The sequence below is a fragment of the Salvia miltiorrhiza genome, chromosome 7, assembly GCF_028751815.1.
Source record: "Salvia miltiorrhiza cultivar Shanhuang (shh) chromosome 7, IMPLAD_Smil_shh, whole genome shotgun sequence".
Lineage (NCBI taxonomy): Eukaryota > Viridiplantae > Streptophyta > Magnoliopsida > Lamiales > Lamiaceae > Salvia > Salvia miltiorrhiza.
Window position 1 is genome coordinate 30,778,423 of NC_080393.1, and position 72,089 is coordinate 30,850,511.

The window sequence follows — 72,089 nt, forward strand, 5'->3', positions numbered from 1 at the left end:
TATGAAAATGAAACTAATACCAAACATCACAAAAAACATCATAAGGGACTGCATGATCATTAAGGTATGCATTTAGTATGTTATGCTATCAGAATTTAGTGAACCAACTGATCATTTAGCTTTTTTATTTCATTTCCACAAGTGTTACCTATTTTTAAGGCCAAGTGGCCTGCATTTGCAAGCAAAGACATAGTAATACAACAAGATAATGCCAAACCACACATCAAGGCGGCAGCGGCACGCACGGGGTTCAGTCTCCGTTCTGACGAACGGCGGTGGCTCTTCATCAGAAATGAGGCCACCGGCAGCAACCCATGCCTCATAGCCACTGTCAGGAAGGATGGACTTCGAAATCCCAACATAATTCGTGTATTTTTCAACTTCGAACTGAGCAAAGTTGTAGAAAAAGGCTTCCTCAACAGATCCAGGTGTCGGCGTCGTAAAAGGAGAAGAGAGCGTCGGTAGTGACCACGGCTCAATAGATCCAGGTGCCGACGTCGAATCTACAAAAAATTCAGTCTTCGGCACCATGGATTCCGTCTCCACCACGAAAGAATCAGATTTCGGCATGAAAGATTGCGATTCCGACGCCACCCCCTCAAGATAAGATACATAAACCATGGCGACTTCTTCCATAGAGGGGAGGCCGGAAACACCCTCTATTTTCTTCGATTCGACATCCATTCCCTTGAATAAGTGGGAGGAGACGTCAGAAGAGAAGCCATCGGGAGATAACTCGAAGGTGCGAACATGAAGATCGGAGAACAGAGAGGGAAGGGAGATCGGCAGAGAATTAGGGTTTGCGCCGATTGGGTTTGTATTCCCATTTTAGGGAATAAAAAGTGAGGCAACAAATTAGTACATGGGCCGAAAAAGGCAAAGAAAAATTAAATTACATTAGCCCACTTAATTATTTAGGTGAGATTAATTAGTGAGGTTAATGTAGAATATGGTGGGCCAGGTAGGTAAGTGTAGTAATTTTAAAAGTAAGCGAAGGTATATATGTCCAAAAAGCAGAGTAAATGCGGTCAATTTGACATTGTTGCTGCATTGACCAAAACTTACCATTTTCAAATTTCACCAATTTTGCATTTCAGAAACTTTTCTCTTTGCGAAAATTACCTCTAAACCCTACTAAATTTTGCATTTCAGAAACTTTTCTCTTTGCGAAAATTACCTCTAAACCCTACTCATTTCTTTGCGATATCATAATCGTTGCTTTGACCACATCTACAACCGTCGCACACAGCGTTGTTCGACTAGCTCCAATTTCCACCAGAACTATTTTAGTTTCTAAATTTAGTTCAGTTTCTTCAGTTTGTAGATCCAAATCTAGATTTGTGTGCCAGTTGTTGGAACAAATGGTCGTTTCATTGATACAAAGTATTGGCGCGACAATTTTGTCACGAATGGGGTGAATGAGGTTTATTTATACCAAGAACGAATGACGTTCTTGTTCATAGATGCTTTTTGATTCAATCGAAGACGACTGGCGATATTATCACTATTATTATTCCGCGTGAGGTTTATCAAAAATGTGTCCAAGAGTTCAAATATGCCATCATCGGTAGACTCTTGCTCAGGAAGGGAGAAAAACCTCGGACTTTGGTGAAGTTAGAGGGCGAACTTAAAAGACTATGGAATCCGACTAGCAACTGGGACGTGTTACCTATGGGTAAAAGTTTTTACATGATTAGATTTACCTCTCCAAAGGACAGAAGCGTGGCAAAGCTAAAGGGGTCATTTCGGGTCCGAGATTGGGTTCGTAATTTCGACCCTTACAAAGAAATATCGTCTCTATGATAGGTATGGGTTCGAATTTATTGCATGCCGGTTGAATATTGGGTTCCCAAAGCTTTAGCTAGAATTGGACGTGCTATTGGCATGCCGATAAAGGTGGATAATGCCTCGGCTCATGGCTTTATGGGACATTATGCTAGAATTTTGGTTGAGGTCGACCTCTCTTTGCCGTTGCCTGAATCGGCTAATGTCGACTGTGATGACAACTCATTTTTCGTGGATTTTAGCTATGGGAAGCTCCCTTTGTATTGTACTAAATGCCAAATCACTGGGCACTCAACTGAGAAGTGTAGCAAAGTGGACAAGAAATATTCGGCTCTTAAGAAGACCACGACGATGGCTGACAAAGCTCCAGTTGAGATGTTGGCCACTACTATGGCTGAAAAGCAAAAACATAAGGATCAAGAGGCTGCGGAATTTACCACGGTTAAAAAGAATAATTGGCGGCAAAAGGAAGTTTATATCGGGAATAAGGATGATCCAAAATGTTCGCCAATGGGGAATCATTTTGCTATGCTTTCGGATGAACAGTCGGAGGATACAGATAGAATTTCTGACCCAACACTTTCAGGGCCGGACTTATTAGAGATTGTTCTGGTCCCGTCTAAGAACAACATTGCGGCTGATTTGGATGACAATTTTACTGAAGAGTCGGACTCTGAAGATTATGAAAACATTATGTGTGATCAGCTTGATCACGGGCAGGTTTCATCACCTAAGGGCGCTGAACATGTTCTGGATTTTGATTATGTGGTTAGTGGAGATAATGGGTAGAATTCTGGTATGGATAGGGGCGCTGATTTGGAGCAGTTGGGGTCTTCTTTGGCTGATAAAGAGGATGGGCAGAATTTTGGTGTTGATAATGGTAAAGCTGGATTAGTTGATGACCAGCAAGGTCAGGAGGACGTTGGGCAGCAGGCTAAAGCTGCTATGATGACCGCATTGAGGCTAATATCAAATCTGATAGAGCAGTTGCCATGGCCCAGCAGAAGTTAATGCAGCAGCAACCGAAAAAGTGTGGTTGACCGCCTAAGGAAGAGCAAATTCCGCGGAAAGTTACTCAGGGAGAAGAGAGTATTAAGGGTAGGCTGCACCAGTCGGCTTCCTTTACTCGTGTGTTGGGAACTTAATGAAATATCCTATCTTTAGTTTTGACGATACCAAAACTCAGTGTTCTTATGGTAATAGACTAGAACTTTTCGAACTCAAGTGTTAGAGTTCATGTTTTTAGTTAGTCTGAAGACTGAAGATTGAAGATTGAAGACCACAACTGAAGAAAGTAGCAAAAGACAAGTCAAATGCATCAGTTTTGACTGAACGAGAGTTTCACTGAACTATCAGTGATGACTAATGTTTTAATGCGGAGCAAATGGAATTAGCGGACTGATACTCCTGACAAGTATCAGTTGACATTCTTCATTGGACTGAAACTCTGAAACCAACATTAAATGCTCCTGCAGCCGCATTAAATGCAAAGATTTTGGAGATCATCATTTCTCTGCAGAGAGTTCCTATTTGGTACAACTTTTTTGGAGGCACCCTACCGGATGTACTTTGAGACACTGTTCTTCACCAAACAGGAACCTCGAAGATTGTAGCCTCAGCCCAATAAGTGACATTCTCTCACAATGACAGATATCCTGACGACCATATCTCCAACGGATCTATTCAAGACTTCGCCTATAAATAGAGCTCGAGGAAATTGCAATCTTTGCCGATTCAAACACACAAGCTGAAACTCTGCCAAATTTGCAACTCAGCCTTCAACTGCCATCAAAAGTTTGAATCGAAGAAGAGAATCATCAAAGCATAAATCATACCACTGATTACAAAAATTCTCTTAGTTTCTTAGGCAAATCCTTGTATTACCTAAAGCCTAAGATTTTGATTACTTAAGAGTCTGTTCTCAGTAATCCTAGTTGGAAGAGATCAAACTTCAATTTCAACCGAGCGAAAAGAGTATTTGAGAAGAGCGAAGTTCAGCCCAGAGTTCTGACTCCAGTGATCTTAGCGAAGTGCTGATAGGTCACGAGTGTGTCTAAGCGTGCTAAGAGTGAGCGAGAAATCCAGGGTGTTGGTAGGTTTGATGTGCACCTTAACGCATTAGCCTAGAGTGATTGTCAGATTGATTATTTGACCGTGGATTAGGAATGTTATTTCTGAACCACGTAAAAATCCTTGTGTTCTTTTCTGCTTTCAATTATTTCTTATTTGCGCTTTTGCTATTATCAACTGAAACTGACTAACTGAAAAATGAAACCAAGGAATATAAGTGACATTCTTTTCAAAGGCTAATTGAACTAAGTTTATTTTCCGCTGCTAGTGTTATAAGTCTAACTGACAAATCTATGGATAATCAGTAAGATTCATAACACTTCTCTGTTTTTGTTCAAACTCGACTAAAGCCTTTTCTGGACTTAAGCTATCTGATTGAATCAGATAACAGAAGTCATCCACTGATATTTTCATTAATATTTGTCACTAGCCTATTTTCTTGAGAAAAATGTTAAGTTCATATCTCTTGTTAAACATCAGTTTTCACGAAAGATTTACCCTACATGTGTATCCCCCCATACACCTGTTCAGAGACCCTCCGGGACCCAACATCGTGTTTCTCCAAGTGCCTCGGCAGAGGCTGTTATTAATTCCCGCATGACTCAGGCGAAACAATCTGGGCAATCTCTACGTGATTTTGTGGTTATTCAAGAGCCGTCTACTTGTGCACGAGCCATGTCTAATGTTGAGACTTGCAGCTGGGCGGAGGAAGTGGAATCCGGGGAGACCCGGACCACATCTAAATAATTTTCTCATGAATGCTCTCATTTGGAATGTCCGGGGGACGAATCTAAACGAGTCCTCAAAGAGCACTGTCGCTCTTTTTCTCTGAGGATTGCTGGGCTTATGGAGCCGAAATCTGCCTTCTCCAAAACTCCGACTAGTTTTTGGCGTTACATTAATTTGGTTCTTAGACGGGCACTCTTTTTCCTCATTAAGGTTTTTTTCATTGGATTTTCCTTAAAGAGGTTTTAATGAGGTCCGGCCCTTAGTCTGTTTTCTTGTGCTTTTAAGATTTTCTTTAGTTTTTTTTTTCTTTTTCTTTTATATATAATCACATTTTAATACCATTCGTACCAAATGTTGTGCGCTAGTTGTTGGATCATACCAAGGGTTGGCGCGACAATGTTAGAGTTTTTATACTGCAAAGCATGCTTTAACGTTGCTTACTATTGTAAAACCTTATTCCCTTATTTTTGTGAGAATTATTTTCTTGTCACATATTTTGCTATTTAGCTCAAATAGTCTAGTATTCTATATTATAGAACATGTAGTAGATCGATGATCACAGAAGATCACATGGTTATCCCTTCTACAATAAATAAGTTCACATTCTAAATAGATCTGAATAATTTATTGTGAAAAGGACTAAATAATTTATTTATGAAGTTAGATAGTCTTGGCTAATTAATGATACTTATGCATTTTTTGCATTGAAGTGGATTCACAATGAGATAAATTCTTCATGGCTGACGACATTAAGAACGAGATCTCGGGTAATTATTATTTCTTAGTTTATATAATAATATTGTGCATATGATGCTTACTATGCACTGCTTTGATTTATCAATGGATGAGATCAATATAATTCAATATTCTCTACATCTTGGGTAGTTGAAATTTAGTTTCGAGAAGTGGTATTATATTATTATATAAAATCGTGTCTCAAGTTGTTGAAAAAATTCTATGTTTTGATTAATGTCAAAATTCAATGATGTGAACCTGATGATGACCAGAACACAACTAAAGGATAAAGAAATTTCCAGCTGAAAGGTAATCTGCCAAATCCTATGTCTAAGAATAAAAGACTTAGAGAAATTCTATAAAGAAGTTGAAAGTTGCTATAATCCCAACTGAAGATCAAACTGTCAAGAAGATCCAGCAAATGATCCAGTTGAAGGAGAACCAAACTGATGAAGCAATCCCTCTCTGAAGGATCAACAAACGGACAAGTTGATCAAGTTCGTGCCAAGCCACTAGCACGATGACTTTGTTGCATTGAAATGCAAACTGATGGAAGTATCAGTATACTCAAGTTGATTGACTGAAGGATAAGAAGTTGGCATGTGCTCAAACTCACTTATTCCACGTTAGCCCTGAAGTAAAAAGGCTTAAAGCAGAGTTAACCTTGAAAGCGTATCAAGCTACTCCGGACATTTAATGCTACAAAGTTTGGATTAAATGTGAATCCCGCTTTTTAGAAAAAGGTACAATGATGTTTGCCGCACTTCAACATCAACGTACCGATGTGCAGATCTAGCTGTCATAGCCATTCCTTGATACAAGGGGAAGATTTCAACAGAGAACAAATTAGATTTTGAAGAAAGCTCTCACTAACGGCTCTATTCAAATTCATGTCTATATATTCGACATAAGCTCAAGATACGCGAGAGTGGAGGAACTCAGGCATTGCTGTGTTTTCTAATTCCATAAATCCTTTGTGGTTTAAACTTTCGAAAATAGTAATTTGCCCTTATAGGAACAAGACCTTAATTCATTGTAATATTCCAAGTTCAAAACTTGTGAATACGTTAGAAGTTCTTAGACTAGGCGCTCTTCATTGTACACATCCTTAGCCTAGACATGAACACATTGATCTTTTCAATTGTTCTTAATTATAACAATGTGTTCACTTAGTTAGAGAAACTCCCATGTGTAACACTCAATCATTGTAAAATATAAGTGTAAAAGTGAAGAGAAGTCAACAAGTAAGCTTCAAGTGGGAAGTTAGAAAGTTGGCGAAGTAACGGATGTTAACATGAAATAACACACATGACTGCAATCGCGTAAATAACTAAGAACGGTCATGGCTGCCTAACCCATGTGATCGATCTAAGGTAAACTGAATGGTCAAGCTTACTTGCGGCTATAAAACAAGGGATCCAAAGGTGAATTAGATTCCTCTATTTATCAAGGTCGTGGATATAGTAGGAGTTGTTCTGAACCACATTAAATTGCTTGTGTGTTGTACTTTATGTTTTTACTTCAGTTTAGTTGTGTTTGCCCAAATTGCTTTTCACATCCCTCAAGAAACTAAAAGCATTCAAATAAGTAAACTAATTGTGTTTTTACAATCAGCATTTTGGTTTAGTATTGCTTTACTTGACAAATCTTTCAGCACGTTGACCAACTACATTGGCTCTTAGCGTTTACATTAAATTGATTGTCATGATTGTGTCAGTATGACTCAAGTCACTAATACACAACACTGAATTCTACATATTGTAGTCACTTGGTCCGAAGATCACACATTCCCCGGTCACAAGGCAGTGCTTCACTTTCCTTAGGTAGTAGTCATACCCGTTATCCACCAAGTATGACCCTCACCAACCTTCTTTCTTGAGATCCCCGGTTCCGCACCTTCGAAAGATATATCTCCTTGGGCTATTCATTTTTGGAATTGCGTCCAACCAATCGTTTGATATACCTACGGATGCGTCAGCGCTTTTCTCAATCAATAACCATGGCTTTATGCCTCGTCACAATTGGTGGGTGGTTGCTAGAGAAGCCCAAGACCAATGAAGGACAGTGTATCTCATCAATCCTTTCCTTGCCTTCCGGATCTACAACATCTTTTGTTGATGCTGCTCAGCTACTCGGTCGTGGGCATACCGGTTGTCATTCCCTGGTATGTCTGGCCTTTGCTTGACATAGACAACCTTTTACCGAACGGAGATCACCCGTTAAGCTTCTACTGTCCATGATTTGACACAGATCCCTCCGGAACTACTGGACTCAACCGAAAGCACAAATATCTCATGAATGGTTTACATATCGATAACAATCATTTCCTTCACTCAAATCTCACCAAAAGAGACTACTCACACATAATGAAATACACGAACACAAATTAAAATGAACTCATGATAAAATAAAATGCAAATTAGTAATAGATAGTAAATAATAAAGTACCCGGATCAAAATACCCGAGACCGTCGTCCTTGCGATGACAAAATACTTGAATGTTAAAGTGTTTAATAAACTAAAGTAAACTTAAAATGAAATTGTTTCTGAAACACAATGATAAAAACGGGAATAGATGTAGTGCTAAAAGTCGTGCAAAAGTTCTTTCCCGCAAGTTCTCATTCTTCTTAAATACTGCAAAGTGGTGGAGGGTCAACCCTAGATGTGCCAGCTTCCATATCTTCATCTTGATCTTCTTTCCTTTTTTTGGCTCCTTGCTTGATTGATTTGATTGAAGATCTGATTGAAGTCTTTCTTCCAATTGCAGATTGAGTCAACTCTCTGGCTCCTTGCTTGATTGATTTGATTGAAGATCTAATTGAAGTCTTTCTTCCAATTGCAGATTGAGTCAACTCTCCTGGTTCTCGATCCTTCCAGGCCTGTCCATTCCCTTCCACGATCACCCATCAAATCTTCTTGATTTACTTTCTATATCTGGCTTTAGCTGGCAATTCTCCCGGTAGTGGTCGAACGGATTGCTTCTTCGGTTCTGCTCATACCAGGTGGTATACTTCAGGATTCCCACATCTCAGATAAGACACTGAGGGGTACTAAGCCTTGGCTCTTTGCTAGTAAACATGACATATGCAAACTGGCTAGTAATGCTCATTACGACCACATTTCTTTATGCTGCTCCTTACTGGACCTTCTGTCTTCCACAATATCATTTTTCCCCGGTACAATCTGAACTGACACAAATAAAGGAAAAAATAGGGCCAAATGACCCAAAAGTCGAAGACGCATCAACGTCCACACCATTGCATGTAGCTTTCTTGGGATGTCAGAGGATTCAAGTAATTTTAGTTTATCAAAAGATTACAATATTATTGATTCAAATTTATGTGATTATACGATAACATGATTATTATTTTCAACTTTTCAGATATGACTTATGCTTCAATGTTATTTGTTCTTACAAAGGAGCCCTTAACTGGGTCAAATGATATTGTTTGAAGAGATAAGATGAAATCTTTTCTAATGCAAGAGGTTTTGATGAATGACATCTATAATATTTTTCAACTAGTACTAACTAAAAGTTCCACGTAAGAGGGCCATGGGCAATGACTCAACTAGAAACACCTCTAGTTTGACTTGCAATAGAACAAGGACATCCTAGTGATGGTAAGTTGACCCAGTGTCATCTCTCAAGGAAGATTTTTAAGGGCTTTTAATTATGTCACACGAAAACTGTAAACTTGGATTATTAAACTAAAACTTGTAAAGTAAATTAATGTGAAATTAAACTTAACTAGAAACTTAATCTTAAAATTAACTAGGCGAATTAAACTATTAAACCTAGGCAAGATTTTAAACAACTTAAATGAAACCTAACTTAAGAAATTAAATACGTGTAAATTAAAAACCAACTAATCTAGGCGTGAAACTAAAGTGCATAATTTAAATTGCATAATAAAAAAGGAAGCATGAATATGAACGAAAAATATAAACATGATTAAACAAAAAAAATAGAATTGAATTATGAAATACCGTAAATGTCTTGAACGTGTAATCGTGTCACTCAATCACAAGCCAAGAATAAAAACTAAACAAAGCTAAATCGAAAACTAACTAGAACAATGAAGACGAAACTATGAAAGCACTAAGAAAGCAAGTAAATCCTAAGTTTCGGAGCAGTGCAGCGCTGGAATACTTCTTCACGGCACAACACCAAAAATTAGGGCAAAAGATGTTAGTTTTTCAATGCAAAACAAAGCCCTATTTATAGACTTCTCCTCAAAGTTGCCATCCAAAGCTGGACTCCTAAAGGCAATAGAATCGTGCAAGATAAGGTAACTCCAGCTGGCGTGCTCTTCAAGAAATCTCATCCTGGCGAGAATCATCAATTCTGCACGTTCAGCTCTGAAAAGGGCAGTGCAGAGCTGAAAGTCAGCTCTGGCAGTCAAGGCAGAGCTGGAAGTCAGCTCTGAAAATTTAGCTCTGGCGAAAGTAACTCTGCTCTGGAAAGTGAACTCTGGTGCGTCATCTCTGGAAAGGTAGTCAGAGCTGGAAATCAACTTTGGAACGGCATGACATAGCTGGAATTCAGCTCTGGCGAAATCAGCTCTGGCGAATTCAGCTCTGTTCTGAAGATTTTACCTATGCATAGGGAAGTTCAGCTCTGGAAATTTCGGCTCTAACTTTGCAACTCAGCTCTGGCGACAGGGCTATGCTCGCAGCTCAGCTCTGGCGACAGAGCTAACCTAAAAAACGCCATTCTTAGCAAAAAATCTCCAAAATTGCACTTTTCCATCTATAAAACCTAAATCTCCTGCAAAGCATAAAACAAGACATAAAACGCACCAATTTCCAGAAGATTATCTTAAAATAAAGCTCATACAAACCCCAAAATTTAGCACAATTAAGCATAAATCAACCCCCCCACACTTAGCCTTTTGCTTGTCCTCAAGCAAAATCCATATGAATCCTAGGAAGAGATTGATTTCAACAATGTTAATTTCCATCCAAACATTCACAAAGTCAATTCAAAATTTTACAATCAACACACATCTCTCGATCATTGATTTATGCTTAATTTACTCTATTTTTAAGGGTTTGTGTGTGCGTAATTTAAGATAATCTTCTGGAAATTGGTGCGTTTTATGGTGTATTCTATGCTTTGCAGGAGATTTAGGCTTTCGAGATGAAAGAATGCAATTTTGGAGAATTTTGGATGAATTTGGTGTTTTCCAGGTGTTCCGGTCTCCAGAGCAGAGAAATCATCATTCCTCTGGAAGAGCAAGAGAAGATGCAATCGCACGAGAAATCGAAGCTCCAGTGCAGAGGAGTCGAGGCCAGAGGAGTCGATGCCAGAGGAGTCGAGGCCAGATGAATCGAAGTGTCAGAGAAATCATCGTTCCTCTGGAACCAGAGGAGTCAATAGTTAGAGCAGCCAAGTGAGAAGTCCATTACACCGGAATCAAGAATACCAGAGAAATCGCCATTCCTCTGGCGATAGTCAGAGAGATCACCATTCCGCTGGCGCGACCCGTTCCCCGGGTGACATCCATTCCTCTAGCGAGAGTTGCGAGTTTGGCAAGAGTGGGAGTATTTTCCAGAGCGCGCATCCAGCTGGAGAGTTGCCTTATTTTACACGATTCTATTACCTTTAGAATTCTACTTTGCATGGCAATCAACATGGTGATCCAAGGAAATCTGAAATCTATAAATAGGTCATCTTTTGACCTATTGAAGGACCGCCGACAGACCCGAACCCTAGCATTTATATTTTTCAGTTTTATAGCTTTAAAATTTTATTGCTTTCTAGTTTTCAAGGCTTGGATCAAGATTGAAGATTCAAGCAGCTACAATTGTTCTTTTTCGGTTTTTATTGAATTCGTTTTTACAATTGTGTTCTTTTTAATTATGTTAAAGTTTTATTTTGCTATGTCTGGCTAGTTTCGTTTAGCTGATTCTAGGGTTTGTAAATAGTTGATTGAATTTATGTGATTTATTTGTTAATACCTTTGTGCCTTCCAGTTTATGATTCATGATTCCTGGTGCTTAATCTCTTGTGAATTATTTGGCCAATATTTTGCATGTCTAGCTGTTCAGTTTGAGTCTTGAATGTGACAATTGTTCAGCCGATTCAGGAATGCATGTTATAGTAGTAGCCTTGACACTTGAATGGGATAGGTGAAACTATAGGGAGCTATTCTTTGTGTACGCTTGGGAGTTAATTTATTCCTTGGAGTCTTGAATGTGAAGGGGGGTAAATTAATCTACTTTCATAGGTGTTCGTTAGAGAAGCTTGTGAATAGTTCTGTGATCTCTCATCATAACTGGATTAAACTGGTACATAGGATTAATAGATTAATTACATAGATTTAGTTAATGAATTTACTACCCTAGGATCAGTTGTCTTTTAATATTTGATTTCTTCTACGTGTTTTGATTTATTGCTTTTTGCGTTTTAGTTTAAGTAAATCAAACCTTCATACTTTCGTTTGCCTGAATATTACTAGAGTTTAATTAGGATTACTTAGAGTGATTCATTTTAATAGTCCCTGTGGATACGATACTCGGTTACTGATTTTATGCTACAATTTCACCGTGTTAGTTGCAGTAATTTGTTGCTAATAATTTAGTGATCAACTTTTTGGCGCCGTTGCCGGGGACTATTTAGAATTTACTTTAATATTTCTGATTAGACTTAAGCATTATTTAAGGCGTTATAAGTTTTTATTTTTATTTTATTTTTAGTTTTTAAATTTCTATTTTTGTTTGTTGTCTCAGGCGTGTATGATCACGAGATCCAAAGGAAAGGAACATTTAGTACCTTTGAACTTGGAAATTGAAAAGCAGTACAAAAGAGACAACCACGAAAAGAAGAAGCAAACAATGGCAGAGCAACATAATAACATGGACCTTGAAACTCTTGTGCGAGCCGTGACACACCTTCAGAGGCAACTAGACGAAGAGAGAGAGCGCAATCGAACTCCTCCACCAGAGCCACCACTGAATCACATGTATCAGCCTCGGGTTGATCAATTTTAAGGAGGCAGTTGGGGACCAACTGTGCAGGCTAACACGTTTGAGCTGAAGCCGAGATTGATAAACATGGTGCAAGCTGAACAGTTTAGTGGAATGGCTGCTGAAAATCCGCATGCTCACATCACTCAGTTTCTAGATATCTGCGACACAATTAAGCAGAATGGAGTGCCACCAGATGCCATCAGAATGAAGATGTTTGGATTCTCTCTCAGAGACAGAGCAAATAAATGGTTCAAGAGTTTGGACAGAAGTGCTATTACTGGATGGGAGGATTTGTGTAGAGCTTTCCTGGCAAAATACTTTCCCGCTTCTAAAGCTCAGAAAATCATTGCAGAAATTTCTCACTTTTCCCAGCTAGGAGATGAGACCATTCATGATGCTTGGGAAAGATTTCGTGAGCTGCTCAGGAACTGTCCACAACATGGTTTCACGGAGGATCAGCAAATCATTCACTTTTATAATGGTTTGACTGGTCTGACAAAAAGTATGGTGGATGCTACTGCAGGTGGATGTCTTCTCCATAGAAATACAAAGGAGGCTTATCGTGTGATAGAAGAGATGGCCTCCAACAGTTATCAACGGCCGAATGACAGAAATTCTACTAGAAGAATTGCAGCTGTAAACGAGGAGAGAGATGATTTTAAGGAGAAATACGAAGCCCTACAAAAGCAGTATGAGTTGGAGAGAAAAGCACTGCTAGCCAAAATCCCTCAGCAGCCGATTTTATCCGATGTGGCACAGTCTGAAGATGCTAATTTTGTCCAGCGGCAGTACCAATTCCATAGGCCAAACTATCAGGGACATCAGGGCGGAAATCCACCGTATCATCCAAATAATAGGAATCATCCAAATTTTTCCTATTCAAATCCCAACAATGCTTTGCAGCCTCCACCTGGATTTTCTGTTTCTAGTGGGGGAATCATCAATGAGCCAAAGAGAGATTCAATGGAGGAAATGATGAAGCAAGTTTTGGTGAAGGTCACCGGGATGGAGACAAACTCGGCAAACTTGGGAACCAAAATGTTCAGCATGGAGAAAAATGTGTCAGCACTTTCTAAGCAGGTGCAGATGTTAGAAAATCAAGTTGGTCAAATGGCTAACCAAGCAGCTGCACAGCACAAGCCGGGCCACTTTCCTAGCAACACTGAAATTAATCCCAAAAATCAGTGTAATGCAATTCATCTAAGGAGTGGAACTCAATATGAAAATCATACAGAGCAGAGGAATCATTATTCCTCTGCAGAGCATCGGGATCAGCCAGAGCAGCGAGATCAGCCAGAGCAGCGGGACGTCAAGAATGGAAAGGAGAAGAATGTAGAGATTATGGAGGAGGATGACCTGGAGACGATTGTGTGCGATTCACCGCCTACTTCTAAGGCATCGTCGAAAACCTCTGATGTTAAGAAGCCTATTCCTACTCCTACGTTTCCCAGGCCAGAGTACAAGCCTGTAGCACCCTTCCCGAATAGCCTGGCAAAGCCGAAGATGGATCATAAGTTAGCCAAGTTCATGGAGATGTCAAAGCTTCACATCAACATTCCTTTACTTGATGCTTTGAGAGATATGCCAGGCTATGCCAAGTTCCTCAAGGATGCAGTCTCCAACAAGAGGAAGTTGGGGAAATATGAGACGATTAATCTTTCCGAGGAATGCAGTGCAGTACTACAAAGAAAGCTACCATTGAAGCAAAAGGATCCCGGTAGCTTTACTATCGCTTGTGTGATTGGAGGGAAGAACTTCTCCCGTGGTCTTTGTGACTTAGGGGCAAGCATCAATTTGATGCCTCTCTCTATTTTCAACCGCTTGGAGATTGGAGATATCAAGCCTACCTCGATTGCTTTGCAGATGGCAGATCGTTCCATCACATATCCCAAGGGAGTTGTGGAGGACGTTCTAGTGCAGGTGGAGCAGTTTATCTTTCTTGCAGATTTCGTAGTCTTGGACATGTGATAAACACTCATTTTGCATTATTTTTAGGAGTGTTTAAGTGTCAAAGTGCTAGAATTATGCTTGGTTATGATATCATTTGGTTTAAGTTTCATATTCTTTTGTGATATTACTTTTGGGTATGGTTTTGGTCATTTTGTTATAGGTTTGAATGTTTTGAAAGCTACATATGGATGTTGAAGATCCAAATATCAAGTTACAAGTGTTCCGGATGTGAAAATCGACGAAACGAGCTTGAAGAGCTCGAGAAAAGGAGAAAACGGAATTTCTGGCGATCAACCGGCGACCCAGCCGGCGACCGCCGGCAGAAGAGGAAAAATTGAGCAGCAGCCGGCGACCCAGCCGGCGCCCGCCGCTCAGCCCGCCGAGAAATCGGCGTGGCTGGCGATCAGGCGGCGCCCGCCGGGCGCCCGCCGCGTGAAGAGGAAAAAATGGGAAGAAACCGGCGACCGCCGGATGCCCGCCGAGGGGTCGCCGCCTGTTCGTTATTTTGAGTTTTAATTCGTTTTTAGAGTCCTTTTCGAGCCCAAACTCTATAGTTTTACCCTGATACTATATATAGGTCTTCCTTGCACCTATCTAGGGTTCCCAGCTTTAGTTTTTCAGTTCCCAACTTTCATATTTCAGTTTTATAGTTTTAGAACTTTTTAGCTTTCCAGTTTTCAAGGCTTGGATCAAGACTGAAGATTCAAGCCGCTACAATCGTTTTTCATTCGGTTTTTATACAATTTAGTTTTTATAATTGCTTTCTTTTTAATCATGTTTATGTTTTATTTTAGCATGTCTGGCTAGTTTCCTTTAGCTGATTCTAGGGTTTGTAAATAGTTGATTGAATTTATGTGATTTATTTGTTAATACCTTTGTGCCTTCCAGTTTATGATTCATAATTCCTGGTGCTTAAATTCTTGTGAATTATCTGATCAATAGTTTGCATGTTTAGCTATTCGGTTTGAGACCTAGCGGAGATAACTGTTTAGCGGATTCAGGAATGTATGATATGATTTTAACCTTGAGACCTAGCGGAGATAGGTGGATCATAGGGAGTTATTCTTAGGAGCTATTGGGAGTTAGTAGATTTTCTTGAGACCTAACGGAGATAGATAATTTACTAATCTACCATCGTTGCTGCTCTAGCGAGAGTAATTGATTAATTTAGTGATCTCTCATCATAACTGGATTAAACTGGTACATAGGATTAATGGATTTATTATGTGGATTTAGTTAATGAATTTACTACCCTAGGATCAGTTGTCTTTATTATTCAAATTTTCCTACGTGCTTTTAATTATTGTTAATTGCGTTTTAATCTTAGTTCAATATTCACCTTCATAAGCGTTTTACTTGCATATTGTGAGAGTCTGTGTAGGAGATAGATAGAGTGATTTCGTCTTACAGTCCCTGTGGATACGATATCCGATTGCTGTTTATACTACGATTACACCGTGTTAGTTGCGGTATTTTTGTTGCTAATAAAAAAAGTGATCAACTTTTTGGCGCCGTTGCCGGGGACTGATTAGAAATTTACTTTAATATTCCTGATAGGACTTAGGCATTATTTCAGGCTTTTCTTTTCTTTAATTTTTTTTTTCATGGCTCCTGATGTTTGAACTGATGTGTCCCTCAGAGTGTAGGCGTATAGTGAAAGATCTAGAAAAACTGCTCGAAGAATCGGACAGGCGTGCACAACATCAGTCTTTTTCAAAGCTGCAGGATGCGGAGGAGAAAATAGCAGCTGATGAGCCCCCTACTCCAAAGGAGGATTTTAGCATCCCTCCTATTTTTGTTGCTATAGAGCTTGTTTCTATTCCTGCTCCTCCCAGACCCGAGTGCAAGCTTGTTGCTCCATTCACCTGCTACTTGGCCAAGCCAAATACTGATGAAAAGAGGACCAAATTCATGGAGATCTCTTTGAAGCAGGATGATCCCGATAACTTTATTATTGCTTGTGCGATTGGTTGGCTTACCTTTTCAGAGGTGTTATGGGATTTAAAAGTTTATCTTCTTTTGATGCCTCTCATTGCTTTCCACCGTGTGGGGATAGGATGAGCCATGAGGTATCGTCGAGCTCTAGACGTTAAATTAAGCACTTGTTGGGAGGTAACCCAACCGTTTTCGTTGTTTTGTTTTCTTTCTTTTAGTTTCTTTTTGTTTCTTTGTTTTGTTTGGGAGTTTAGTGCAGTGTTGAGCTTAGAAGGTGCGGGAACTCGCGCTTTGTTCATACCACCACCATGGAGCATGTGTTTCTGTGAGTAGTGACACACATATCATCATCCCTCCAAACTTACTTTCGAACTTATGTTCTGTAATAAGTTTGGGGGAGGGGGGTGAGATTAGATATGTGTATCACTTTTATATTTTTGTTGGCTTTATTGTTTTATCCTGCTTGGTTGGTGGTGTGTGTTTGTGATTGTTTTTTAGTTGATTAATGCTCCATTAGATTTCTGGTGAGATGCCAATGATGATTTCTGTGAGAAAAAAAAAAATTGGAATTTGATTTTTCTTTGATGATTTGAGCATAATTCGAACTAATTTGCATAATTCTAGAGTGATTTTAACCTTGACTTTTGGACGTTGAATAAACCTGTGAGATTTTGAGTCATAACTGTTTATCATACACAGTTTATTCTTTGTTGTGAGTTTTGTCATGCATATGTAGTGATCTTCTAGAACTTGCCATGGTTTCTGTGTCGAGGTTGCTGTTGTGCCCAGGATTATGAGATGATTTTAGGCCATCTTTTGTTAGCCACATTATTATCCCAAACACTGTCCTTGAAAATTTTATCCTTTGTTATCCACTTTGAGCCTATTTAGCTTTTATTCTTTAGCCGGATGATAGGGGGTGATGAAGTATATGGGAATCTTTGTGTGGTGAATTTTCATAGTGGGTTGTGAAAAGAAGGGATGATTTTGTGTTACTATTTACTCTTATGAGCTCTAGAAAAGTGAAAAAGAAGAAAAAAAAAGAAGAAAAGAAAAAGAAAAAGAAAGAAAAAAAAAAGAAAAAAAAAGAGTGAAGTCGAGAGTATATTGAGATATTTGTTTGAAAGTCGACTTTGTGTGTTGGAAAGAAATGGAGAGCATAAAAGAGTGTTTAGTTCTATTTTGTGATGATTAAATCCCTTGAGTTGTGTTGATTATGGTGGCATAGATGGGTGGAAGATGGAATTTATTCCATGCTTGATTTGTGAAGCTATAAGGTTGGTGTTCTTGATCTATTTGAGTCACTTAGCCTATATTTCCCTACCTTAACCAATGTTCCTACATTATAACCCAAAAATAAAGACCTATTTGATCTTAGTCTTGGCACACTTTTAGCGATGGAGATTGTAGCCGATTGGCAAGCCTATGGTAAGTGATCTGCATTGCATTGAATTCGATGAGAGTATACACGTCCCATCATACACATTGAGAGTTGAGTGATACACATACATAGTGAGATTCAATTGTTTGAAATTCAAGGTTGATTTTGTTTTAAGTTGTGTTTAATTGGTGAACTTTGTGTTTACTTGTTGGAGATTTGAGAATTCTAACTTTCTACGTTTTTCTGAGGCCTCTGTGATCCAAATTTCTGCCCATTCGTGTTTATTGAGTTTATTCTTTCCATTATTCGAGGACGAACAATGATGTAAGTTTGGGGGAGTTGATAAACACTCATTTTGCATTATTTTTAGGAGTGTTTAAGTGTCAAAGTGCTAGAATTATGCTTGGTTATGATATCATTTGGTTTAAGTTTCATATTCTTTTGTGATATTACTTTTGGGTATGGTTTTGGTCATTTTGTTATAGGTTTGAATGTTTTGAAAGCTACATATGGATGTTGAAGATCCAAATATCAAGTTACAAGTGTTCCGGATGTGAAAATCGACGAAACGAGCTTGAAGAGCTCGAGAAAAGGAGAAAACGGAATTTCCGGCGATCAACCGGCGACCCAGCCGGCGACCGTCGGCAGAAGAGGAAAAATTGAGCAGCAGCCGGCGACCCAGCCGGCGCCCGCCACTCAGCCCGCCGAGAAATCGGCGTGGCTGGCGATCAGGCGGCGCCCGCCGGGCGCCCGCCGCGTGAAGAGGAAAAAATGGGAAGAAACCGGCGACTGCCGGATGCCCGCCGAGGGGTCGCCGCCTGTCCGTTATTTTGAGTTTTAATTCGTTTTTAGAGTCCTTTTCGAGCCCAAACTCTGTAGTTTTACCCTGATACTATATATAGGTCTTCCTTGCACCTATCTAGGGTTCCCAGCTTTAGTTTTTCAGTTCCCAACTTTCATATTTCAGTTTTATAGTTTTAGAACTTTTTAGCTTTCCAGTTTTCAAGGCTTGGATCAAGACTGAAGATTCAAGCCGCTACAATCGTTTTTCATTCGGTTTTTATACAATTTAGTTTTTATAATTGCTTTCTTTTTAATCATGTTTATGTTTTATTTTATCATGTCTGGCTAGTTTCCTTTAGCTGATTCTAGGGTTTGTAAATAGTTGATTGAATTTATGTGATTTATTTGTTAATACCTTTGTGCCTTCCAGTTTATGATTCATAATTCCTGGTGCTTAAATTCTTGTGAATTATCTGATCAATAGTTTGCATGTTTAGCTATTCGGTTTGAGACCTAGCGGAGATAACTGTTTAGCGGATTCAGGAATGTATGATATGATTTTAACCTTGAGACCTAGCGGAGATAGGTGGATCATAGGGAGTTATTCTTAGGAGCTATTGGGAGTTAGTAGATTTTCTTGAGACCTAACGGAGATAGATAATTTACTAATCTACGATCGTTGCTGCTCTAGCGAGAGTAATTGATTAATTTAGTGATCTCTCATCATAACTGGATTAAACTGGTACATAGGATTAATGGATTTATTATGTGGATTTAGTTAATGAATTTACTACCCTAGGATCAGTTGTCTTTATTATTCAAATTTTCCTACGTGCTTTTAATTATTGTTAATTGCGTTTTAATCTTAGTTCAATATTCACCTTCATAAGCGTTTTACTTGCATATTGTGAGAGTCTGTGTAGGAGATAGATAGAGTGATTTCCTCTTACAGTCCCTGTGGATACGATATCCGATTGCTGTTTATACTACGATTACACCGTGTTAGTTGCGGTATTTTTGTTGCTAATAAAAAAAGTGATCAACATGCCGGAGGACAAGAATACTCCATTGATCTTAGGACGTCCGTTTCTAGCTACGGGACGTGCGTTGATAGATGTGCAAGAGGGAGATCTGACTTTCCACGTCAATGATGAAAAGATGACGTTGTCCATTTATGATGCGATGAAGAAGCCAGCCGAGCCACAAATCGAGGATTGCAACTCAATTGAGTCTGTAATGGATTCCCCCGCAGCCGTGAAGGATCCTTTGGAGGAGTGCATCACACAGTCATTATACCCTTATTCCAATCTAGACGAGGCGTGTGATGAGATCCTAGATTATATTACAGAGCTGGAGGCCGTAGAGAGACACCCCATCGATCTTGTGCCTTACATGGATATTCGCAAACCTGTTAATGGGGGAAAGAAGTCGGTGGAAAAAGAATTCCCTGGGCCAGAGGAATCAGCCGGGCCAGCGGAATCGTCGCCAGCGGAATTAGCCGGGCCAGAGGAATCAAGCATGCCAGCGGAATCATCGCCAGCGGAATCAACAAGGCCAGCGGAATCAACAAGGCCAGCGGAATCATCGCCAGCGGAATCAGCCAGGCCAGAGGAATCGTCCAGGCCAGCGGAGTCGTCCAGAGCTGCAGCCGCACCCAAAATTGAGCTGAAACCACTTCCTGATCATTTGAAGTACCAATTTTTGGGTGACAATGAAACTTTTCCCGTTATTGTATCTGCCTACTTATCTCCGTTGGAGTTGGAAAAGTTGATGCGAGTTTTAAGGAAATACAAATCTGCTATAGGATGGTCTATCTCCGACATCAAAGGAATTAGTCCTTCTATTTGCATGCATCGTATCTTATTGGAGCAGGAATACAAGCCTGAGGTGCAGCCGCATCGACGTTTGAATCCGGCGATGCAAGAAGTTGTGAGAAAGGAGGTGCTTAAGTGGTTGGATGCAGGAATCATTTATGCCATCTCTGATAGTGAGTGGGTGAGCCCGACGCAAGTTGTCTCTAAGAAGGGAGGCATGACTGTGGTTAAGGATGAGAGAGATGAGCTCATAGCTACGAGGCTGGTCACAGGATGGCGCGTGTGCATTGATTACCGAGCTTTGAATGCCGCCACACGTAAGGATCACTTTCCATTGCCATTTATTGATCAGATGCTTGACCGTTTGGCAGGATATGAGTACTACTGCTTTCTGGATGGGTACTCGGGCTACAATCAAATCATGATAGCCCCGGAGGATCAGCATAAGACCGCATTACTTGTCCCTATGGCATTTTTGCTTTTAGGAGGATTTCTTTTGGTCTTTGCAACGCTCCTGCCACTTTCCAGCGCTGCATGATGGCGATTTTCCATGGGTTGATTGAAAATATCATGGAGGTATTTATGGACGATTTCTCTGTCTTTGGCTTCTCCTTTGATAATTGTTTAGACAATCTTGCTCAAGTGTTGCAGCGTTGTGAGGAGACGGCACTCGTGCTCAATTGGGAAAAGTGCCACTTCATGGTTCGTGAGGGCATTGTTTTGGGACACAAGGTCTCTGCCCAAGGTTTAGAGGTGGATCGTGCTAAGATCGTGGCCATTGAAAAGTTGCCGCCGCCTACTTCTGTGAAATCAGTGCGGAGCTTTCTTGGGCATGCAGGATTTTATAGGTGCTTCATCAAAGACTTCTCCAAGCTGTCCAAGCCACTTTGTGCTTTACTAGAGAAGGATGTGAAGTTTGTCTTCACCGATGAATGCCGCGTCTCCTTTGAGAAGTTGAAAGCCACGCTGATTTCTACACCAGTGTTGATCACGCCGGATTGGAGTGCTCCGTTTGAGTTGATGTGCGATGCTAGCGATTGGGCCGTGGGAGCTGTGTTGGGGCAAAAGAGAGACAAGTTGTTCAAGGTAATCTACTATACTAGTAAAACTTTGGATTCTGCTCAGAGGAATTACACAACCACGGAGAAGGAGCTGCTAGCTGTGGTGTATGCTTTTGATAAGTTCCGTTCTTATTTGATTGGAACTCATTCAATTGTCTACACTGATCATGCCGCCATCCACTATTTGTTCACAAAGAAGGACTCCAAGCCCCGCTTGATTCGATGGATCTTGTTGCTTCAAGAATTTGATATGGAGATTCGTGATCGAAAAGGGTGTGAGAATGTGGTAGCCGACCACTTATCTCGATTGGAGAATCCGATCGAGGGGGATGATCCGAAGATAGCCATCAATGAGTCTTTCCCCGATGAGCAGATTTGGGCTCTGTTATTTAAGGATCCTTGGTATGCAAAGTATAGCAATTACTTGGTTATTGGAGCTATTCCCGAGGGGTTGTCGCACTATCAAAAGAAGAAGTTCCTCCATGATGTCAAGTTCTATTATTGGGAGGATCCTTACCTATACCGGAGGTGCGCCGATGGCTTTATTCGGCGATGTGTTAGAGAGCATGAATGGCCAAAGATCATTGAAGAATGTCATAGCTCACCTAGTGGAGGCCACTTTACTGCCAACCGCACTGCCATGAAGGTAAATCATAGTGGATTCTATTGGCCTTCAATTTTTGCAGATTGCTATGCTTTTGTAAAGTCTTGTGATCGATGTCAACGCATGGGCAATATCACTAAGAAGGATGAGATTCCGCATAATATAATTGTTGAGGTGGAGCTGTTTGATGTTTGGGGAATTGACTTCATGGGTCCTTTCCCTACTTCTTGCGGTTTTTCCTACATATTGCTTGCTGTGGAGTATGTGTCCCGATGGGTGGAGGCGATCCCAACTACCACCAATGATTCCAAGGTAGTCATTAAATTCTTGCAAAAGAATATTTTGACTCGGTTCGGAGCACCGAGAGCGTTGCTTAGTGATGGGGGGTCGCACTTCAACAACAAGTTACTAGCAAGCGTGTTGGCAAAGTATGGAGTAAAGCACAAGGTGACGACTCCATATCATCCTCAAGCTAATGGACAAGCAGAGTTTGCGAATCGAGAGATCAAGCAGATTCTGGAGAAGAGCATCGCCAACAAGAAAGATTGGGCAAAGCACTTAGATGATGCTCTTTGGGCATATCGCACTGCCTACAAGACTCCAATTGGTATGTCTCCCTATCAACTTGTTTTTGGCAAATCCTGTCATTTACCTGTTGAGATTGAGCACAAGGCATATTGGGCGACGAGGAGAATCAATTTGGAGTTCAAGGAGGCCGGACATACAAGGCGAGATATGTTGACGGAGTTGGATGAGTGGAGGAATGAAGCTTACGAGAGTTCTCGTATCTACAAGGAAAGAGCGAAGAAATTCCATGATTTGAACATTCGCACAAAGGAATTCAAGCCGGGACATGAGGTACTCTTGTATGATTCTAAGCTTCGACTATTTCCTGGCAAGCTGCAGTCTAGATGGAGAGGTCCTTACGTGGTTCACAAGAGCAATTGGAATGGGACCTATGAGTTGCTTGCGTCGAATGGGTCTACTTTCACTGTTAATGGCCATCGCCTCAATCCATATTTCAAAGCAGAGTTGGACCGCGACGTGGAAGTGGTCAACTTCGTTGATCTGTGATTAAAGGTATCGTCAAGCTATAGACGTTAATTTTAGCACTTGTTGGGAGGTAACCCAATTATTTTTCTTTGTTTTGTTTTCTTTCCTTTTAGTTTCATTTTGTTTCTCTTTGTTTCGTTGTTTTGTTTGGGTCAGGTTTTTCTCTTCCAGTTTTCTGGTGGTCTTCATGTTCCAGCGCAGCCACTTTCTTCGCTGCACTTTCCACGCTACACTTTTCTAGAGCAGTCACTCTTTTCGCTGCCCCAACGGATTCCGCTGCCCTTTTCAGCGCAGCCATTCTCCCCTCTGTCCAAGGCCGCAAACCCACCTTTTCACCGCCTCTCACGATGCTTCAGTTTTTCAATGCCGATATATAGTGATGTTTTCTCAACTCTCCTTATTTCTTTTGTGCCCTGAGGACATGGCATGCTTTAAGTGTGGGGGAGTGGTGTTTTGTTGCTTATTTTTCTATACTTAGTTTTTGGTCTCGAATCTTGCTAGTTTGTATGAATTTGTGGAAGAGAAGATGGTTTTCAATGTGCATTTTGGGTTTGTGTTTGTATGGTGGTTATTCTTATTTTACTTTTGATATATGTTTCTTGTTTGTGCAAAGAATTATGAGTTTTGTTGCAACACTTTTGTAAGTTAGTAAAACGTGATTTGTCCGGTAGATGCTAGAAGGAGTGTTGCCATTGTGATTGCCTACGATCGTATCTTATCTATGAAATGTGAAAATGTTGGACGAATTGCCAACTTCAAAATTGCCAGCTCTAAAACATCTGGCCTGTACTAAAAACGTGATAGCTTTGAGTCTCTGCTCCTCTAGTCTAACTATGAGCATGGGAAACCACATGAAAAGACTTTGGATTACATCCAAATGGTTTTATTTCATGAATTATGGCTCAACTGTCGAAATCTCAAGCACACAAAGTGTGAAAATTGGTGATATTGATTATAAAGGCGATCACATTAGGGAATTCACTTCTAGCGGAGAATTGGGTCTGATCGAATTACTTGCATTACTCTTTTGTTGCTTCTTAAACTTTGAGTTACTTGCATGATCGAGAGATGTGTGTTGATGGTAAAGTTTTGAATTGACTTTGTGAATGTTTGAATGGAAATGAACATTGTTGAAATCAATCTCTTCCTAGGATTCATATAGATTTTGCTTGAGGACAAGCAAAAGGCTAAGTGTGGGGGAGTTGATTTATGCTTAATTTACTCTATTTTTAAGGGTTTGTGTGTGCGTATTTTAAGATAATCTTCTGGAAATTGGTGCGTTTTATGGTGTATTCTATGCTTTGCAGGAGATTTAGGCTTTCGAGATGAAAGAATGTAATTTTGGAGAATTTTGGATGAATTTGGCGTTTTCCAGGTGTTCCGGTCTCTAGAGCAGAGAAATCATCATTCCTCTGGAGAAGCCAGAGAAATCATCATTCCTCTGGAAGAGCAAGAGAAGATGCAATCGCGCGAGAAATCGAAGCTCCAGTGCAGAGGAGTCGAGGCCAGAGGAGTTGAGGCCAGAGGAGTCGAGGCCAGATGAGTCGATGCCAGAGGAGTCGAGGCCAGAGGAATCGAAGTGTCAGAGAAATCATCGTTCCTCTGGAACCAGAGGAGTCAATAGTTAGAGCAGTCAAGTGAGAAGTCCATTACAGCGGAATCAAGAATACCAGAGAAATCGCCATTCCTCTGGCGATAGTCAGAGAGATCACCATTCCGCTGGCGATACCATTCCTCTGGCGCGACCCGTTCCCCGGGTGACATCCGTTCCTCTGGCGAGAGTTGCGAGTTTGGCAAGAGTGGGAGTATTTTCCAGAGCGCGCATCCAGTTGGAGAGTTGCTTTATTTTACACGATTCTATTACCTTTAAAATTCTACTTTGCATGGCAATCAACATGGTGATCCAAGGAAATCTGAAATCTATAAATAGGTCCTATTGAAGGACCGCCGATAGACCCGAACCCTAGCATTTATATTTTTCAGTTTTATAGCTTTAGAATTTTATTGCTTTCTAGTTTTCAAGGCTTGGATCAAGATTGGAGATTCAAGCTGCTACAATTGTTCTTTTTCGGTTTTTATTGAATTCGTTTTTACAATTGTGTTCTTTTTAATTATGTTAAAGTTTTATTTTGCTATGTCTGGCTAGTTTCGTTTAGCTGATTCTAGGGTTTGTAAATAGTTGATTGAATTTATGTGATTTATTTGTTAATACCTTTGTGCCTTCCAGTTTATGATTCATGATTCCTGGTGCTTAATCTCTTGTGAATTATTTGGCCAATATTTTGCATGTCTAGCTGTTCAGTTTGAGTCTTGAATGCGATAATTGTTCAGCCGATTCAGGAATGCATGTTATAGTAGTAGCCTTGACACTTGAATGGGATAGGTGAAACTATAGGGAGCTATTCTTTGTGTACGCTTGGGAGTTAATTTATTCCTTGGAGTCTTGAATGTGAAGGGGGGTAAATTAATCTACTTTCATAGGTGTTCGTTAGAGAAGCTTGTGAATAGTTCTGTGATCTCTCATCATAACTGGATTAAACTGGTACATAGGATTAATAGATTAATTACATAGATTTAGTTAATGAATTTACTACCCTAGGATCAGTTGTCTTTTAATATTTGATTTCTTCTACGTGTTTTGATTTATTGCTTTTTGCGTTTTAGTTTAAGTAAATCAAACCTTCATACTTTCGTTTGCCTGAATATTACTAGAGTTTAATTAGGATTACTTAGAGTGATTCGTTTTAATAGTCCCTGTGGATACGATACTCGGTTACTGATTTTATGCTACAATTGCACCGTGTTAGTTGCGGTAATTTGTTGCTAATAATTTAGTGATCAATCATGCAAGTAACTCAAAGTTTAAGAAGCAACAAAACAATAATGTAAGCAATTCGATCAGACCCAATTCTCCGCTAGAAGTGAATTCCCTAATGTGATCGCCTTTATAATCAATATCACTAATTTTTCACACTTTGTGTGCTTGAGATTTCTACAGTTGAGCCATAATTCGTGAAATAAAAACCATTTGGATGTAATGCAAAGTCTTTTCACGTGGTTTCCCATGCTCATAGTTGGACTAGAGGAGCAGAGACTCAGAGCTGCTACGTTTTTAGAACAGGCCAGATGTTCAAGAGCTGGCAATTTCAGCGCTGGTTTCCAGCGTTTTTTCACAGATAAGATATGATCGTAGGCAATCATAATGACAACACTCCTTCTAGCATCTACCGGACAAATCACGTTTTACTTACTTACAATCGTGTTGCAATAAAACTCAAATTCTTTGCATAAACAAGAAACACATATCAAAAGTAAAACAAGAATAACCACCATTCAAACACAAACCCGAAATTCACATCGAAAACCATCTTCTCTTCCACAAATTCATAAAAATTAGCAAGTATCCAAGACTAAGCTAAGCATAAAGAGATCAATCTCGCCCAATTTTTGAAAATATAAGCAACAAAACACCCCCTCACACTTAAAGCATGCCATGTCCTCATGGCACAAAAGAAATAAGAAGAGTTTAGAAAACGTCCCTGATTATCGGCAATGAAAAACTGAAGCATCGTGAGAGGCGGCGAAAAGTGAGGTTTGTGGCCTTGGGCAGCGTAGAGACGGCAGCGCTTCACTAGGCAGCGCTGAATCTGGGCAGCGCTGAATCTAAAACATGAACACCAGGCATCAAAGTATCCGCATAGCAACCAAAACGTAGGAAAAACACAAAACACACAACTAAAAACAAGGAAAGAACAAGAAAAACAAAAATAAAAACAAACCAACGGTGGGTTGCCTCCCACCAAGCGCTAGAGTTAAAGTCTCCAGCTCGACTTCAGAGCTGATCTTCAGCTAGGGTTGTGCAGAGCTTGAGACTCCACCACCATCGGAGTACTCAGCCTATAGTAGGATTTCATGCGATGACCTTTGACTTTGAAACTCTCCTTCGCATTCTCCATGTACAACTCACCCGCACCAGGGTCAAACACCTCCTTTAGCAACACATCATCTTGCTTCCGAGACAGCGCTGCTGATCTGAACATTGGCCCCTCCTTTTCCTCGTCCGTGCAGGTGCTCATCAAAGCAGGCTGGATGGGCAGCGCTGGGCTCATCAGAGCTGGGCTCGTCAGAGCTGGTAAAAGATGTGCAGCGTTGGCATCCATCGTCATAGGAGGCGGAGTAGTCAGAGCTGGTTTGCTGGGCAGAGTTGGCAAAATCGTCAGGCTGGTGTCTTTAACTCTAACTTGGGTCTCTTGGGCCACACAGGTTCATCAAGAGGCAGCGGAGCTTGGGGGACTTTTTCCATCTCGTCATCTTGGCAGGTGCTCGCCAGCGCTGGCAGCCCTATCAGCCTTGTCGGCCTTGGCAGCGCTGGATGCTTTTCCATATCGGCTGATCCTGCAAAAACGTCCACACACTCTTGCTCCTGCACAAATACCGTCTCGACCAAGCCATCAATAAGATCTATAAATAAGCATTCGTTGATAAAATTTGCAGAAGGCAATGCACGACTATCATGAATAGAGAAAGACACTGACTCCCCTAATACGGTCATTTTAATATTTCCATCCTTAACATCAATCAAGGTGTTAGTGGTTGCCATAAACGGTCTTCCTAACAGTAGTGTGTGCTCTACACCATTTTTATGCACCTCCCCAATCTCAAGAACCACAAAATCAACGGGAATAATTAAACCTCCAACATTCACCAAAACATCCTCCACTATCCCACAGGGGTATCTAACGGAACTATCGGCAAGCTGCAAACACATGCGGGTGGGTTTCAAATCACCTAACTCTAATTGTTTAAAAATAGAGTAAGGCATCAAGTTAATTCCGGCACCCAAATCTAACATACCAGAGACTTCCTTACCATTTCCTAAAGCAATTTTAATCACAAAGCTACCTGGATCGCGCTGCTTTGGTGGCAAGGGCTGCTGTATGATGGAGTTTGCAATTTCCGAGACTAAAATCTTCTCATTGTCCCCGAACTTCCGCTTGTTGGAGACCAACTCCTTGAAAAACTTCACATATGCCGGGACTTTTCTGATCACGTCAAGAAGGGGCAGATTCACGTTCACCTTGGCAAGCATGTTGTAGAAGTCAGCGAACTGTTTATCCAACTTTTCATTCCTCAATCTGCTCGAAAAAGGAATTGGTGGCCGATAAGGTGTAGTAGATTTGTGTAGTTTGGCCTCTTTCTCCTTTTCCAGCTCTCCGTCCTTTGACTGTCTATGCTGCTCCGCAGGGCTGATCAGGGCTGGACTCGGCAGGGTTGAGCTCGCAGAGCAGGATTCTGCATAGCTGATTGTTGCAAAGCTGGGTTTGTCAAGGCTGGATTTGTCAAGGCTGGATTTGGCATAACGGAAGTCGGCAGAGCTGGAGTTTGTGTAACGGGATGTGGCAGAGCTGAAGTCTGCATAGCTGGGTCTGGCAGTGCTAAATTCTGCAGAGCTGGATTCGGCAACGTTGGGCTCGGCTCCCTCCTCCTGTCCAGAGCTGGATTCGGCAGAGCTGGATACTGCATAGCTGAGTTCTGCATTGCTGGATTTGACATAGCTGAATACTGCATAGCTGAGTTCTGCAGTGCTGGATTTGCCATAGCTGACGTGGCTGGAGTCTGCATAGCTGAATTCGGCAGAGCAGGATTCGGCAGAGCTGGCAGCACTGAATTCGGCAGGGCTGGCCTGGGCAGCGCTGGCACTTCCACTTTGTTATCCACCATCTTACCACTGCGCAGAACAGTGACAACTTGAGCTTGGTGAGTTTGCAAGGGCTGGCCATGGAATTTTCCGGGCTGCTGTTGTTGGATTTGATTCAAAGTACCGAAAAGTTGGCCAACAGTTGTTTCAAGCCTTTTTATGGTAGATGCTTGGGACTCTATATTCTTCTTAGTCATCTCCATATTTTGTTTACTAATCTCCATGAGAGCTTGCAAAGTATCTTCTAGCGACGTTTTCTGTGGTGGCATGGGCTGTGCACTCTGCTGCGGAGCTGATTGTTATTGTTGGTATTGCGGTCTGTACAGTTGAGATGAGCCCTGCTGCGAAGGGAAGTATTGTGGTTGCTGTTGATATCCCATTTGGGGTGGTCGCCGGAATTGATTCCCCCCAAAATTTTGATTTCCCCAACCAAAGTTTGGCTGACCTCTCCATCCACCATTGACATTTTGTTGAGCTTGATTAAAATTCTGCCCGTACGGTCTGCTCTGCACTTGATTGTAGTTTTGAAATCCTTGTGCCGCATAGATCTCAGCTTGACCCTCCGGAGTAAACTCGCCCATTCTGTGACACTCATTAGCTCCATGGCTGAAATCTCCACATATACCACAAGGCTCAACATTCTGCAGGGCTGAATTTGGCAGCGCTGCATTCTGCAGAGCTGGCATCGGCAGCGCTGCATGCTGCAGAGCTGAATTCTGCACCGGGACGGGAGGTGTGTCCACCTTTCCCATCTTCAGCTGTTGTACGTCCCACATGATTGAAGCCAATTGCTGCTGCATCTCAAATTAGTTCGTCACCGCGCTGGCTTCAACTCTTCTTCCACGGACGAACTTTTGTTGGGAGCTCTCGGCTAAAGTTTTGAAAATCCCCTTTAACTCCGTGGCTGTCTTCCGTGCTATGTTACCTCCTGCCGTGCTGTCCACCATAAATTGGGCAGTTGGCACTAACCTATCATAGAAGAATTGCATTAGCATGACATTTGGGTACTGATGTTGAGGGCATTGACGGAGCAGTTCTTGATATCTATCCCAAGCTTCGTGTAGGGGCTCATCCACTCCTTGGGCGAATTCCATTATTTGCATCCTGAGCTCCTGTGTCTTATGGTTGGGATAGTACTTGAGCATGAACTTTTCACATGCTTCTCCCCAAGTGGTGATGGAGTTCGGCGGCAGAGATAACATCCAGGTCCTTGCTCGGTCTTTAAGTGCATAGGGGAAGCACTTGAGCTTGAGTTGGTCCTCCGTGAGACTAAGCAAAGGAATTATTTGCACTTGGGTGCAAAAATCCTGAATGAATTGCAGCGCATCCTCGCTTGGGATCCCGTGGAACACCGGCAGTAAACTCGAGTCATTGGGTTTGAGATTATAGTTTCTCACTGCGGTGGGGAGTACAATTGCTGATGTGTTTGTGTCTCCAATCACAGGTTGGTGAAGTCTCCCATGTACTCCATATTTTGGGCCATCTCTTTCCTCTCCTCGTCTATATTCTGTTCTGCTTGGTCCTGTTCAGAGCTGGTTTCTTCCTTGTTCGTATTCTGCTCAGTGCTGAAATCGGCAGGGCTGGCCTGGTCTGCGCTGGAATTGGTAGGGCTGGCAGCGCTAGACTTGTCAGGGCTAGCTACCGTATCTGTGGTCTGCTCTGTACGGTCAGAGCTGGCTTCCTCCTCTACTATGGTCTGCTCTGGAATGTAAGAATCAGAATTAGAGCTGGAATTAGAACCGTCAGCTCTGTCCTCGGCGAACACTCCTCTGCAGCTAGTCTTCCTAAATATCCCTTCGCTCGAGCTATGCAACGGAGACACGAGTTTGGCTTTAAGACTACGGCGTCCCTGCATGCACAACACTAAACAAACGAATTAAACACACCGAGTTGAAGAAACGTAAAACAAAAATGAGAAAAACATAAAATTAAATAAGTAAGTAAAAACGACACAACTAAAACGCCTAAAACCTTCCCCGGCAACGGCGCCAAAATTGACTCAACTAGAAACACCTCTAGTTTGACTTGCAATAGAACAAGGACATCCTAGTGATGGTTAGTTGACCCAGTGTCATCTCTCAAGCAAGATTTTTAAGGGCTTTTAATTATGTCACACGAAAACTGTAAGCTTTGGTTATTAAACTAAAACTTGTAAAGTAAATTAACGTGAAATTAAACTTAACTAGAAACTTAATCTTAAAATTAACTAGGCAAATTAAACTATTAAACCTAGGCAAGATTTTAAACAACTTAAATGAAACCTAACTTAAGAAATTAAATACGTCTAAATTAAAAACCAACTAATCTAGGCGTGAAACTAAAGTGCATAATTTAAATTGCATAATCAAAAAGGAAGCATGAACATGAACGAAAAACATAAACATGATTAAACAAAATAAATAGAATTGAATTACGAAATACTGTAAATGTCTTGAACGTGTAATCGTGTCACTCAATCACAAGCCAAGAATAAAAACTAAACAAAGCTAAATCGAAAACTAACTAGAACTATGAAGACGAAACTATGAAAGCACTAAGAAAGCAAATAAATCCTAAGTTTCGGAGCAGTGCAGCGCTGGAATACTTCTTCACGGCAGAACACCAAAAATTAGGGCAAAAGATGTTAGTTTTTCAATGCAAAACAAATCCTTATTTATAGACTTCTCCTCAAAGTTGCCATCCAAAGCTGGACTCCTAAAGGCAATAGAATCGTGCAAGATAAGGTAACTCCAGCTGGCGTGCTCTTCAAGAAATCTCATCCTGGCGAGAATCATCAATTCTGCACGTTCAGCTCTGAAAAGGGCAGTGCAGAGCTGAAAGTCAGCTCTGGCAGTCAAGGCAGAGCTGGAAGTCAGCTCTGGAAATTTAGCTCTGGCGAAAGTAACTCTACTCTGGAAAGTGAACTCTGGTGCGTCATCTCTGGAAAGGTAGTCAGAGCTGGAAATCAGCTCTGGAACGGCATGACATAGCTGGAATTCAGCTCTGGCGAAATCAGCTCTGGCGAATTCAGCTCTGTTCTGAAGATTTTAGCTATGCATAGGGAAGTTCTGAAGGAATATTAAATTGAATTAATACTCAACTTTGCCCGATGATCGTTTCTTGGTTATTATTAATTCATCATACAACGATTAATTCCTAACATGCTCCTATGAATTTAACAGCTGCACACAGGTGTTAGGAAAACTTACTTGAGAATCGGATGCACAGGTTGTTGATGATCGTGTCGAATGATTCAGACTCCAGCTCTGATCTTCTCGACTGTATCCCGCTCAATTCCCAACGTTGGATGGACAACGAGCTATGGAAATTCCCAAGACAGAATGCCTCTCACGTTTCCTGCGCCCCCTCTGCTCTCAAAAACCCTAATTTTTATCAGTGTATTTTCCTGAGAGCTGACAGCTGTATTTAATAGATAATTAAATACGTATGGGGCGCTACAATCTTTGTGATAGGCGACTTCTGCCCTACTTGGGCTAGGAGACATTGGGCCAGCCCAGGGACCAGATACAAGGAATAAAGATGGGCCTCAAATAAATTAATTTATCTATGGTCAGCCCAGACCATAATTAATTTATAAATATCAGTTCATTCCACTAGAGAACCGATACTGACTTACCCCTTTATTGCCGGTGATGAGTCGGGGCTTGTATTTAGACTTATTAAATCTCCGTATTTAAAATATCCGACATCCATTAATTAATTAGAGCTCTGACAGCTTAAATTAATTAATCTCTTAATAATTCCTTAAGCAGTACCACTCAATCTTTATTATTACGCCTGAACTTAATCAACCTGCAGGGTTTAGCGTAATAAACCTTATTGAGCTCCTTAAGGGGATGTCATTATCCTATACCGGATACGGGTACTAATACAGATAATCAAATATCATATATTAACCGCTATCACCCAAGATACAGAGTACTTGAGTTAGCATTTAACTCTCGCCCATAGTAAGTCAAAGTGATATACGAATTAACATATATATCTGAATACTTATTAGTATTAAGATTTATGAGTCACCGAGATCTTGATTCTTCACTTAAGTCAGATAGAAGAATACATCTCAACTGTTGGTCCTATCAATACGTAATGACGTACCAGTATAGACAAGTAGCCAAGACAAACTACTTCCATCTATACTGCAGCCTAAACCAATAACTTGTCCTAGAGTTATTTCGGCTGTGATCATATTATATCTCTTAAGGTTATTCCAATTATATGGTCTTCTGTGATCTACAACACACCATATAATCTACTTATACAGAGATAAAGAACATACATATGCAATCATGAACACCAATCAGATAGGAGATAATAATAGTGAATAACAGGAATCATTGTATACAAGCATAAAGTTCTTGCTTCAGTATACAAATCCAACAATCTCCCACTTATACTAAAGCAAAACTTTTAGTATACAATGTGTCTAAATACTAGCTATTACAAAAACTTCACTTCATCTCTCCCACTTATACTGAAAGTTTTTCTCTAAGTGGGTGGCATCAACCACAATCCCATCCCTCGAGCATGCTTCTCATAGGTCTTTTGCGGTAAGCTTTTCGTGAAAGGATCAGCTAGGTTCTCCAATGTATTAATCTTTTCTACTAGCACATCTCCTCTGTTTACGATTTCTCGTATAATGTGGTACTTTCTCTCTATGTGTTTTGACGCCTTGTGGCTCCTGGGTTCCTTAGAATTTGCCACTGCACCCGAGTTATCACAATAAATTATGATACTCTTAGGCAAATTAGGGACCACTCCTAGATCCAAGAGGTAGTTCCGGAACCATACAGCCTCCTTAGCAGCTTCCGAAGCAGCTACATATTCGGCTTCCATGGTGGAGTCTGCAATGCACTTCTGCTTTGCACTCCGCCACGATACGGCTCCACCTCCCAAGGTAAACACATAACCAGAGGTAGATCTCTTCTCATCCCGGTCAGCCTGGAAATCCGAATCGGTGTAACCCAAAGGAAATAGACTGTCTGACTGGTAAACTAGCCTATAATCTCGAGTCCGTTTCAGGTACTTGAGAATATGCTTTACCGCAGTCCAGTGTCCTGGTCCAGGGTTCGACTGATATCTTGCAACCATGCCAACGACATAGCAAATATCAGGTCTCGTGCATAGCATCGCATACATGAGGCTACCTACGGCGGAAGCATAGGGTATCTTCCTCATCTCCTCAACCTCACTAGGCGTCTTAGGACACATGTCCTTAGACAGAGGAATGCCATGTCTAAAAGGTAGCAAGCCTTTCTTGGCATTTTGCATGCTAAAACGAGCAATCACAGTATCAATGTAAGACGCTTGAGATAAGCTCAACATCCTTTTCTGGCGATCACGAACGACCTTGATCCCCAGGATGTACGCTGCATCTCCTAAGTCTTTCATTTGAAACTGTTCGGATAACCACTTCTTTATGTCTGATAATAGCTCAACATTGTTGCCAATGAGGAGGATATCATCTACATAAAGTGCAAGGAAAACCACGTCACCATTGGCATCTAAACGGTACACGCAACTTTCGTTCTCACAACGAGTAAATCCATAGGATTTAATGACCTCGTCAAAACGTTTGTTCCATGACCTCGAAGCTTGCTTAAGTCCATAAATGGACTTCTTAAGCTTCCATACAAGATGCTCTTCGCCCTTCTTCACAAACCCTTCAGGTTGCTGCATATAGATGTCCCTTCCTTCTTCAAGGAAACCGTTTAAGAAAGCGGTCTTGACATCCATTTGCCAAATCTCAAGGTTCATGTGGGCTGCTATGGCAAGGAGTATTCGGATAGACTTGAGCATGGCAACCGGCGAGAAGGTCTCATCATAATCTATACCTTGTTCCTGGGTATAACCTTTCGCCACCAGTCTAGCTTTAAAAGCTGCGACTTCGCCATCCGAATCTCTCTTTCTCTTGTATACCCACCTACTACCTATAGCTACAAAGCCATCTGGTAGTTCGGTCTTCTCGTATACATCCATAGCACCCATGGATTCTATCTCAGAAACCATGGCCTCGTACCAAGAATCTGCATCTTGATCTTTCATCGCTTGTCTATAGTTATCAGGGTCGACATCCTTTTGTTCATCAACAGGGAGTAGATCCGAAGATTCTCCCAAGAACATAAATCGATCGGGTTGAACTACAACCCTCCCACTACGACGAAGCGGTGGTGGTACAGCTGTGACAATGGTTTGTGCAGTGTCCTGTGGTGCATTCACTTGCACACTTGGCTGGGGTGATGGATTCGCCTGTCCATTGCCTTCGATTTCTTGAAGGACAATCTCGGACCTAGACTTGTGATTATCTATATAATCATGTTCCAAGAATCGTGCGTTGGTGCTAACAACCACTTTCTGATCCTTAGGATTATAAAAATAACCACCTTTCGTTTCCCTGGGATATCCTACAAACAACATTACTTCGCATCTAGGATCCAATTTCCTTGCCTCTTTGTCAAGCACGTATGCAGGACAACCCCATATCCTCACATGATTTAGACTGGGCTTACGCCCTGACCATAATTCAGTGGGAGTCTTGGGTACAGACTTGGATGGTACTAGATTCAGCAAGTAAGCCGCTGTTTCCAAGGCATATCCCCAAAACGAAATGGGCAACGATGCATAGCTCATCATCGATCGTACCATTTCCAAAAGAGTTCTATTTCTTCTCTCTGCTACACCATTCTGTTGGGGAGTACCCGGTGCAGTCAATTGGGATGTAATCCCTGAATCTGACAAGTACTGCAAGAACTCGTTCCCGAGGTATTCGCCACCGCGATCAGACCGCAATGACTTGATAGATTTACCCAATCTCTTCTCCACTTCCGCCTTGAATTCTTTGAATTTCTCAAAGCATTCAGACTTGCGTTGAAGTAGGTAAATATACCCATACCTTGAGTAATCGTCAATGAAAGTGACAAAATACTCATACCCTCCACGAGCTTTTGTGGACATCGGTCCACACAAGTCAGAGTGAATCAATTCTAACACATGCGAGGCCCTATTCCCCTTGGCCTTAAAAGGCCTTGCCGTCATCTTTCCCTCTATACAGGATTCGCAGGTTCTAAATGGAACAGCTTGAAAGTCTTTCAAGACTCCATTTGAAACGAGCCTTTGGATCCTATTTAGATTGATGTGGCCTAACCTTAGGTGCCACGCATGCGTATATTGTTCATGAGAATAATACTTCCTCTTATTCGGATTTGGAAGGATTTGTGATGTAGATGCAACATGGACAGAGTTGTTAATTGGACATGTAATAGTATAGAGAGAATTGTTCAAAATTCCAGAACAAATAGTCTTGTTATCTCTCATGATAGAAACACCTCTATCAAAAACAACAGAATATCCATTCAAAAACAATTTTGAAACAGAAATTATGTTCCGCCGAAACTCCGGCACATATAAAATGTCTCTCAAAACTAAAATGTCATCACCAAAACATAAAGATAAGTCTCCAATAGCAACAGCTGCGACCTTCGACGCATTGCCCATGGAGATGGTGATCTCATCACTTGCCAGCTCCCTTGTTGGCTTGAAGCCCTGCAAGGTGTAACAAACATGGTCAGTTGCCCCCGTATCCACTACCCACGAATGAGTAGAAAACGAAGCTAAACATGTCTCAGTTACTAAAACTTGTGACGTACCTTGTCCCTTTGCCTTGAGCACTGGACAATCTTTCTTCCAATGCCCAACCTTGCCGCATTTGAAGCACTTTCCCTTGCCCGTTGGCTTCTTCACGCCGCCGGTAGGGCCATCAACTTTGGCTTTACCGCTCCCACTAGCCTCATTGTCATGCTTGCCCTTTGGACCTTTCCACTTCTTTTTCCCGCCTTTCGACGAAGAAGTAGATACCTTGGCAGCAACAAGGACCTCTTTCCCATTGCGCGTGCCCATGACTCCCTCCGCCGAAACTAGAGCATTCAATAACTCATTGAGAGTATAGTTGGCCTTGCTCATAACGACGTTGAGTCGGAAGTTCTCATAGGTTTTGGGGAGAGTGTTGAGGATGATATCGACCTTGGCTTCGCCTTCGATACCTCCTCCTAGCAGATCAAGCCTGTCAAACAAATTTGTCATATGCATGACATGATCGTGCACCGAGCTGCCCTCGCTCATTTTACAAGACAAGATTTCTCTCATCAAGTTAAAACGAGCAGACCTCTCGGACTCCCCATAAACCTCCTTGAGGTTTAACATGATTTCAGCCGCGTCATTCATGACCTGATGCTGGAGTTGCAAAGTTTGTGACATAGTCATCATAATATAGCACTTGGCCATATTATTTGACTTGTGCCACCTTTTATGCGCCTCACGTTCCGCATCAGTCGACTCATCAGTTAGGGCCGCGGGACGTGGAGTAGTAAGCACAAAACTGTGCTCATCAGCGTCAAGTATGTACATAATATGGCGTTTCCATTCAGTATAATTAGGACCGATGAGAGGATTGTTTGCTAGAATGTTAATGATCGGAGACATAGACATATCTGAAAGTAAACAAATAAACATGTAAGAACATGAAAGCACATAATTCGTAACAATAATATTGTAACCTTTTGATAAAACAATATTAATGAAACCTCCAACTGCCCAAGAAAACTCATGAGTAAGCCACGATAGGGTGAACGTTTACCATGATTTCCTCAACCAGACTATTTGCCTAGTCCTTTAATTTCCATCCATGTCAACATAACCTTTTGACAAAGGAAATTAATAGTTGGATTTTAACTAGACCATATCAAATTCAAGAAGGGACTCCGATGGGGAGTTGTACATTGTACTTGATTTGATATCTAAGCAATGACCACAATTTAACCTTGAGCATTAAATTCTTGAAATTAGCATACTCACTAGGACCATGCCGCTTTCAATTTAACCTCTTGGTTATCTTATTTAAAATCCATCCTCTAAAGTACTTATGAAAATCATACGAGTAAGCCACGATAGTGTGGACGTTTACCGCATAACTCCCACTACTTAAATGGATTTAAATATTTTTTAATAGAAATCCCAACTTAACAAACTTGTGAAATTAAATATGGAGTAAGCCACGATAGGGTGGACGTTTACCCATACTCTCAATCACTTCGTCTTGGGACCGCATGTGGAGGTCTAAAATAATTTTTAATCACTATAAAAATTATTAAACAGCTTAGTCATTTTCCTTTCAAAAGGTTTGTTCATGCTCAAGCACATAAACCTAAACATGCTTCTCTAGAACGCAACATGTAAATCATGCTCGCAGAATTCTAAAACATGCTTAAGAAAACGGCAACCTACTATCATGCTCGTCTAAGCGCAAATAATAAACAAATATTAACAAGCAAAGACGTGCAAAAGCAGGTAAAGAGCATAAGGGATTAACAACCACGACATGCAAAGAACAGTAATAAAAGAATTAAAATTCTTCGTGACCCATTCGTGGAAACCCAACATCTATTCTATTACAAAATAAAATAGAAATAAATAAAAATGGACAAAAAGCCCAAAAACGCCTAAAAGAGGCTGAAAAAACGCTCCAGCCCAGCAATTGGGCCCAAAACCCGCAGCCCAGCCTCCTAGGCCCGTTCAGCAGCAGCCCAGACCCGCAAGGAGAAGCCCATCCGCGGCCCAGGCGCTCAGGCCCGCAAAACAGCCCAGATCCGCAGACACTGTTCATCTGCTAGGGTTTGCGCTGCCAAGGCGCGGCGCCCCTGATCTCCTCCACTCCGTTCGCCGCTGCCTCCCTTGCACAGCCGCCGCACAGCGCCGCCGCAGCAGCAGCCTGGCGTGCGCCGCACCAGCAGCAGCCGGCTCGGCGTCCAGCAACAGCACGGCAGCAACAACAGCACAGCAGCAGCAGCAGCAGCGACAGTCCCCGGCGCGCGCGGGAGCAGCAGCAGACCTCGGCGTGGGCGGAACGGCAGCGGCAGTGCGTCGCCCGCTGGGCACGCCGCGCGCACAGCGCGCAGGCGCTGCCCCAGGCGCGCGCTGCCCCCATCGCTCGCCTCCTCCTCGCCAGTTTCCGGTGCCGGGCTCCCGCTGGTCGCCCGGAAAGTCTGAAAGCAGCGATTAAACAGACCAAAGAACAGCAGCGGCCGCGCGGTCGCTGACCTGGGCGCGCTGCGCGCGGTGTGCACGCACCCGCGCGCGCGCCGCCCCTCGGCGCCCGCAGCCCCTCGCTCTCGGTCACCCTCGCCTCGCCACGATCCGGCAGCCTCGGTGACAGCAGCACGCGGCAGCGTGGCAGCCTGACCAGGCGCGCGCAGCACACGGTGCCGAAGCGCCCGTGCGCGCGCGGCCCTCGGCGCCGGCAGCCCGTGCCGCACCGTGCCCGTGACGTCCTCCTTACACCGTTCTTCGTCGTTGAATCGTTGTCATCTTCGTCTTGTTCCTCAGTTTTACAGATTACAAAGGAAAAAACAAATACAATTTGAAATCCTAATCTAACCACGGATTTTCTCGTGGTGAAAAACAATTACAACGTCAAACCGACGTATCCCACGAATCAACGAATCACGAAGAACAACAGCAGTTAAAAACAACGCATATTATTAATCGTACACAAATTAATAATAGAGCCAAGAAATTAATCCTGGGCTCTGATACCAATTGAAGGAATATTAAATTGAATTAATACTCAACTTTGCCCGATGATCGTTTCTTGGTTATTATTAATTCATCATACAACGATTAATTCCTAACATGCTCCTATGAATTTAACAGCTGCACACAGGTGTTAGGAAAACTTACTTGAGAATCGGATGCACAGGTTGTTGATGATCGTGTCGAATGATTCAGACTCCAGCTCTGATCTTCTCGACTGTATCCCGCTCAATTCCCAACGTTGGATGGACAACGAGCTATGGAAATTCCCAAGACAGAATGCCTCTCACGTTTCCTGCGCCCCCTCTGCTCTCAAAAACCCTAATTTTTATCAGTGTATTTTCCTGAGAGCTGACAGCTGTATTTAATAGATAATTAAATACGTATGGGGCGCTACAATCTTTGTGATAGGCGACTTCTGCCCTACTTGGGCTAGGAGACATTGGGCCAGCCCAGGGACCAGATACAAGGAATAAAGATGGGCCTCAAATAAATTAATTTATCTATGGTCAGCCCAGACCATAATTAATTTATAAATATCAGTTCATTCCACTAGAGAACCGATACTGACTTACCCCTTTATTGCCGGTGATGAGTCGGGGCTTGTATTTAGACTTATTAAATCTCCGTATTTAAAATATCCGACATCCATTAATTAATTAGAGCTCTGACAGCTTAAATTAATTAATCTCTTAATAATTCCTTAAGCAGTACCACTCAATCTTTATTATTACGCCTGAACTTAATCAACCTGCAGGGTTTAGCGTAATAAACCTTATTGAGCTCCTTAAGGGGATGTCATTATCCTATACCGGATACGGGTACTAATACAGATAATCAAATATCATATATTAACCGCTATCACCCAAGATACAGAGTACTTGAGTTAGCATTTAACTCTCGCCCATAGTAAGTCAAAGTGATATACGAATTAACATATATATCTGAATACTTATTAGTATTAAGATTTATGAGTCACCGAGATCTTGATTCTTCACTTAAGTCAGATAGAAGAATACATCTCAACTGTTGGTCCTATCAATACGTAATGACGTACCAGTATAGACAAGTAGCCAAGACAAACTACTTCCATCTATACTGCAGCCTAAACCAATAACTTGTCCTAGAGTTATTTCGGCTGTGATCATATTATATCTCTTAAGGTTATTCCAATTATATGGTCTTCTGTGATCTACAACACACCATATAATCTACTTATACAGAGATAAAGAACATACATATGCAATCATGAACACCAATCAGATAGGAGATAATAATAGTGAATAACAGGAATCATTGTATACAAGCATAAAGTTCTTGCTTCAGTATACAAATCCAACAAGTTCAGCTCTGGAAATTTCGGCTCTAACTTTGCAACTCAGCTCTGGCGACAGGGCTATGCTCGCAGCTCAGCTCTGGCGACAGAGCTAACCTAAAAAACGCCATTCTTAGCCAAAAATCTCCAAAATTGCACTCTTCCATCTATAAAACCTAAATCTCCTGCAAAGCATAAAACAAGCCATAAAACGCACCAATTTCCAGAAGATTATCTTAAAATAAAGCTCATACAAACCCCAAAATTTAGCACAATTAAGCATAAATCAGGCAACATGACAAATGATACAAGGATTACCTTCTTGCAAGAGATCATATCCGAAGTACCATGGTTTGTCATCTACACAACTGCTATGAGATGAAAAAAGTAAGTGACATCTAGTATAAGCTTCAAGAAGTTTATGGTACACCAGATAAGGCTCTCCACTAGTATTACATGATAATTCTCATGCGGATTAAAGTGGAAGTATACGCTACTGTTAGGGACAATGTATAACTATCTCTAAAAAGTTTGGCAGGATCAATGATAAGCTTTTTTTAAGTCTAAGATCAATTCGTTCTTGTATTCATTGTTAGGGTCCTTTGTAGATCTTTGTATAAGAATCTGATCATGTGACAAGATCCATGCTCTCAAAGAGTTATGGGTGGAGGTTGTCATAGAGGAGTTCAAGATACACAAAGAATCTCAAGTTGTGCCTTCCATTGATGTCACACCTTCTACATCGAAAGATGGGAAGAAATGGATCGTAAGTAGGATCAAAAGATGTAAGAAAAAAAGGGAGAGCATGAAAAAAGTGGCATGTCATCATTGTGGCAAGGTTGGGCACATGTCAAGAAATTGTCGAGTGTATTGGATAAAAAAGCAAAGTACACCTTCAGCTGTAATAACGAAAACATGTTTAGCAACTATTTTAACTCATTCGTCGGTTGCAGATACCGGAGCAACCAAGCATATTTGTTACACATTGTAGGGATTCTAGTGGATATGGAACTTGATAGAGGCGAGATCACTATCTCCATAGGCAACATAGTGAAACTTGTGGCTGTTGTAGTGGGAGATTTATCATCGAATCAAAAGAAAAGAAAGTTTTCTTCTCAGGAAAATTCAACTTATCTTTAACATGTACGACTATGTCACATCAATCTAAAAATGATTCGAAGGTTGGTGGATTATGGTATTTTGGACTCGCTCCAAATAGAATCACTACCAACTTGCGAATCATATTTAGAAGGCAAGATGGTGATCATACCTTACAAGGCAAAGGGTTACAGAGAAAATGATGTATTGGAATTGATACATTCTAACTTGTGTGGACCGATATCCACTCGAGCTTGTGGAGGGTATGTGTATTTCGTCACTTTCATTGACGATTACTTAGGATATGCGTACAATTACCTGTTTCACCGCAAATATAAATGTTTTGAGAAATTCAAAGAATTTAAAGCAGAAGTGGAGAATAAGCGTGAAAAATGTATCAAGTCATTGCTATATGAGAATCCCAAGCTTTCATCTCACGAGCTGCCAACCCATCTGTTCAAGCTCCTTCTGCCTCAAGAGAATTTAGCAGAAAGAGAACCAGAGAAGAAAGCTCATCATCTAGAGATCCAGAGCCCAAAGCAAATAAGGCTCTCCATATGGGTGAAGATATTCAACGACCTCTGCAACCCTTCCCACAAATGCTTCGAGAAGAACAAAGATTGAAGCAGTATATCAGCGAAGGACTCTTGATATCCTACTTGGATAGATTTGATCGACAAGATCAGTGGATGCCAACTGACATGAATGAATGGTGGGAAAAGCTGAAAGAATGCTACACCAAATGGGTCATTTTCGCCAATCTCAACAGGAATCGAGATTTCCAAAGAGAAGCATGGAAATACTTTCTTGTGAACTGGCCTGAAAGAGCAATGGTTGAGAGAATGCAAACTACTCAAAGAGAAGCAGGAATTCCGATCTCCAATTTCCTGAAGACGACGGTTTGCCCTCGGAGAATCAGAAACGGCGTCAACAGAGAATCCATCAAGAGAGAAGTCAAGACCATCTGCAAAATCTAGAATGTTGACTCATACAAAAACACCTAGCGGATGGACTCGAATTTATACGAGGTCTTTCTAGGGCAGTAAGGTGACTCAAGTCGTCTCACACGGAAGGCTTAACAGGGCTTTAATTGTGCTACTCACAAGAAACGGAAGGAAAACCTAAACACTCTAATCAGAAGGTTGGGTCTGACACTCTCTCTCCGGTTAACTAATTCGTAATTAAAATAAAGCATATAAATTTATCTAGGCGAAAGATAGGAAGCAGGTAAAGAAAGCAATAAGACAACATAAAGAACTAGGGTTCTAATCTAACAATCTAAAAATCAATAATTAAATCCAAAATCATCGAGCAACAATTATCTAGGCAAGGAAAATAAACAAGTATTCAACTCTATGGCAAACATAAATCATGATTTTTCCTAAGGAACATGTAAATGAAAAGCGACACGAATTCAACGGAGTATTACTCTAACAAATCAACCAACAATCTAACTATACTAACTAGGCAATAAGATTAACAAAGCATAAATCAATGCTAAATATCATTATCAAAACGTATTCAATTATCTAGGAAAAGAGCAACCAAGAAAGCTTGTAGAATTCGATAAATCAATAGATAGTACTTACAATTGATTAAAGGAAACGACGATCTAGCGTAATCCGAGAGTTTCTAATGTGTTTCTCCCTATCAAAACTCTAAGGAAATACAGTAAAAATGGAGCTGGAGGCTGGATGGGTCGAGAATGGGGGAAGAAACCCCTAAAAAATGGGTTTTAAACCCTAAAAAACGTAACTTCCATGGCCGTACGGACGGCGGCCGCCGTGGGACGGCGGCGCCGTCGTGTATGCCTTTCGCAGACTGCAATGCGCAGCGTTTTTGTTTTGGTCCGTTCTCCCTCGTTTCATGTCGGATTTTAGATCCGTTTTCGCCTACTAACTCGTATCAAGACGAACTTCGATTCTTCTTCTGACTATTCAACTAAATTCTGACTTTATTTTTGTCCACATATCAATCAATTTGAGCATAAAATCCTGAGACAATAAAATTAGCACAAAAGCTCAAATCAATCAACTCTTAAGTGAAAAAGACCAAAATAAAAGTCAATATAAGATGTAAACACCCACAAATTCATCACAAAATAGGGCTAAACAAATGTGCCCACAAACTCCAGTTCAGATGCTTTTGACGATATCAGGAAGACTGTTTTCAACTTGTATGGTCAGAAGCCATAATCTTTAGATCTTGTTCTTCCTTGGTATTCTGTTTTCTTCTTGTAATTAGAACTGATGTCTCATCAGTTTTTTTTTAAATGAAAAGAACTTCTCTTTGATCTCAACCTGACGACAATGACTTTTTGTCCAGGCTCTGATTAATGTCTTTCAGTTTTGTCCTCGTCCTGTTTTGTTGAACTGTTGTGTTCTTCCTTCAGAGTGCAAGTTTTAGGTTCTTTTGTTAAGGGGGAATTGTATTCACCCTGTTTAATAACTTGTGCTTTGAGTTTAGTCTTTTTCTTGCTTAGAACTGTTGTGTGGTTTTGGCATCATCAAAAAGGGGGAAATTGTTGGGAACTTAATGAAATATCCTAATCCTAGTTTTGATGATACCAAAATCAATAGGTTTCAATTGTAATAGACTAGAACTGCTTGAACTCAAGTGTTAGAGTTTTTTTTCTAGTTAGTTGTTATTCTGAAGACTGAAAACTGAAGAATGAAGGACTGAAGACTGAAGATTGAAGATGCCGATTGATGTAGCAATTAGGCAAAGTCAAATACTGATATTTGACCAATCAGTCGAAGGATCAGTTTAGAACTGACTACTTAATGCGTGCCACATGAAATCAGCGGACTGATACTAAAGTCAAGTATCAGTTAAACATTCTTCCTCGGACTGAACCTTCAACGTTAAAAGGAAGCCACACACTCTAGAAATATAGCCGCATTAAATGCAGAGATCTCAGGATCGTCTTTTCACTGCAGAGGCTTTTCCTTTTCGGTGACAACCTTTTCAGAGATGTCGCATCTCCTGCTCTTCAAAGTAGCCGTTCTCACCGAACAAGGAACCTCGAAGATTGAAGCCTCAGCCCAAGTTCAAATTACTCTCTAACGAAAGAAATCTTGAAGACCATCTCCGTCAACGGATCTATTCAAGATGTCTCCAATAAATAGCGCTTGAGGATCACTTCAATCTTCACCGATTCAACAAAATAAGCTGAAACGCTGCCAAAATTATTACTCAGCCAAAGCCAAGACTCTCCAAAGTTTGAATCGAAGAAGAGAATTCCAAAGCCAAAAATCAGTCACTACTGATTACCTATATTCTCTTAGACCTTAGGCAAATATTGAATATCCAAAGCCTAGGTAAAACTTACTGTAAAGAACTTATTTTTTGTGGTTTAGTTGGCAAGTTTTCAAACCTCTCTTCAACCTACCGAATTGAGTGTTTGTGTCAAAAAGGAGTTGAGACAGGTGTTCTGTCTCCGTGAGGTCCTAGTGCCCAGTGTGTGCTAGGAATGAGAAATCTAACAAGGTGCGTTGGTACTGAAGATTGGATCTTCAGTTGTTTCGGTTGTGTGCACCCGCAAGCACACGTTCAGGTTTGCAGTGCACCCGTAAGCACTTGCCCAGTGTAGTTGTTGGTCTGATCAACCGACCGTGGATGTAGGAAGTATTTTTCGAACCACGTAAAAATCTCTGTGTTATTTACAGTTTTCAGTATTTACTTTCTTACTTGTGCTCTTACCTTCTTAAACTGAAAACTAATTAATAGCAAAGAGAAACCTAAAGACTGACAACGTGTTTAACTACATAGGCTATTACGAAACAAAAGTTTTCCGTTGCGTGTGTTATTAATCTAGCTGATCTATCTTTTGATAGTCAAGTAAAGATTCATAACATATCTCTGTTTATCAAACTCGACTGAAGCCTTATGTGTATCAGTGAAGGTCTTTGACTTAACTAATAACTCCTTACCGAAGAGTATTCAGTATCAGTCGTCAACCCTGTTTTGGTCAAAACTCTGTTCAGTAAACAAGTTGAGTGAGTTTGTGTTTGAAGTTTCATTTTCATTCTGTTTAAAGTCAAAATAGCCTATATGTGTATTCCCCTCCCCCCACCTATTCGAGACCCTCCGGACCTAACAAATGGTTAGATCAATGTTGAGTTATGCAGTTTTGCATGTTTCATTCTAGGGATTTGCTTTGGAGACAACAAACTTACTTTCTTAACTTAGTCTCATCCAAGTCGATCGCTATGAATTGTGGTCAGGTGCAAACCTTGCTTGATTCACATTTGGGTATGGGGCAGTCCAATTCACGTGTCGATAAAGGAAGCTAACATGTTGGAGTCGAGGACATAGGTGATGTTGTTTGTAGGTTATCCTAGGGGAACAAAAAGTTGTATGTATTATAGACCTAAGGATCAGAAGGTCGTTATTAGCCCTAACGCCCGATCCTTGGAAGAGGATTATGTGAGAAACCACAAGTCACCTAACGAGGTCGTCCTTGAAGAAATTCAAGGAGACAACGTTGCAACCCAAACAACATAGCCATCTTCACAAGTAGTTATACCACAAGACACTGGACACATTATCGACTTACCTGCACCAGTACCGCCTCATCATAGTGAGAGGGTTTTTCATCAACTCGTCAGTACATGCTCTTGGGAGAAAGTTCCAACTTAGTTCTAGGAGTACTGGAAGTATTTGATCCATTCTGGGAGCATGAATCTTGGTGTGTCTCTATGTTTTCAGAGCATGAATTTATAACTACTATGCATGTATACAAGAAAATGGTACTATCGAAAGACTGGGAAGCCATTTGTATTAAGTGGGTGTACAAGAGAAAAAGAGACGTGAAAGGGAAATGTCACGTCATTCAAGGCTAGATTAGTGGCAAATGGTTTTACCTAGCAAAAATGCATCGATTATGATGAAACATTCTCGCCAGTTGCCATGTTAAATCTATTTGCGTACTCCTAGCTATAGCAGCTCACTTAGACCTTGAGATTTGGCAAATGAATGTCAAATTTACGTTCTTGGATGATTACATTGAAGAATGTATGGTCATCTATATGCCACAACCCTAGAGTTATGTGAAGAAAGGTGAGAAGCATCTCATATGAAAGCTTAAGAAGTACATTTATGAACTTAAGAAAGTTTCACGGTTTGGAACTTACGTTTCAAGGAGGCGGTAAAATTCTCTAGATTTAGCAGTGTCCTAAGTAGAATTGTGTATACTGACACGATGTTGATGGAAACATAGTATTTCTTATAATTTATGAAGATGATATTATGTTTATTGACGATAGTAAAAATGTATTATTATACGTAAAGAAATGGTTATCCAAGCAGTTTCAGATGAAGGATTTGGGAGAGACGACTTATATTCTTGGGATCAAAGTTACAAGAGATTGCAAGAAGAGAATTATAGCGCTCTCTGAGGAAACCTACATTGGTACTATGATTGCTCGTTTTAGTATACAGACTGCCAAGAAAAGCTTGCTAACTTTCAGACTTGGTGTTCTTGTGTCTAAGGATATGTCTTCCAAGACGCCTAGTTAGGTTGAGGAAATGAAGAAAGTGCCATACGTTTCCATTGTAGGTAGCCTTATGCACACGATGCTATGCACAAGACCCAATATCTATTGTTGGGAAATTATAAGTTTTGATTTAATACCGAAACCCCTAACTGATGATTATATATCAAAGGTGTATCTGATAGACTATAGCTCATATGTTAGGAAGTGTACATTTTATGTTTACAGTTAGCTGACCTGCTCAACTTATAAAGCTTGAAGACCCAATCTCCAGAATATATGAATTAAATAAGTATAGAAGACTAGGTGATCCTTGATCAACTGATGCCACCCAGGCTGAATGATGTAGTCGCTGACATTGGCTCAATTGATTTGATGCCATGTAACCCTAAAGTCAAAAGAATTAAAAAGAAGTCAACTTATGAAACCTATCAGACAAAGGACATACATTTAATACTACAGATTTGGAATTTAATGAAGATCATATTTTTTCTAGAGAAAAGACAACAAGTACGAGAATTTCTCATAATATCTCCATCTACTGTGTTAGGTCCTGAGGGTCTCGAATAGGTGTATGGGGGGGGGGGGAATACACCTATGGGCTATTTTTAAAACTCCTCAATCAGAGGGATCAAAACGAAACTTTACATGCAAACAAAGACACCTGTTTTACTGAAAACAGATTTGACCAAACAGGGTTGACGACTGATACTGAAAGCTCTTCAGTAGGGAGTTATCAGTTAAGTTGCTGGAACTTAACTGATGCAAGTAAGGGCTTCAGTCGTGTTTGCAAAAACAGAGATGATAACACTCTTCCTGACTATCAGAAGATAGGTCAGTCAGACTGATATCATACGCAGCGGAAATTAAACTTAGTTTCGCAATAGCCTTGGTTGAGCACGTAGTTGGTCTTAGGTTTCTCTTTGCAATTAATCAGTGTTCAGTTTATCAATTGAAATAACACAAGTATGAATGTAAAGATTGAAAGCTGTAAACAACACAGAGACTTTTACGTGGTTCGGAAAAACCCTTTCCTCTACATCCACGGTCAGTTGATCAGACCAACAATCCACTCCGCAAGTGCTTAACAGGTGCATTGCAAACCAAACCGTGTGTTTGCCGGGTGCACACAATCGTACCACTGAAGAAAATCATTCTTTAGTACCCACACTTCACTCGTGTCGGATTTCTCTTGCTTAGCACAACCCGCGCTAAGACTTCTCACTCAGAGTCAGAGTACCTTCCTGAACTCCGAATCACTCAAACACTCTTTTGGGGAGGGAGGTTTGAACGAGTGCCAACTATACTACAAAGAACAAGTTCTTTGAAGCAAGTTTGACCTTGGCTTCTGGGTAAACAGAGGTTTGCCTAAGTTCTAAGAGAATGTGTGTAATCAGCAGTGACTGATTTTGGCTTTGGAATTCTCTTATTCGATTCAAGCTTTGGGGAGGTTGAGCTTTAGGCTGAGTAGCGATTTTGGCAGAGCTTCAGCTTATGTCGTTGAATCGGTGAAGGTTGAAGTGATCCTCGAGCGCTATTTGTAGGAGAACTCTTGAATAGATCCGTTGGCGTAGAACGTCCTCAAGATTTCTTCCGTTGGAGAGCAATTCGAATTTGGGCTGAGGCTTCAATCTTCGAGGTTCCTTGTCTTGGTGGAAACGGCTCTCTTGATGGACAGGAGATGTGACGTCTCTGAAAAAGTAACCACCAGATAGGAATGACCTCTGTAGAGATAAGGAGATTCTGAGATCTCTGCATTTAATGCGGCTGTACTTTTTGAGTAAGTGGCTTCCTCTGAACGTTAGAAGATCAGTCCGAGGAGGAATGTTCAACTGATACTTGACTTTAGTATCAGTCCATGGCACGCATTAAGTAATCAGTTCCTAACTGATTCTTCAACTGATACTTCAGTTGGTATCTTCAGTCTTCAGTCTTCAGTCTTCAGAACCACAAGCTAAACTAGAAACGAAGGATTAGGATATTCCACAAGGTTCCCAACATACTGCATAAGGATTTGCAGAAATCTGACAACACTACCTTGGGTCAAACAGGAAGAATTCGAAGCCAAACACCACATATTTTGAAGATGTTCTCTCCAACGAAACTATGCATCAAATGTAAAGATCACCAAAAACGGTGCACATTCTCAAGCTATCAAGCATTCAATCTCTCTTTTGTAAAGAACACAATCTATATTATATATAATAACGAAACCGGATTACTATAAATAGTAACCTCAATTTTTTGTTCTTTTAATTATTTATTTATGGAAATCTATAATTATAACTCAAATAATTGTTTCTAACTAATTTTTTATTATATATAGAGTCAATTATTTTCTTTATATATTTAACCGTTACATTAATCAATTAATGTGCATTTATATGAGATATATGAAAATTTTGAAAGTCTATATCAATTATAGATATATAAATTAGTTTCAAATTATTAATTAATTCTTAAAGAATATTTTTATGGTCACATAACTATGAATTTTTCTACAAATGTGCAATTTCCATCAATGCTTCAATTTTTTTTTGTCAATTCTTCCAGCCATGAATCGCCTATGTCGGATGTTATGTTCCTCATTTATCATTCACCCGAAATCTTTATCTCCATCTACCCATCTCATCCACTGTCAATTCAACTAATTCATTTTTTCACAAAAGAAAAGAATACAAAATCACTTACCCACGCGAACGGGTGAGTAAACTTATTGTAATATTTATCTTATTAGACTTGGGGGTATATTATGGTATAATCATATATTGCTTATCAAGATTTCTCATAGTAATATTATAATATCATATGATGTCCGTAAGAAAGAGACATATTAAATATTTCAATGTAGATTGAAGAGAAGCCACAATAATTGTAGCAATCTAAAATAAGGGTTGCAAGTATCAAGTTCGTGGGTAAATGATACGTAGCTTATAAGTATCTGAAAGTCATTGTCCTTCCACATCCAATAAAATATATAATGCTCGATGAGCCATGCACGTATAGTAGTGCAACATTATTTTTTTGTAATATAATTCTTCTTACATATGTCTCAACAGATTTCACATTTTTATTTAAATTTATTTATTTGTCTTTATTATTTGCAAAAATGATTTTGTTATTGAGATTAAAAATAAATGAATTTGACAAAAGATAACAATCATTTTGTAGGTTGTGAGTGATTTTTTGTTGTTGCTTATTTTTTACTTTTTTTTACCAAAAATTCTCATTTTTATTTTCTAGAGAAAAGAAATGAATTTTGTTTTGATTGTTTTATTGTAATGTTTAAAAAAATATATATTAATTCACATAATCACCGACCAAAAAAAGATTAAAATGTATAATACTATATCTATTATTTCAATTAAATCAATTGATTTTGATATTTCAATTTACAAGGTCTGTAAAAAATGATTTCAATACAAATAACAAAAAACAAAGTTTTAAATAGATTAATTGTATAAAATTATAAATCTTTTATCTTTGATTTACCTTATTTTTATATGAAGGAGGGAAGTTTTTATGAAGCTAAGGAATGAAGAGAGAGATTGTGTAAAACTATGGATTATTTCAAACTTATAATACAACTTATAAATTTGTTTGTTGTAAAACTAATAACTATACGACATTTAATTGATTTTTCTATAGAACATCTTATCTTTAGACTACCTACAAAATGAATAGTGGTGCATAAATTTATTTTTAAATAGGGTAAACTGCCCGCAAATGCACAAAGTTTCACCAAATTCTAAAATTGCACGCTGCCTTTAAAATTTGCTTCATAATACATCACATTTCCATAGTTTCTAATTTTTTCCACGACAATTGATTTTTCCAATCGTAAAATCGACGTGGCCACCGAAATAGCCACGTGGACATGTTGGACGATGAGGAAAAACGACGTCGTTCTTCCTAGATTCCAACGACGTCATTTTTTTAAAAAAATCACCTTAGACATGAAGAGTTGGAACAGAAAAGAGTAGACGAGACGAGAGAGAAGAGTTGGAGAAGTTAGAGATTCAACATATTTGGGGAAAAAACATTATAATTAAGGTTAGCTTTTCATAAAATGACGTCGTTTACATTAAGTAAGGACAACGCCGTTTTATTTTGTCGTCCGACATGTCTATGTGGCTATTCCGATGGCCACGTCAATTTCCCGATTGGAGTGTTCAGTTGTTGTGGAAAAAATCATAAAGTAATGAAAGGTGTTGTCTTATGAAGCAGATTTTAAAGGTAGTGTGTCATTTCAGAAGTTGGTGAAACTTTGTGTATCTAGGGGCAATTAACCCTTTTAAATATGTAAAAATAGCATGCACAAATAAGAGAAAGTTACTTTTTTTCTTGGAACTTATGCAAAATAAGCTCACTATGAATTCGTTATGAAATATTATTGATTCATAGTGAAAATAATTAAATAAAAAAAGTGAAATTTTCGTTATATATAAGATTCGAACACTAAACTATAAATTCATCCATTAAATACATGAATCCACATTTTCAATATATATATTGTGTAAAATATGAGCTATTTTCAATATATATATATATATATATATATATATATATATATATATATATGACTCAACTAGAAACACCTCTAGATTGACTTGCAATAGAACAAGGACATCCTAGCAGTGGTAAGTTAACCCAATGTCGTCTCTCAAGGAAGATCTTTAAGGGCTTTTAATTATGTCACAACGAAAGCAGTAAACTTGGATTGAAAGCGGTAAAACTAAACTAAAGCTTGTAAATTAAACTTAACTTAAAACTTAAACTTAGAATTAACTAGGCGAGAAAGAACAAAGCTAAAAACGTAAGCATAAAGAAACTATAAACCTAGGCATGATTTAAACGATTAAAGTAAAGACAACTTAAGAATTAAACGCTACTTAAACTAGGAATTTAAATACTTGTAAATTAAAAGCTTCTAATCTACTAGGCATGAAACTAAAGTGCAAAATTTAAAGGAAAGCATGAAAACGCATAATTGAAATTGCAGAATTGAAATTGCATAATTTAAAGAAACACATAAACGTAACAAAGTAAGTAAATTAAATTAAATACTAAAATACCGTAAACGTCACAAATATGAAATTGTTGTCACTCAATCCCAATCTTCGAAACAAAACTAAAGTAAACTAAACTTTGAAAATAAACTAGAACAAAAAGTAACTAAAACTTGAAGACTAAGAAAGCTTGTAAAACCTAAACTTTGGTTGCAGCGCTGGAAACTAAAGATTAGGGCAAAGATTAAATTCTAACTAAGTGCCGGAGGCGGGAGGTGTTCTCTTCATTCACGTTTAAGCCCCCTTTTATAGTCATTCCAATCCTAATCATCATCAAACTCGACTTGCAAAACTGGACTCTTAAGGAAATAGAATCATGCATTCAAAGGTAAGTCCAGCTGTATCGTGCTCTGCAAGTAATCTTAGCTCTGGCGAGAATTGTAACTGTGCTCTGGACTTAAGCGAACTCTGGTGCGTCAGCTCTGGAAAGATAGTTTGAGCTGGAAGTCAGCTCTGGCGAGTTCAACTCTGGCGGTCATGGCAGAGCTGGAAGTCAGCTCTGGCGAGAAATCGCCAGCTCTGGAAACGTGTTAACTCTGGCGGTCATGGCAGAGCTGGAAGTCAGCTCTGGAATGTTCAGATCTGGAACTTTAGCTCTGCTCTAACAAGTTTGTTCTGCTCTGGAGAATTCAGCTCTGATAGTGAAGTTCAGCTCTGGAGATGGTTAGCTCTGACTATGGAAGTCAGCTCTGACTCTGGCTGTAACACCCCGCCCATTTATATTATGATTAGAAGTATTTTTGAACTTAGATTTAAGATGATTCACGCCGGATTGAGAAAAAGAAATTATTTTAATTCCAACAAAAATGATTTACAAAAGCATTTGTAAATTTAGTAATTAAATTTATATGCATTTCATATTTATTTAATTAAGCATTCAAGCATTTTAGGTATGTTGAGATTTATTTCATGTTGGGCCTTATGTTTTAATTACACATGAGTATGCATAAATGAAAGCCCAACCCATCATCTTCCATCAAAGCCCAACCCACCTCCTTCCTTGATATTTTCGACCACCACCACCGCCTCACTGTTCTCTCTCTCTTCAATATATATATCTCCTTCGCTGCACTCCGATCTTTCTCTTCTCATTCCCTCACTTCTCTCTCGTTTTCTCTCGGACTGAGCTCCGATTTGAGCACCGAGACGAGCGCCGATCATCTTTTCGATCACGTTTTTACGTAGGTAACTTCTTTACCTACGATTCCATGGTTTTCTTTTCGATTTTCATCGACGTCGAAAATCGTCGATTCTCGACTTTATTTTGAAACGACGACGGATCGTCGCGAGTTTTTAGTATGTTGTTCTTGGGTAGATGTTGAGCATGTTTAATGAAGGAGTTAAGGTTGGTTCGAACTATAGCAATGGAACCCAAGAGGGCAGCCCGGCTATATTCTTCGTCGTCGTCACTTGTTCTTCGATTTTGTTAATCGATGTAACTTGTGTTTGTGTTTTAGGAGCATGCTAGGTTTGTTCTTTGTTTATCATTGTTTTTACCAAGCATGATAGATTGTAGGTTGTACAAATGGTTTTGTTGTACGTGAACTTAGAAATGCATCTTAGGGTTTTCTTGAGATTTGTGTTCTAACTTTGATGTTGAGCATGATAAGTTAAGTTTAAGGTTTTGAGGAATGTTAGATTGAGAGAGAAGCATGAGTGTTGTTTTTGTTGAGTTGGTGCGTGAAGTCCAGCTCTGGCGTTCCAGCGGGTTCGTTCCAGCTCTGGCAGTTGATTCCTCTGGCGAGTGAGTTGATTCCTCTGGCAGTTGATTCCTCTGGCGAGTGATTCCTCTGGCGAGTGATTCCTCTGGCAGTTGATGTTGGATTTGTATACTGAAAGCAAGAACTTTATGCTTGTATACAATGATTCATGTTTTTCACTATTCTTATCTCCTATCTGATTGTGTTCATGATTGCATATGTATGTTCTTTATCTCTGTATAAGTAGATTATATGGTGTGTTGTAGATCACAGAAGACCATATAATTGGAATAACCTTAAGAGATATAATATGATCACAGCCGAAATAACTCTAGGACAAGTTATTGGTTTAGGCTGCAGTATAGATGGAAGTAGTTTGTCTTGGCTACTTGTCTATACTGGTACGTCATTACGTATTGATAGGACCATAGTTTGAGATGTATTCTTCTATCTGACTTAAGTGAAGAATCAAGATCTCGGTGACTGATAAATCTTAATACTAATAAGTATTCAGATATATATATTAATTCGTATATCACTTTGACTTACTATGGGTGAAAGTTATATACTAACTCGAGTACTCTGTATCTTGGGTGATAGCGGTTAATATATGATATTTGATTATCTGTATTAGTACCCGTATCCGGTATAGGATAATGACATCCCCTTAAGGAGCTCAATAAGGTTTATTACGCTAAACCCTGCAGGTTGATTAAGTTCAGGCGTAATATTAAAGTTTGAGTGGTACTGCTTAAGGAATTATTAAGAGATTAATTAATTTAAGCTGTCAGAGCTCTAATTAATTAATGGATGCCGGATATTTTAAATACGGAGATTTAATAAGTCTAAATACAAGCCCCGACTCATCACCGGAAATAAAGGGGTAAGTCAGTATCGGTTCTATAGTGGAATGAACTGATATTTATAAATTAATTATGGTCTGGGCTGACCATAGATAAATTAATTTATTTGAGGCCCATCTTTATTCCTTGTATCTGGTCCCTGGGCTGGCCCAATGTCTCCTAGCCCAAGAAGACAGATTTTCGGCCCTCACATAGTGATTGGCGCCTCCTCCTCTTTTCTGTATTATTAAATACAGCTGTCAGCTCTCAGGAAAACACACTGATAAAAATTAGGGTTTTTGAGAGCAGAGAGAGGCGCAGAAACGTGTGTGGCCATTCTGTCTTGGGAATTTCCATAGCTCGTTGTCCATCCAACGTTGGGAATTGAGCGGGATACAGTCGAGAAGATCAGAGCTGGAGTCAGATTCTTTCGACGCGATCATCAACAGTTTGTGCATCCGATTCTCAAGTAAGTTTTCCTAACACCTATGTGCAGCTGTTAAATTCATAGGAGCATGTTAGGAATTAATCGTTGTATGGTAAATTAATAATAACCAAGAAACGATCATCGGGCAAAGTGAAACGTTAATTCAATTTAATATTCCTTCAATTGGTATCAGAGCCCAGGATTAATTTCTTGGCTCTATTATTAATTTATGTACGATTAATAATGTGCGTTGTTTTTACTGCTGTTGTTCTTCGTGGCTTGTTGATTCGTGGGATACGTCGGTTTGATGTTGTAATCGTTTTTCACCACGAGAAAATCTGTGGTTAGATTAGAATTTCAATTGTATTTGTTTTTCTGTTGTAAATCTGTAAAACCGAGGAACGAAACGAGGATGACGACGAATCAACAACGAGGAATGGTGTTTGGAGTAACGGAGGCGCAACGGGCACGGAGCGAGCAAGGTCGCCGGCGCCGAGGGCTGCGCGCGCACGAGCGCTTGCGCGCTGTGCGTCGCGCGCCTGGGCAGGCGCCGTGCGCCCTTGCTGCTGCTGTTTGTGCGGGTCAAGGCGAGGAGGAGGCGAGCGATGGGGGCAGCGCGCGCCTCGGGCAGTGCCTGCACGCTGTGCGCGCGGCGTGCCCGGCAGGCGACGCACTGCCGCTGCCGCTGCTGCTGCTGTCCACGCCGAGGGACCTGCTGCCGCTGCTGTCGCTGTGCGCCGAGTGCTGCTGCTGGAGTCGACAAGGGACGAGGGCTGGGCGTGTTTAGTATGTTGTTCTTGGGTAGATGTTGAGCATATTTAATGAAGGAGTTAAGGTTGGTTCGAACCATAGCAATGGAACCCAAGAGGGCAGCCCGGCTATGTTCTTCGTCGTCGTCACTTGTTCTTCGATTTTGTTAATCGATGTAACTTGTGTTTGTGTTTTAGGAGCATGCTAGGTTTGTTCTTTGTTTATCATTGTTTTTACCAAGCATGATAGATTGTAGGTTGTACAAATGGTTTTGTTGTACGTGAACTTAGAAATGCATCTTAGGGTTTTCTTGAGATTTGTGTTCTAACTTTGATGTTGAGCATGATAAGTTAAGTTTAAGGTTTTGAGGAATGTTAGATCGAGAGAGAAGCATGAGTGTTGTTTTTGTTGAGTTGGTGCGTGAAGTCCAGCTCTGGCGTTCCAGCGGGTTCGTTCCAGCTCTGGCGTTCCAGCGGGTTCGTTCCAGCTCTGGCGAGTGATTCCTCTGGCGAGTGATTCCTCTGGCGAGTGATTCCTCTGGCAGTTGATTCCTCTGGCGAGTGATTCCTCTGGCGAGTGATTCCTCTGGCAGTTGATTCCTCTGGCAGTTGATTCCTCTGGCGAGTGATTCCTCTGGCAGTTGATTCATCTAGCGAGTGATTCCTCTGGCAGTTGATTCCTCTGGCGAGTGATTCCTCTGGCAGTTAATTCCTCGGGCAGTTGATTCCTCTGGCGAGTGATTCCTCTGGCGAGTGATTCCTCTGTCGAGTGATTCCTCTGACGAGTGATTCCTCTGACAGTCGATTCCTCTGGCGTCGATTCCTCTGGCATCGATTCCTCTGGCGCCGATTTCTCTGGCGGGCAAGTCAGCTCTGACTGCCAAATCAGCGCCGACAGGGCAGTTGAGTTAAAATGTTAGAGTTTACATGAACTAGGCTGTTGTTCGTGTTCAGTTTCTGGAGTCATGCATTGCATCATGTTTTAATTGGTTTTTATAATTTCAATTACGAGAGAAAGATGAGTAAGAATATTGTTGGTGTTCTTAACTCAAGAAAAATGTTTTCAATTATTTATTCATTTAATTTTGAAAAGCCGGCTAAGTGAATTGACTCAACCTAGAACACCTCTAGTTTGACTTGCAATAGAACAAGGACATTCTAGTGATGGTAAGTTGACCCAGTGTCATCTCTCAAGGAAAGTCTTAAAGGGCTTCTAGTAGTATCGTGGGAAAAAGTAATAAAAGAAAGCAGTAAAGAGTTTGATTATTAATCTAGAACTGAAACTTAAAACTGAATTAAAACCGAATTGTAAAATTACTAGGCGAATTAAATTATTAACCCTAGGCAGAATTAAAACAACTTAAATAAAATCTAACTTAAGAAATTAAGTAATTGTAAATTAAAAATAAAACTAATCTAGGCATGAAACTAAAGTGCATAATTTAAATTGCATAATTAAAAAGAAAGCATAAACATGAACTAAAAACATAAACATGATTAAACGAAAATAAATTGAATTGAAATACGAAATACCGTAAATGTCTTGAACGTGTAATTGTGTCACGCAATCACAATCCAATAAATAACTAAAAACTTAACTAAATCGAAAACTAACTAAAAACAATGAATTTTCAATACTATGAAAAAGAGCTATGAAAGCAATAAATTCTAAATTTCGGATGCCAAGAGATCTCAAAGATGGAGTCTAAAACTAGAGCAAAAGATAGATGATTTTACAATAGAAATGAAACCCTATTTATAGACCTAGCTCTGGTGAGAATAAGTAGGAAAGTAATCGGTGCTGGCAAGAATAAACATAGCTGGAAAGTAATGGTGCTGGCAAGAATATGCGGAGCTGGAAAGAATAAACATAGCTCTGGAAAGTGAACTCCGATGATTATGCTCGGGAAAGGTAGTCAGCGTTGGCGAAATAGGCGGAGCTGGAAAGTAGTCAGCGCTGGCAAGAATGGGCGGAGCTGAAAATGGTCAGCGCTGGCAGTTATAAGCGGAGCTGAAAATGGTCAGCGCTGGCAGTTATGAGCTGAGCTGAAAATGGTCAGCGCTGGCAGTTATGAGCTGAGCTGAAAATGGTCAGCGCTGGCAGTTATGAGTTGAGCTGAAAATAGTCAGCGCTGGCAGTTTTGAGCTAAGTTGAAAATGGTCAGCGCTGGCAGTTATGAGCTGAGCTGAAAATGGTCAGCGCTGGCAGTTGACTCTGGCACTTAGCTCTGCTATGTCGATGTCTGCTAAAAACACCATTTTTAGCCCAAAAATCTCCAAAATTGCATTCTTCCAACTATAAACCTAAATCTCCTGCAAAGCATCAAACAAACCATAAAACGCACCAATTTCCAGAAGATTTAATTTAAAATATGCACATGCAAACCCCTAAAATTAGAACAATTAAGCATAAATCAACCCCCCCACACTTAGCCTTTTGCTTGTCCTCAAGCAAAATCCATATGAATCCTAGGAAGAGATTGATTTCAACAATGCAAATTTCCATCCAAACATTCACAAAGTCAATTCAAAATTTTATCAACAACACACATCTCTCGATCATGCAAGTAACTCAAAGTTTAAGACGCAACAAAAGAGTAATGCAAGTAATTCGATCAGACCCGATTCTCCGCTAGAAGTGAATTCCCTAATGTGATCACCTTTATAATCAATATCCCCATTTTTCACACTTTTTGTGCTTAAGATTTTCAATAGTTGAGCCATAATTCATGAAATAAAACCATTTGGATGTAATCCAAAGTCTTTTCAGGTGGTTTCCCATGCTCATAGATTTAGTCTAGAGGAGCAGAGACTCAGAGCTGTCACGTTTTCAGAACAGGCCAGATGTTTCAGAGCTGGAATTTTCAGAGTTGGCAATTCGTCCAACATTTTTCACATTTCACAGATAAGATACAATCGTAGGTAATCACACTGACAATACTCCTTCTAGTATCTACCGGACAAATCACGTTTTACTAACTTACAATCATGTTGCAACAAAACTTATAATTCTTTGCATAATCAAGAGACGCATATTAAAAATAAAACAAGAATAACCACCATTCATTCACAAACCCTAAATGCACATCGAAAACCATCTTCTCTTCCACAAATTCATAAAAATTCGCATGAGACAAAGACCAAAAACTAAGCATAGAAGACTAATCTCGCCAATTTTTTTTTTTTTATTATATTTTTTTTATTATTATTATTATTTTTTTTTTAAAATATAAGCACAAGAAAACACCCCCACACTTAAAGCATGCCATGTCCTCAGGGAAGAAAAGAAATACGAATAGTTTAGAAAACGTCCCTGATTATCGGCATTGAAAAACTGAAGCATCGTGAGAGGCGGTTAAGAAAGGGCTTTGCGGTCTGTTGCAAGTGTGGAGAGTAGCAGCATTGATAGCTGCAGACTAGAAAGGCAGCGCTGACTCAGTGTGTTGAAGAGCGGCTCCACGTAGCAGCTAGATATCGCCACCTTCGTGTTGTCGGCCCCGCCTTTCAACGCCATCGCCAAATTTGAAATCAAGTCGCCTAACGAGTTCCCCGCGCTAGGGCAGTTCAGCGCTGACGGGTGTTGGGCGCAGCAGGGCCGAATCTTTGGGAGTGAAGGTACTTGCATTTGACAGCGCTGGCGTTATGCCGCGCTGAATATGGAGAGTGAAGGTGCTGGCAGCGCTTTCATGTAGCAGCGCTGACGTTCTGCCTTGTTGAATTTGGAGAGCGAAGGCGCTGGCATAGAAGACTAATCTTCGCATGAGGCATGGTGCGCGAGAGCAAGGCGCTGGGCAGCGCTGGGCATGAGGCAGCGCTGACGGGTGCGGTTGGCGGGGCTCGCAGCGCTGGCATGTGGCGTGTGGCTGAGCGGTGCGGGGTGCTGGCGGTTGGCGGGTGGGCTGGGCGGGGCGTGGCTGGGCGGGGCGTGTCTGGGCGGGGTGGCAGCGCTGGCGGGGGCGTGGCTGGGTGGTCTTGGCGGCTGGCAGCGCTGGCAGCGCTGGTGTGGCTGGGCGGGCTTGGCGGGCTGGCAGCGCTGGCAGCGCTGGCGTGGCTGGGCCGGCTGAGCGGGCTGGCATGTGCGCTGACGGGGGTGGCTGGCAGCGCTGGGCGGGTGCGGGTGGCGGTGTTGGCAGCGCTGACGGGGTGGGCTGCGGTTGGCGGGTGGGCTGGGCGGTTCAGGGTGTGCGGCGTTGACGGTTGCGTGGCTGGGCGGGGTGGCTGGCAGCGCTGGCGTGTGGCGGTGTGGCTGGGCAGGCTTAGCGGGTGCGCTGAGCGGGCTGGCAGCGCTGACGGGAGTGGCTGGCGGAGGTGCTGGCAGCGCTGGCGGGTGGCAGCGCTGACGGGTGCGTGGCTGGGCGGGCTGGGCGGTTTGGCAGCGCTGGCGGGTGGCAGCGCTGACGGGGGCGTGGCAGGGCGGGCTGGCGCGTAGGTGCTGGCAGCGCTGGCGTTCCGGGGCGAGCTGGTCAGCGGGTGGTTGGGCGTTGACGGAGGAGTTAATAATTTTTTTTTTTTTTTTTTTTTTTTTTTAGTGTTGGCTCCCTTTTTCCCTTTGTCGGCGTTGGCAACCTTATCCATCGTTCATTTTCAACGCTCACTTATTTTGCCACCCAATTTTTTTTTTTTTTTTTTTTTTTTTTTTTGAAGATACTCTTTCCCCCAAAATTTGTGACGCTGACTGCTTCACTCAATCGGCCTTGCCTTTATTTGCCAACGCTGACTCCTTCAGCTATTTTCCTTTCTTTTGCCAGCGTTGGCTTTTATGGCGTCTTTTCTCCCTTAGCCATTATTGGCAATTCTTGACCTTAGCTTGGTAAGTGTGCCATTATAGGCGCTGACGGGTGCGGGTGGCGGGTGGCGGAGGAGTTCTTGCAGCGCTGACCAATTCGGTTGATTTATGCGGGTGGCAAAAATCAATGCCGATGGAATTGGTCAGCATAAATCAACCGAATGGGCGGGCTGGAGCTAAGGCGCTGGCAGCGCTGGAGTCAAAACATGAACGCCAACATCAAAGTATCCACATGGCGACCAAAACTGAGGAAAGACTCAAAACAAACAACGAAAACAAAGAAAGAAAAATAAAAATTAAAAACAAACCAAAGGTGGGTTGCCTCCCACTAAGCGCTAGAGTTAAAGTCTCCAGCCCGACTTCAGAGTTGAACTTCAGCTAGGGTTGTGCAGAGCTTGAGACTCCACCTCCATAGGCGAGCTCTGGTGCTCGTAGTACGGCTTCACTCGATGGCCATTCACTCGGAAACTCTCCTTTGTGTGCTCGTTCAACAGCTCTACCGCACCATGCTCGAACACCTCTTTGAGTAAAAATGGACCGCTCCATCTGGATTTCAGCTTTCCCGGAAATAACTTAAGTCGAGAATTGAACAAGAGCACCTTCATTCCAGGGCAAAGCTTCTTGTGGCAAATGCGGCGATCGTGGAGTCGCTTCACTTTGTCCTTGTAAATTCTCGCATTCTCATACGCCTCATTGCGTAGCTCATCTAGCTCCTCCATTTGTAGCGTGCGCTGCTTCACAGCAGAGTCCAAGTCATAGTTAGCAGCCTTGATCGCCCAATAAGCTTTATGCTCAATTTCCACCGGCAGATGGCAGGCCTTGCCATAGACGAGACGGTACGGACTCATCCCAAGCACGCCCTTGAAGGCAGTTCTGTACGCCCAAAGAGCATCATTCAACTTTGCGGACCAGTCCTTGCGCGAGGGTTGAACTATTTTCTCCAAAATTCCCTTGATTTGCCGATTGCTCGTCTCGGCTTGGCCAGAGGTCTGCGGGTGATAAGGTGTTGCTACCTTGTGCGTGATCCCATTCTTCTTCATGAGCTTTGCAAACAACTTGTTGCAGAAGTGCTTGCCTCCATCGCTAATGATGGCTCTAGGAAATCCGAATCTAGAAAGAATGTTCTCTTGCACAAACTTAAGTACCACATTAGCATCACATGTTCGCGTGGGAATAGCCTCAACCCACTTGGACACGTAATCTACAGCAAGTAAAATATATTGAAACCCATGCGAAGTAGGAAATGGCCCCATGAAATCAATGCCCCACACATCGAAAATTTCGACAATTAATATGCTTTGGAGAGGCATCTCATTCCTGCGTCCGATATTTCCTACTCTCTGGCATCTATCGCATGCAAGAGTGAAAATATGTGCATCTTTGAAAATGGAAGGCCAAAACAAACCTGATTGAAGAATTTTATGTACTGTTTTCTGCCCCCCAAAGTGTCCACCACAATGATCTTCATGGCACATCTTCAACACTTGTTGTTGCTCCTCTGCCGGCACACACCGTCTAATGACATCATCCTTTCCAAGCTTGAAGAGGTGAGGAATCTCCCAATAGTAGTGCCTGCACTGAGCTAAAAATCTCTTTCTCTCCTGCGATGTCAGCTCAGGTCGTAGAATACCACAAACTAAGTAATTGACAATATCAGCATACCAGGGCTCGGTGCTCGCAGGGATGAATTGAGCCGCGTTGGGCTGGGCAGCGCTGCATTCGGTGGAGCTGGGTTCGGTAGATCTGGACTCTGCAGCGCTGCACTTGTCAAAGGTTAATGCATATGTTTGCTCAAAAGGAAAAGATTCAGGGATGCAATTAAGATTCGACTCTATCCGATGATTATCCAAGCGTGAAAGGTGGTCAGCTACATGGTTCTCGCTCCCTTTCCTATCCCTGATCTCTACATCAAATTCTTGCAACAGTAAGACCCAACGGATCAGACGAGCTTTAGTTTGAGGTTTAGTCATCAAATATCGCAGCGCAGCATGGTCACTATGAACAATAACCTTAGACCCAATGATGTAGGCACGAAATTTATCTAAGGCAAAGACCACAGCAAGCATCTCTTTTTCAGTAGTGGTGTAATTTACTTGTGCACTGTTCAGAGTTAAACTAGCATAGTAAATTACACGTAACATCTTATCCACACGCTGACCTAGCACAGCTCCTACAGCAGAGTTAGACGCATCACACATAATTTCAAAGGGCAATGACCAATCAGGCGCAATCACCACCGGGGCAGAGCTCAACTTTAATTTTAATGTTTCAAAGGAATTCATGCAAGAGTCATCAAAATTAAAGGGAATGTCCTGAGCTAGCAGTTTGCATAGAGGTTGGCTAATTTTAGAGAAATCTTTAATGAAACGTCGGTAAAAACCGGCGTGACCTAAGAAACTCCTAATTCCTTTAACATCAATAGGGGGTGGCAACTTTTGGATTACCTCCACTTTAGCTCTGTCGACCTCTAGTCCATGCTTAGACACCACATGACCCAAGACAATACCACGTGTAACCATGAAATGACTCTTTTCCCAACTCAAGGTTAGGCCACTTTCAATGCACCTTTGCAACACTACATCAATCTTCGTCAAACAATCATGAAAGGACTGCCCAAAAACCGAAAAATCATCCATAAAAACCTCCACGAATTAAGAGAATATGGACATCATGCATCGTTGAAATGTCCCGGGTGCATTGCATAACCCGAACGGCATCCTCTTCCATGCAAACGTCCCAAAAGGAGTGGTGAAGGCAGTCTTGAGTTGATCTTCCGGGGCGATCGCGATCTGGTAATATCCTGACAAACCATCAAGAAAACAATAAAAATCATGCCCAGCTAAACGATCTAACATTTGATCAACAAAAGGGAGAGGGAAGTGATCCTTCTTGGTGACGGCATTGAGTTTCCTATAGTCAACGCACATCCGCCACCCCGTCGTAGGACGCGTCGGTACCAACTCCATCTTGTCATTGCGCACAACCGTCATTCCTCCTTTCTTTGGCACGACATGCACGGGACTCACCCACTCACTATCAGCGACAGAGTAGATGATCCCTTCGGCCAGCAGCTTAAGGATCTCCTTGCGCACGACATCCATCAGAATAGGATTCAATCGTCGCTGGGCGTCTCGCTTGGGTGTTGCTCCCTCCTCTAGGTTGATTTTGTGCATGCATGTGGTTGGACTTATGCCACGTATGTCTGCCAGGCTCCATCCCAACGCTGCCTTGTTTCTCTTCAATACCTTGAGCAACGCTGCCTCTTGCTCCCAAGTCAGCGTGGAAGATATGATCACTGGCTTCTCCTCACCTGCTTCTAAAAATACATACTTGAGATTGGCAGGGAGTTCCTTTAGTTCCAGCGCTGACCTCTTGGTTTCCATCTGTTCATCAAAGGGCAGCTCGGTATGGCTGGACAGCGCTGAGCTCGGTAGAGCGGACTGGTCAGCGCTAAAGGGTGGCAGAGCTGGCTGGGCAGTGCTGAAGGGTGCTGAGCTCGGCAGAGTTGACTGTAGCAGCGCGGGAGTCGGCAGAGCTGGCTGCGGCAGCGCTGACTCTTCAGGCAGCGCTGATTCTTCAGCTTCCTTAGCTAATTCCTCCATGTCGGTCGATCCAGCAAAAGCTTCCATATACTCCTGTTCCTGAATAAATACCTTCTCAACCAAGCCATTAATAGCATCTATATATGAACATTCATTTATGAAATTCGTAGAAGGCATTGCACGATTTTCATGCACCGAAAAAGACACCGACTCCCCTAACACCGTCATTTTAATAGTTCCATGTTTAACATCAATCAAAGTGTTAGTGGTCGCCATAAAGGGTCTTCCTAATAGTAGAGTGTGGTCTCTACCATTCTCATGCACATCCCCAATCTCAAGCACTACGAAATCAACAGGCACAATCAAACCCCCGACTCTAACCAGAATATCCTCTACTATCCCACGGGGGTACCTAACGGACCTATCAGCTAGTTGTAGACACATACGAGTGGATTTCAAATTACCTAACTCTAATTGTTGAAAAATAGAGTAAGGCATCAAATTAATTCCCGCTCCCAGATCTAACATACCCGTGGCCTTCTTACCATTTCCCAAAGCAATATTAATCACAAAGCTACCTGGATCGCGCTGCTTTGGTGGTAAGGATTGCTGCATGATTGAGGTCGCTACTTCCGAGACTAAAATTTTCTCATTGTCCCCGAACTTTCGCTTGTTGGAAACCAACTCCTTGAAAAACTTCACATACGCCGGTACTTTTCTTATCACATCAAGGAGAGGAAGATTCACGTTCACCTTGGCAAGCATGTTGTAGAAGTCGGCGAACTGTTTATCCAACTTTTCATTCTTCAATCTGCTAGGAAAAGGGATCGGAGGTCGATAGGGTGTGGTAGACTTATGAAGTTTATTCTCCTTTTCTTCCTCCATCTCTCCATCTTTTTGTTGATCTGCCTTCTCTCCATTGGTAGGGCTGGTCAGAGCTGAGCTCGGCATCTCTGGTCTGGGCTGTGCTGAGCTCGGCAGCTCTGCTCTTGTGAAGGCAGAGCTATTCAGAGCTGAATTAGGCAGAGCTGGACTTGGCAGCGCTGACATCGGCGGAGCTGGATTCGGCAGCGTTGACTGCAGTAGCGCTGACTTTGACTTTGAGAGATTCTGTAATGCTGAGTTCGTCAGGGATGATCTTGGCAGCGCTGGCACTTCCACTTTGTTATCCACCATCTTACCATTACGAAGAACAGTTACAGCTAGAGCTTGATGCGGCTGAGCAGGTTGGCCATGAAACTTTCCGGGCTGTTGTTGTTGTTGGATTTGATTCAAAGTACCGGAAAGTTGACCGACAGTTGTTTCAAGCCTTTTTATGGTAGATGCTTGGGACTCCATATTCTGCTTAGTCATCTCCATATTTTGCTTACTAATCTCCATGAAAGCTTGCAAGGTATCCTCTAGGGATGTTTTCTGTGGTGGCATGGGCTGTGCACTCTGCTGCAGGGCTGATTGTTGGTGTTGGTATTGCGGTCTATATGGTTGAGAGGAGCTTTGCTGCGGAGGGAAATATTGTGGTTGCTGTTGGTAGCCCATTTGGGGTGGTCGACGGTATTGATTCCCCCCAAAATTTTGATTTCCCCATCCAGCATTCGGTTGACTTCTCCATCCTCCATTGACATTCTGTTGCCCTTGATTCATGTTCTGCCCATATGGTCTACTTAGCCCTTGATTATAGCTTTGAAATCCTTGTGCCGCATAGACCTCAGCTTGTCCTTCCGGAGTAAACTCTCCCATTCTATGGCACTCATTAGCTCCGTGGCTGAAATCTCCACAAATACCACAAGGCTCCATATTCTGCATAGCTGGGTTCGGCAGAGCTGACATCGGCAGCTCTGCATTCTGCAGAGCTGGCGTCGGCAGCGCTGCATTCTGCAGAGCTAAATTCTGCACCGGAACGGAAGGTGTATCCATCTTGCCCATCTTCAGCTGTTGTACGTCCCGCATGATTGAAGCCAATTGTTGTTGTATTTCAAATTGATTCGTCACTGCGCTGGCTTCAACTCTTCTTCCACGGACGGATTTTTGTTGGGAGCTCTCAGCTAAAGTTTTAAAAATCCCTTTTAACTCAGTTGCTGTCTTCCGAGCTATGTTACCTCCTGCCGTGCTATCCACCATAAATTGGGCAGTTTGCACTAACCCATCGTAAAAGAACTGCATCAACATAACATTAGTGAATTGATGTTGAGGGCATTGACGGAGGAGTTCTTCATATCTCTCCCAAGCTTCATGCAAAGGCTCGTCCGCTCCTTGGGTGAACTCCATTATTTTTGTTCTCAACTCCTGTGTCTTATGGCTTGGGTAGTATTTCAGCATGAATTTTTCACAAGCATTTCCCCACGTAGTGATTGAGTTGGGTGGCAGAGATAACATCCACGTCCTCGCCCCGTCTTTAAGTGCATAGGGGAAGCACTTGAGCTTGAGTTGGTCCTCTGTGAGACTAAGCAAAGGAATTGTTTGCACTTGGGTGCAAAAATCCCGGATGAATTGCAGAGCATCCTCGCTTGGCATCCCGTGGAACACCGTCAGTAAACTCGAGTCATTAGGTTTGAGATTGTAGTTTCTCACAGCAGTGGGGAGCACGATTGCCGACGTGTTGGTATCTCCAATCACAGGTCTGGTGAAGTCTCCCATGTATTCCATGTTCTGGGCCATCTCCTTCTTCTCCTCGTTTAAATTCTGCTCAACTTTGTCCTGTTCAGAGCTGGTTTCTTCCTTGGTGGTTTTCTGCTCAGTGCGGAAGTTGGCAGGGCTGGCCTGGTCTGTGCTGAAATTGGCAGTGCGAACTTCGGCAGCGCTGCCAGTGTTGACTTCGGCAGAGCTGGCAGTGTTGACTTCGGCAGCGAAGAACTTGAAGGCAGGGCTGGCCTCTTCCTCCTTTGTCTCTATGGTGTGCTCTGGAATTTCAGGTTCAGATTCAGAGCCAGAGTAGAAATCGTCAGTTTGAGACACCAATTTGCCTTTAAGACTACGGCGTCCCTGCATGCATAACACTGAACAAACGGATTACGCGTACCGAGTGGAAGAAACGTAAAAACAAAACCGAGAAAAACTGGAAATTAAATAAAGCAAGTAAAAACGACACAACTAAAACGCCTAAAACTATCCCCGGCAACGGCGCCAAAATTTGACTCAACCTAGAACACCTCTAGTTTGACTTGCAATAGAACAAGGACATTCTAGTGATGGTAAGTTGACCCAGTGTCATCTCTCAAGGAAAGTCTTAAAGGGCTTCTCGTAGTATCGTGGGAAAAAGTAATAAAAGAAAGCAGTAAAGAGTTTGATTATTAATCTAGAACTGAAACTTAAAACTGAATTAAAACCGAATTGTAAAATTACTAGGCGAATTAAATTATTAACCCTAGGCAGAATTAAAACAACTTAAATAAAATCTAACTTAAGAAATTAAGTAATTGTAAATTAAAAATAAAACTAATCTAGGCATGAAACTAAAGTTCATAATTTAAATTGCATAATTAAAAAGAAAGCATAAACATGAACTAAAAACATAAACATGATTAAACGAAAATAAATTGAATTGAAATACGAAATACCGTAAATGTCTTGAACGTGTAATTGTGTCACGCAATCACAATCCAATAAATAACTAAAAACTTAACTAAATCGAAAACTAACTAAAAACAATGAATTTTCAATACTATGAAAAAGAACTATGAAAGCAATAAATTCTAAATTTCGGATGCCAAGAGATCTCAAAGATGGAGTCTAAAACTAGAGCAAAAGATAGATGATTTTACAATAGAAATGAAACCCTATTTATAGACCTAGCTCTGGTGAGAATAAGTAGGAAAGTAATCGGTGCTGGCAAGAATAAACATAGCTGGAAAGTAATGGTGCTGGCAAGAATATGCGGAGCTGGAAAGAATAAACATAGCTCTGGAAAGTGAACTCTGATGATTATGCTCGGGAAAGGTAGTCAGCGTTGGCGAAATAGGCGGAGCTGGAAAGTAGTCAGCGCTGGCAAGAATGGGCGGAGCTGAAAATGGTCAGCGCTGGCAGTTATAAGCGGAGCTGAAAATGGTCAGCGCTGGCAGTTATGAGCTGAGCTGAAAATGGTCAGCGCTGGCAGTTATGAGCTGAGCTGAAAATGGTCAGCGCTGGCAGTTGACTCTGGCACTTAGCTCTGCTATGTCGATGTCTGCTAAAAACACCATTTTTAGCCCAAAAATCTCCAAAATTGCATTCTTCCATCTATAAACCTAAATCTCCTGCAAAGCATCAAACAAACCATAAAACGCACCAATTTCCAGAAGATTTAATTTAAAATATGCACATGCAAACCCCTAAAATTAGAACAATTAAGCATAAATCATGAATCATAGAATGTTAAGCACTTTACCGTGACTTGGTTTAGAATTAAGAGACCTATTAAGAATTGATTTCTTGTTGGCTTTGAACGTCAAGAGGATTAGCACTGCTATTCCGATTCAGAGTTAAGATTTAACGACAGGCACTGCCTAATCAGGTGGGCTTATTTTCCAAATGTATGATTTAGCTATTGAGCTTAAATGTTTCAATGAAATGAAAACTGTTTATCCGATAAAATATTTTGTGCACTCTGCTCTGTTTAAGGCTCGCAATTCATGATCGATCGAGGTTCTCTTATGACCTAAAACGTTAATTGAGAATTGTGTACACCTATTAGCTGACTCGGTGGGTTGATCTCCATTCGGGCACTAATCATGTATGAGGCGTTATAAGGGTGCTCGACGGGATGTGTTCCGAAGCATTGGGTCCCAAATGGGAACTTGACTGGGTTACGCCCTCAGTTCAAGTAAGCAGGAGTAATGGATCCGTCGGTGGCTAAAAGGTCCGGGATCACAGCGAGTAACGGAAAGGGAGTGTGACAATTGCGCGCAATATAATGAAATTTTTAACATGCTTAGAAGATATTTAAATTTAAAATCTTATAAGTCATGTCAAGTATAATTGGATAAACTGCTCTTATGATTATGGAATGTTTATAAAAATGTTAGCCCACTAAGTACACTAGTACTTAGCCCAAAATTTCTTTCAAATGTTTTCAGGTTGATTGGTCGGTGCTGACGGGGCAGAGCTGAGGCTAGGGTTCAACTCTGTATTTTGTCTTCCGCTGTTGCACTAGCTCTTTTGTCTTCTGTTTATGTAACATAAGACCTTTATGTAAATTCTGAATTATGTTTCTTATCAAGCTTAGACTCTCAACTTTTATATATATTTTTGTTGAGCCGAGACTATTATTTCACAAGTATTTCATTCTAAATGTTGGTTATCAGAAGAATGACACTAAACTTGTGATCCAAAGGGGACTAGCCCGACTTGTTATTTTATTCGGGTTTTAACAAGGTTGTTCCTTGTTTATTTCTATGATACCTCGATTATAGTTTATTCCTTCCATAATTGGGATGTGACAGAGTGGTATCAGAGCATAAGTTTTCTTTCATGTCTCTGATAACCATAAGCTTTTTGATGTCGAGTCTAGAATAGTACCTCTAGGCTTCTAAGAAAATTTGTTGACCCTCAGCTCGCCGTCACACTGCCGCAACAAAAGGTACGACTTAAAAGTTTCAATGATTTTAAATGCTTTCAAAGTTTTTAAGAAGTGCGCGCTTTCAATGAATGATGTTATATGAATTGCTTATCGCTTTCATATTGTTATTTTGAGTCTCCGACTCATATAACCAATGTATGTATGTCGTGTTTCGGACTACCCGAGCCCTTAACGAATCAATGAATTTATGATCGAGTTAGATTTCCTAAATCTTTCCGATTTGAGAAAAGTTTTCATGAAAGGGACATGCACTGTCCAAATGTTTTTAAGGTTTCAAAAGAAACAAATGATTGGATGAATGAAAGGTTTTATGTTATCGTTTTAGGTTCATCGCCTATACGGTTTGAATGATGAGTCCTCTTACAAACCGTTCGAGTACTGCCCAATGATGCCTTAGAAATATTTGTCGTGATAGCTCCGCTTGATCGATTTAAGTAAAGATGATAAGATAGAAACGTTTAGCATAGATATGTTACAACGTAGAAGAAATGTCATGAGATTAAGGTTTCACTAAAGTTGCTCCACCAAGAGAGATCAGTTCCCACATAGAGTAAACCTTTCACATGGTTATACCTTAGAAGCGATATATCTCGTATATATCTATGTATGTATGTATGTATGCCGATTGAGTCTCTTAGTCAACTGTTTCTCGTCCGTCAATCAGAATGGAAGGTGTACCAAGAGGACGCGGTGGAGGACGTGGTCGTGGCCGTGGGCGCGGTAGGGGATTCATCCCCGAAGAACCTGTTCCACAAGTAGCACTGAATCGCACAGCCGAGGAAAAGTTTCGTAAGGAAAAACCTCCAACGTTTGATGGATTGGGTGAACCCGCGGATGCCGAGAAATGGGTTAGGGCAATAGAACGGATCTTCAACTACATACGTTGTGATGATGAGGATAAAGTGGCATGCGCAACTTATCAGTTGGTGCACGAAGCTGAATTTTGGTGGGAGTCAGTTAGGCGGACAATGACTAACGAACAGTGGGAGGATTTCACATGGGAAGAATTCAAGGTTGAATTGTATAAGAAGTATATACTGGGATGTTACCAACAGAAGAAACAGAATGAGTTTTGGAATCTGAGACAGAAAACGGGAACTGTGACTGAGTACGACAGGGCCTTCAATCAGCTATCAAGATATGCTCCGACGTTAGTGGACAGTGATGGGAAACGCGCAGAGAAGTTCAGAAACGGACTGCGTCACGAGATAGCGATTTCCCTAGCAAGTCAAGGAGGTCTCACCTACGCGCAAACTTTGAGCAGGGCTCTCACTATTGAGTCGTTGTTGCCAAGGGAGAAAGGAAAATCCTCTGAACAGTCTGGATTCATGCCATCTCAAGATGGTAGTAAAGGAAAGAGAAAGTGGAATGAAGGGACTGGTGGAAACTTTGGAAATGGGAAGAAACCATGGATGGCAAATCAAAATCAGAATCAATATCAGAACCCACAACCTCAAGCAATGGTTCAAATTCCTTGCCCAAAGTGTCAAAAACTCCATCCGGGAGAATGTCTGAAAGGAATGAACGTCTGTTATAACTGCGGGGAGGCCGGGCATTATGTATCGACATGCCCAAAGAAGGGAGGAGGAGCACTCCAACAACAAAATCCCGGAAACCAACAACAACAGAACCAAGGCCCTAGAGGAAATCAAGGGCAACCACGGTATGTTAGGGCCTATGCCCTTAACCAACACCCAGCAGCAGGAGATTAGGGAAACCTGGCAGGTACGATTAATGTTTCGACGTATCGAGTATAGCTTTGTTTAACACTGGAGCTTGTCATTTCATATGCTACCTTTAAGAAATTAGAATTTGACGCAATCCTCGATTTTGGTTGACTTACTTAAGTCAGCGCCACGATACTTTTAACAAGAGAAAGATCCCTCTTCAATCTTCAAGGGAGGACGAGATGAGTTTCCACGACATAACGACGTACTAGGTTTTGAGGAAAATTTTTCTAGTTTGCTAAACGATGTCGCGCTGTTAGGGAATTAAGTACGTGTATGATTTAGTGCCGCATAAGAGTTGAGTGGAATGAAAGTCTAGTATCCAAACTAGATGGCCCAGATATGCAATTTCGAGGACGAAATTTTTATAAGGAGGGAGGGATGTAACACCCTGCCTATTTATATTATGATTAGAAGTATTTTTGAACTTAGATTTAAGATGATTCACGCCGGATTGAGAAAAAGAAATTATTTTAATTCCAACAAAAATGATTTACAAAAGCATGTTGAGCATGTTTAATGAAGGAGTTAAGGTTGGTTCGAACCATAGCAATGGAACCCAAGAGGGCAGCCCGGCTATGTTCTTCGTCGTCGTCACTTGTTCTTCGATTTTGTTAATCGATGTAACTTGTGT

The 72,089-nt window shown here is 41.2% G+C and overlaps 3 protein-coding genes and 1 non-coding gene across 4 annotated transcripts; 2 read left to right on the forward strand and 2 right to left on the reverse strand.

Annotated features, from left to right (window-relative positions):
- Positions 1–12,630: 12,630 nt before the first annotated feature.
- On the reverse strand, positions 12,631–12,737 carry LOC130996489 (small nucleolar RNA R71). The gene has a single exon (XR_009092658.1). It is a non-coding gene; the product is annotated as a small nucleolar RNA R71 (small nucleolar RNA).
- Positions 12,738–28,122: 15,385 nt separating this feature from the next.
- On the reverse strand, positions 28,123–29,370 carry LOC130994076 (uncharacterized). Its single transcript, XM_057919109.1, has 2 exons — positions 29,016–29,370; positions 28,123–28,862 (listed from the first exon to the last, which is right to left on the reverse strand). Exons 1-2 carry the CDS (start codon positions 29,368–29,370, stop codon positions 28,123–28,125), a joined length of 1,095 nt encoding a protein of 364 aa, XP_057775092.1.
- Positions 29,371–59,615: 30,245 nt separating this feature from the next.
- LOC130994078 (uncharacterized) lies at positions 59,616–60,278 on the forward strand. Its single transcript, XM_057919110.1, has one exon. It carries the CDS (start codon positions 59,616–59,618, stop codon positions 60,276–60,278), a length of 663 nt encoding a protein of 220 aa, XP_057775093.1.
- Positions 60,279–70,393: 10,115 nt separating this feature from the next.
- On the forward strand, positions 70,394–71,440 carry LOC130994079 (uncharacterized). Its single transcript, XM_057919111.1, has one exon. It carries the CDS (start codon positions 70,394–70,396, stop codon positions 71,438–71,440), a length of 1,047 nt encoding a protein of 348 aa, XP_057775094.1.
- The last annotated feature ends 649 nt before the right edge of the window (positions 71,441–72,089 follow it).

Bases quoted from the DNA above. Each gene is read 5' to 3' on its own strand.
- LOC130994076 (XM_057919109.1), bottom strand. From the start codon at position 29,370: ATGCAGCAGCAATTGGCTTCAATCATGTGGGACGTACAACAGCTGAAG. The intron at 28,863-29,015 runs GTCAGCCAAACT...AATAACAATCAG, and splicing joins TGTCAATGGTGGATGGAGAG to CTCCGCAGCAGAGTGCACAG.
- LOC130994078 (XM_057919110.1), top strand. From the start codon at position 59,616: ATGGTGCGCGAGAGCAAGGCGCTGGGCAGCGCTGGGCATGAGGCAGCG.
- LOC130994079 (XM_057919111.1), top strand. From the start codon at position 70,394: ATGGAAGGTGTACCAAGAGGACGCGGTGGAGGACGTGGTCGTGGCCGT.